Source organism: Pholcus phalangioides, unplaced genomic scaffold (assembly GCF_987345545.1).
Source record: "Pholcus phalangioides strain wild (caught in Gottingen) unplaced genomic scaffold, Ppha-v1.0 ptg000015l_1, whole genome shotgun sequence".
In the NCBI taxonomy this organism is placed as follows: Eukaryota; Metazoa; Arthropoda; class Arachnida; order Araneae; family Pholcidae; genus Pholcus; species Pholcus phalangioides.
Window position 1 is genome coordinate 46,066,121 of NW_028301608.1, and position 72,089 is coordinate 46,138,209.

Consider the following 72,089-nt stretch of genomic DNA (forward strand, 5'->3'; position numbering starts at 1 on the left):
AGGTGGTTTTCCATGTTCTTTCCCCCCCCCCCCCTTTGCGTACGTGAATTTGCTCAACAAACTTCAAGAACAATAACGAAAAGTTGGACATAAGTGGAAATTTTTTTTATTCGTGATGATGCCAAGTTCCATTCTGCCTTTGGAAACATTGACTTTTTTAGCCAGTTCAAGCATTTGATGGTAGTCGCTTGCAGTGTACACACAACTTTCTGTGTGCATATCAAGGGCGTAGGCAGGATCGACCTTTGGAGGGAGCACACCTTGGGCAGCCCCCCACCCCCCTCCCACCGGCGTCTCTGCACCTGATGCTGATTCTATCAAAAGATTGTGGACTCATGCTAAAATAAAAGCTGATCAATTTCAAATCAGCTGCTATCGGCTGCACAATAGTGACAATGAGATTCACGGTTGAGGTCCAGATCTGTGCCGAATACTTATCAAAACATCCACGTTCAAGGCCAGGGCCACAACTAAGAGGCAGCGGGAGGATTAGGTGCCCCGGCCCAGAGGGGGCACGAATTTCACCCTTCAATCTGTCTATCAAAATTGCAAGAAGGCTCCAAAATGCATGTTTGCCCCGGTTGACCAAGCATCTAGTTGAAGCCCAGTAAAGGCCAAAGATAGCCACTGTACAACGTATTCGTACGATATCACCTGTTTTCTCACACTGTCCAAGCAAATACACGGGTAATTCTGCATTTGCCGAAATTTCCCGTTTTTCGACCCGAAATTCGAAGATTGAACTATTCTAGGTTTGAATTTAGGCAAGAAATACATGCAACACTTATTCGATCATGTTTATTTGAATTTGCATGGACACATTCATGTAATAATACGTTTTAAGTCAGATATCCTTGTAAGGGATGTCACTTCCGCGTCGCGGCGGCTCCTTCCTCTCTCCATGCTCGATGGGTTGAAGATAATTTACTTTAGAATCCCATACAGTAGCGTACGCAGGATTTTCTCAAGATCATCTAGCATCGTCATACACGATTTTTGCTCCAGCATCTTTTTTTTTCAGATAAGGCAACATTCCATGTGTCCAACAGAGTTAACAAGAACAATTCTGAACGTGGGCTGAAAAAATTCCCATCTTTTTACAAAAACTTTATGTGTGAGAGTGTTGCGTTTCGTTTCATATCCTTCTCTCATTCTTTAAAATTCAATAGAGCTTTTCACATCGTAATTTTTTTCTCGTGTTCTGCGTACTGTAGGGCCTACTCTAGTGCCATCTTAACGCATAGGCCCGTAGACGGCCCTGCCTTAACCCAGGACTGTTCAAGAAAAAATTCTCACTCGGTGGGATATCTTTCCGGTGCTGCTACGGAATACAGTAAAATTGTTCATGGCTGCAATATAGAAGTATTTATAATATATCCATGAAATAACCCGGAAAACCTGTGCGACAATGATTATGTCAATACACAGTCAGGGCCGGTCTTAGACCTACTGGCGCCCGGTGCAAAAACAGCAGTCAGCGCCCCCCCCCAGGCGCAAATCCAGAGTCATGTCAGAGGAGGCAATTTTTGCTAGTCATTACTGTCCCTTAAAAATACGGGACAGATTCATTCTACCATATCATCAGACTCTAGGTGTGATAATCATCCCCACCTCTTGGTTGGATATTAAGGGACGAAGAAGTCGGAAAAGCTTCTAGAATGAGAATACTGCTATTTAACTAGTAAACATGCATAAAACCCCAACTTGTTTGATTTAATTATGAGATTTAAAAACAAAAAAAGCAAAACCCACACATTTATGCATGATACTCATCATAAAAGAAATCTATCTTCTTCGTACGTATTTTAATTGAATTTTATGGTAAAATTCATGTAGCGCACGCATCACGTACGGGCTAAACTGATATTAAAAGTGATTAAATTAAAGTGATATTTTTCCGTGTGATTTCTCTTTCATATTTATAAGACTCATGAACTTCATTTGTTGAAATTATCCCTTTCAGACCCAGTACTAAGAAACAGAAGGGGCAGGCAAACACCAGCTAAAGCACCGAGCCCTGTGACTTCGGCAGGCCCGTAACTATTCTGAGGCAACTTGGGCGGTGCCCCGAGCCGAATGGAAGGGGGATGCGCTTGTAATTGCTCCTTTTTCTGAGCATAACTATTTCAAGGAGACTCCAAGAAAAGATTGCTCCCGAGAAAGCTCGCTACGGCCCTGGGAAGAAGCAGGGCCATCTTAAGAGCATCATGCCCAGGGGCGTAGCCAGAAATTTCGTTCGGGGGGGGGGACCACTTTCATTTCAGGGAGGGACCAAAGTGACAGAACAATGGATTTGGCCGTCTTTTTCCCTTTTTTCGGTCATTTTCTCACATTCGGGGGGGGGGGGACGTGGGGGTCTGGTCTCCACCCCCGCCGGACCAAGTGGTTTTTCTGAGTCGTATTTGGGAGTGTTCCAATATAATGAACGATACTGTAAGTTTAAAATGTTTTCTTGTCATTTTGTATCCAATATATAACCACCTAAAAAAATCACTCAATCCAAACATAACGTTCGAAATCAGCTCTGCCCAGCTTATTTTTTAAAAAAGAAAAAGAACAAAATCTTTTCTTAATTGTGTTTAACCTCGACCATTGTTATCGGCGAATGCGTATGTACCACTTGCATGCAATTTTTAATTAACATAATTTTATTATTTTCTAACTTGACACTCATTTTCACTTTCAACTGTTTACATTAATTTTTTATTCCGCACAATTATGAAATGCTCTTAAGAAACCGATTTATTTTTTCAAAAATTCGATACGACGTCCGTTTTTCGTGAAACTGGGGAGTTTTGTTGTAACGAGCATCAATTATTTCACATATACATATTAGGTCACCCGCACTTATTTTTGAAGTTTTGGGAGGGAGCAATGTTCCTCTCCCTCCCCGTATCACCACCCATAGTTTGAAAGTATTTTTTAGAAAACTATACATCAAAATCTGGGGAACATATTAAAATTAAATGCAAATATCGTGTAACAATGACATTCTTTGTACGATGATAATGTAACAATATGTGGCCGAATATGTATTGTTAGAAAATGTACGGGATTTATTTTCCATTGTTGGAAACGTTTGTCGGCGATGGTGAAATCTTTATAAAAAGGTGAGGCGTATATTCGTCGATTCATTCTTATAATTGGTTAATTAACGAGTCGTTTATTAGAATTCGGGCAGGTTGGGAAGGGAAGGTGTTCGGCGAATAAGTCTATTTGCTAAAGATGATTCTGGAAACTTTTGAATTTGAAAATTTCAATCGTACCAAAACAAATAAATAGAAAAATAATAATGTTAATAAATTTTAAATTAAATTTAAACCGGGATGGGAGGAATCACTCTTGAGTAAATACGCTGTTCGCCAAAGGTGATTCTTAAGCGAAAGTTATTTTCGATTGAAAGGTGGAATTGCCAACCACCCTCTTCTAATCTTAAACTAAACTCCCTTTTGCCCGTTATAAGCACTAGTTGGCGTTATATAGACTGTGGTCCTGTAATTGGGGATCCTGTAATTACAGCACAATCGCAATCTATTAGTACGTGACGCGACGCGCGTCGTGAGGCGCTTGACTTCGGGTCAGGCGCTGAAATGAATCTGTCATAAACAATCAATTGAATGAATTTGTGCACCACAAATCTCTCTCCCCTTTTTGTTGTTATTATTTTTTAAAGTTTTTCCTGCAAAATAACACAATAATCTCGGCTTGAAGGTGGTTTTCCATGTTCTTTTTCCATTGACTTTTTTAGCCAGTTCAAGCATTTGATGGTAGTCGCTTGCAGTGTACACACAACTTTCTGTGTGCTTATCAAGGGTGTAGGCAGGATCGACCTTCGGAGGGAGCACACCTTAGGCAGCCCCCCCCCCCCACCGGCGTCTCTGCACCTGATGCTGATCCTATCACAAAAGATTGTGGAGTCATGCTAAAAGAAAAGTTGATCAATTTCAAATCAGCTGCTATCGGCTGCACAATAGTGACAATGAGATTCACGGTTGAGGTCCAGATCTGTGCCGAATACTTATCAAAACATCCATGTTCAAGGCCAGGGCCACAACTAAGAGGCAGCGGGAGGATTAGGTGCCGCGGCCCAGAGGGGGCACGAATTTCACCCTTCAACCTGCCTTTCAACATTGCAAGAAGGCTCCAAAATGCATGTTTGCCCCGGCTGACCAAGCATCTAGTTGAAGCCCAGGTAAAGGCCAAAGATGTACAATGTGTTCGTACAATATAACGTGTTTTCTCACACACTGTCCAAGCAAATACACGTGTAATTCTGTATTTGCCGAAATGTTCCGTTTTTTGACCCGAAATGCGAAGATTAGGTTTAAATACATAAACAAGAAATACATGCAACACCTATTCGATCATGTTGATTTGAATTTGCATGGAAATATAGGGCCTGAAAAAAAATTAAATCCACCTAGTAGAATATGAATCCTGCTCTGAAAAGTCATTTACAGAAAATTCTAGTGATTACAAAAAAAGTAAATAGAGCAAGTTAATAAGTTGCTGTATTTACTTTTTTAGTTCCCAGCATATTTATTGCCAACGATTAAGGGTGTGGTGCACAAATAGCGAAAATATGAATTAAACTATATGTTTAAGAAAAAAAGCAAATATAGCATTTAAAAATATATAATTTTAAATGCTATATTCACTTTTTTTTAGTTATTATTAAAGTATAAGTTTGGAAAAAAAAAATTGTCAGTGACTAAACACAGTAGAATAGTTTCACACGTCAATAATTTTAACAATAAAGTCTTGTCAGCCAAGTTGTTTCACAATGTAACCACCTTTCAATTTACGTTTCTCGTATGACTATTGGTTGGAAGTTCTAACCGCCAATGTTTCCTGCATTTGCTTCTTATCTGTCGAAAAGATTTATCACATGTTTTTTACTCTGTTTTTACTTCTGGTTCTCAAGAAGTTGAATAATTGCTTTTTTATATAGGTAAACTTTGTCCAATAGAAGGATGAGAAGCGTTTGACAAATTGAGCAATGAAAAGCATTTTATTTAAAAAAATACACAATAAAATCTAAATGAAATAAAATCTCAATAATTTTTGATTCGATCTCATTTGTGTACAGTCCCTTAAAATGAAAATTTTTGTGCCAATTCAAACCCGCCAACATAGCAATAGTCACCAAAACATAATAATTTTTTACACATTGGAAGTTTTAGCACAGAGTTTGCATAAAAAGTTGGTTTTTCCATTTTTTACGTATACGACTCCTCGAGAAATCTGAGACTTTGTAAGTAACCGCGTGTGATTTGAAAAAAAAAAAAAAAAATGTCATTGTAAGAATTTCTTTCTGAAGTCAATGGTGGCAAAGAGATCTGTGGGCAAACAATTTGGGACGGTCTGTACAGAGCAGAGGTCTTCAACCTTTTTCTGGTCGTGAGCACTGCTTAAATGAATGAACGCCAGAACTTTGCCACTGGACTTATCCATTACCTCCTAGATTCTAGAACCTCTATGAGGTAATGACTTATCCCGTTGCCAAGATCTCTTTCAGCCTAACTTGGTGGCAGAGTCTGGAACACTAATTTTAGTTAAAAAAGAACATGCAGAATTTTTACAACATATTGGACAATTGGGTGCTATCGCGATTAACAAATCACTGTCTATTAGGAGAGAGGTCACGAACGCGTGTTGTGGTGCTCTAGATTTCGTGTCAGGCGTTGAAATTAATGTCATCTTGGCCTAAATAATTGATTCATCAAAACTGGGTTCAAACATAAATTTTTTTTGAGCGAATGCATTCCTTCACATTTTTTAAAAATTTCATTTCAACAATGGATAAACAAAGGATTCAAGTACTATTTTCTAGAAGCATAATTTTCAAGAGCTGGCATGATTAATGAATGATAAGTGGAGCTCTGATTATATACAGGGTGGTAACTATCGACCGCCCAATAAATAATAACACACATGATTCCTTGTGAAAAACGAACATGGAAAAGTGTTTTCCGTTTTTTGATCTGACCCATAATTAATGAGTTATAACGCTTTAAAAATTGATGACGCCACTTAAAAATCCGGCCAAATTCACCAAACATATAACTTGGCATTTTTTTGAACTGCACAATAATATAACCCTATACAATCAAGAAAGTAAATCAGTTTCTTTTCCATCTTGTGTCGTTTTGTGTGCACACTTTTCAAATTTTTAAGTGGGTGTTAATTATATATTACGATTTTTTATAAGGTTGCAAATGTTTCAGATTCAATAAAATGAACTTCGGATTTCGAAGTTAACCCTAGTATTCTTTGAAAAAAATATTGAATATTTTCTCATATTTTTGAAAATTTATACATTTTTTCAAACTTTAAAATTTGTGAAATTCTAACAGATGATCAAACATTGAAGTTCGAGATTCATCGCACTAAAAATGCCATATAAATATTTCTGCAAAATTTCATAATTTTTGGTGCAGGTAGGTTTCTTTCAAACCTTAAACATAGATGAGTTCAAAAACTGCAATTTGTGAAAATCGCGTCCAAAGTTTTTTTTTTTGTTCACACATTTACCCTATAATTCATTAATTTTTAGTTTTATTTTCAAAAAAAAATTAACCCAATATTTTTTGCATCTGAGTTTCACGATTGAATGAAATATTTTTTAGTCATGTTTGAAAATTCAACTTCAGGGGTCATGGCACCCCTTAAATGAATAAATCAACTCCAACAATTTTAAGATGAGATTTTTTTTTCCAGTTCCAATTCAGAAGTTCTGGAAGGTTTACATATTGCATCATATCTTTTGATTGAAATTCTGCAACACAATTAACTGAGTAACACAACAAACATAATGAATGAAATAGATCACAGATTGTCACGATTACAGTTTAACAATTTGTTTAAAGTTTTTACGGCATCTCATTGATGTTATGAATGTGCATATGAAACAGTAGGCTCTACTCAAAACCATATTTGGAGCAACAGACGGTAAAGACATGGTGATAAAAAATTCTCAAATTTTGAAAATTAAGAAACAGGAGGTGGTAATCATGATTTTTCGGAAAAAAATTAAGAAACAAAATACACATATAAGAGCAATGGGGCGGCAAAATCCTGAAGTCCATCTCTGTTAAGAGGGGGTCCCAGGGCAATTGCCTCCTTTCGGAATGCGAGGAAATTTTTCGCAGAGTCCTGCCCTCAAGGCAATATCAACCGCTTACAGAAGACCTGGCGGGCTAATGAAAAAACCATAGGAAGATAATCCCACGGGCCGACATAAGCAGGGAAAAATCCGCTTATTAAATTTTTGCAAGTAATTTCGTACATTAAGAAATTGTTTCTCAATAGAGATGTGACAAAATTTTGGATAAATGAAGCCATCGTGAAATTATAATTTCGCGATGTCTATTATTATTAATGATGACTTCATTTATTCAAAATTTTGTTGCATCTCTAATTAAAATGCCGACACAACTAATGAAGAAATTCGCAATGTGAAGAAGGTTGGAGAAGGCTGGTCCTCTGTGATTCAGACAAAGAACTTATAAAATAGCATTAAACAGGATAAAAAATAGGGAAATTAAATTAGAAATTCAACATCATGTGAATAGCCGATTTACAGAATTCATAGAAAACGCATCTGAGAATAACAACATCTGGAAAGCTTGGAAGTTGTGAAAGCCCAGGGGTACCTATAACATTAACAAACTTTTGGGGCCCAATGGAATTGTGGTAACAAACGAGGATATTGCAGAGACTTTTGCTAATGCCTTTGAAAGGCAGTTTAATTTTTTTCTAAATCATATTCAGCCCCTTAATACTCATTATGGGCTCAGAAGAAAAGCTGCTGAATACATACATCATCATTTACACACTCATACCCAACATTTTGAATTAACAGATATCATAGAAGTAACAAAGATCATCTCTAAACAAAATACCAAAAAAGCTTGTGAAGCTGATGGTATCAGCAACCCGATTCTGAAAAATCTCCCTCAAAATATGCTCTTCACTCTGACAAATATTTTCAATGCTGCCATAAAAAATCACTATTTCCCTAAGCCTTGGAAGCATGCAATTATTAAAGCAATACATAAATCAGGTTCTGGCCCTATGCTTCCCAATTCGTTCCGACCTATAAGCTTATTTTCGAACAGCAGCAAAATTTTTAAAAGAATTATTGCATCTAGGCTTGAAAATTTCTTAACTATCAATAATATCATACGCCCAGAACACAACATGGCTTTAGACATGAACATTCATGTGTCACGCAACTCATGCATGGTACCGACTATATAACTACTGCATTTAACAATTATGAATTTGTCGCAGCGGCTTTCTTTGACATCAGCAAAGCTTTTGATCAGTGTGATCACCCGACTCTACTTAATAAAATGATCGATTATGGTCTCCCCCCACATTTAATACTTTTTTTTTATAACTATTTAACAGGAAGATCTTTCCAAGTGAGAGTTGGAGATAGACATCTTCGAAGAAAAATATAACAGCTTTAGCCCCAGGGGCAGTGTCCTTGGGCCCCAGCTCTTTCTGATATACATTAATTCATTTCCTACGCCTCAGGTGGGCATTCTCGCCCTTTTTGCAGACGATGCTATGGTGATCTGCAATGCTAGAAAAGCTAGCCAAGCTGTTAACAACCTGCAAGAAACGGTTGACGTTAGCAAATGTTAACCAAGAATCAAAACTCGAAAAGAAAAAAAATTCCTGCTGAACCATTCCCAAATAAGAAAATAAGAAGTAGCCTAATGTTGAAAGAATCTGTTAACAAGCCTGCAGTGAGGAGGTGGGGGGGGGGGCAGAAAATGGAGGCTTTGGTGGCTTCTGCTTGAATTGCTAAGTACATTTTTTATGCGGTAAGAGTGAAATTCCACTTATCGTGTATATTGTACGAAAAGTTTCTGGTTATAATGGCAAATTTTGAAACAGCGGTTTCACAAAAGTGACTCATTGAACGAGTGGAGTCACATAGTATAAGGAGTTTAATAACATTAGAACCTTATTGAGGGCAGTTGAGATTTTCAAAAAGTGACCAGCAAGCGAAGTGATGCATTACTTGGGTATTGCATTAACGAGGTTTGACTGTACATCTATGATTCAAATATACACGAGACCATAGAAGGTACAACAATTTATCTATTGTTTTGCTTTGATTTGAAAACTCCAGATTACATGTGTGTGTGTGTATGTATATATATATAATGTTTACTTTCACTTGAATAGAAGCCAAAGAATCTTTTGTTAAATAATCTAGATATTTATTTACATTGCAATTCACGACATTAAAACTTTCGAATATATTTTATCACACACGCATAAAGGGATTAGATACCTATGGTATGCCAAGTACAGTAATCAGACATTCAAGGTTTATCTGTTCTTTTCTGGTTCTCCGATATTTCATAGATGAAACCCAGACTTGCCACCTCAAGGTGTTTATGGATCCATTGGTCCATTTCTTTGTTCAGGTCATCAGTAAAATAGTTCTTCCAGTCGCCTACAGTACCTGAAATGAATATTTTTTTCTCAATGAATTTATTGCATCGAAACATCCATCAGCAGATATAACCAATAAAAATTGATCTATATTAACAACATTATGTTTTTATGAGAGTTATGGACACTTGAAATATTAAAAACCTTTGTTATACATTAATAATTGATGAAAGAATCAATGAACAAAATTCTAATAAATCAATTTGACCATTTTTGTCGCGCCACAGTGATTTTCTGCACACGAGGGCTAATTAGACTGGGACCTACAATTTAATGCCCATTCCGAACGGCAGGATTGTGTTTTTTTATACTCATCGAGAGGTTGGCGCACTAATCTCTCGATGGGGGAACTCCCTGCGGTAGCAGTTTTTTGCTGCGGTCAAGTCGCCGTTGTTTGTTGTACCCCTGTGCCAGGAACGTTTTCTGACAAGGACGAACCGGGTATCGAACTTGCGACACCTCTAAACATTCTTTGGTACTTTAGGCGAGTATCTTATCGACCGGGCTACTGCGCCCCCAATAAATCAATACCATTGGGAAAAACACATCCCAATAAAAAGTGCCAGAAGTGTTTAGAACTTGTAGGTGCTCGTCTTGATCTTTACGTAGGAAATTTAAATTTCTTAAATCAATTCAGTAGGTGCTCAGACCCATGCCATAAATTACAGTGGGTGCTTTAGCACCCCTGGCTATGACACCACTGATCACAAAATTAGTATTTAAAAAATGTTGTTTCTGTTTCAGGAACACTGGAAACAACGCCGTCTTAAGGCATGGGCCCACCCGGGCACGGCCCGGGGGCCTCAAGAGAAAAGGGACCTCACGAAAATGAGATCTGGTTGAAATTTTCAAGAATTTGCCTGACAGAGCCTCAGAAAAATCACTTGGCCCGGGGGCCCATGATGCTCTTAAGACGGCCCTGACTGGAAACAGCAGATGCTGAAAACAGGAGATCATACAATTTTGAAATTTGAATTTTTAAATAAAAACTTATTCAAATCCTATAAAGTGGAACTACAGTAGACTCTCTGGCCTATCAAATAATCCAGCATTTTTGGAAGGCTTTCTGCGAGTGTGTAATGGGAAAACATGTCACTGCATGTCTCTTCCCATTACACACTCTGCATAGTCTGTCTGCAGAAATTTATAATACATATCTTCATCTACTTTTAAGTAATCTGGTGCGCTTTGGTCTGATGTGTGCCAGATTAGCAAGAGTCTATTGTACCATACAAGATACTAAGGGGCCAGAGAGAAGTTTGACTATATCAGATATAACAGGGGATCTCAAACTTTTTACACCCGTGGTGCTCTTTTCTCTGATCAACACTTATCTGCAACACCCTAGAGCAGTTTAACAAAGAATCTCTTTGAAAAACCTTTGTCGGGGCTGTCAGTCTGTGGCACCCCTGCTAAAGGTTGATGGCACACCAGGGTGCCACAACTTACTGTCTTAGAACCTCTGAGATATAGTATTACAGATGGAATACACAGTAAAACCTCTCTAATCTGGACACTTCCGTCAAAAATTTTTTTTATTCTCAACCAGGCACTTTTATGGTTTTGTTTATTTTATTTTTTTCAGTACCACTTTTTTCTTGAGGTATTGTTGGTTGGTATTGGTTCATTGCAATTTTCAGGCTTCTGGGAAAATTGCCGATTTTAATGTAGAAATGCGGAAATTTGGCGGGGTTTTCTCTGTCATATCAATAATTTTAAAAAATGTATTAAATACTCGATTTTTGAAATATTGAGTTCACTTAGAGATATATGAAGCCCAGGAGATTAAATATGAAGTAATTAGCTGGGCCTACTTTTGAGTTGGATATCCATGTAATAACATTGATTTAAACATTTTATTCATATCTTCTGAGGCATGAAAATTAATGCCCATATATTGCCTTTTAATATCCAACTGCATAAATTCATATAGTTTAGGATATTTTAAAATTAATTATGGGCCTGTAAAAAGTACGGGTAAAAAGTCTATATATATAGACTGTGGTGGTCGAGGGGTTATAGTGACGGACTCGCGATGCGAGGATCCGGGTTCGAACACCACAGTGGTGGTCGGCTGAAGTTGGTTTTCTGTGGTTCCCAATTTCAAGGCGCAAATGCGAGCCGATCTCCCCGTTAAAAAGTCTCGCCACAGAGAGCAACAGTCCTACAACGAAAAATCATTCAATCATAACACTTCACACATAGTTTGAAAAACTGGTGGCAGATGGCAGCACTACACATAACAAGCATTACAGAGAAACAAAAAAAACTTCACGTCAGGTTTCACTACACGTACACGCACATTCCCGCATGTACCGATTCGTTGGGGGTTCCGCGGGGGGGGGGGGGGGGTTGTGGGCGGGGTGCATGTGTGGTGTAGCAGTAGTAGGTAGGGTAAAAAAGGGTTCGGGGATCCATGATGTTCTTAAGTCAGCCACCTCGTTGGGCAGTTTGCCTGTTGTGGCGTTGTATTTGTATTGTATTGTATACATATATATTTTTTTTGTTTTGTTTTATTAGTTTGCTTTCAAAGAAAAATATGAATCAAAGTGCTCAAATAGGCGTACTACAAATATGAAAACTTGAGAAATAAACAAAACTTAATCCATAATCAACCAGGTCCAGATTAGAGAGGTGGTACTGTATTAACTTTATGTGAAGTGTGTGTGCCATGACCAAAAAGCGTTATACAGGCGATCATAGTTATAGAGATTATTGTTACATAGGAGTTTCACTGTATATTTTATCACACATGATACTTGTAATACCTTTTCTAAAAAACTTCGCCTCATTCTTATTCCTCATTCCCAGATCATCCCAATATGAATAATTCACTGTAGGGTTTGAGGCCATGTTTGAAAAATTGCAATGGATGGCAATCCTGTCAATTTCTTCATCTGTCAGGTTTTTGCCCAAAAAATCTGAAATTTTTCGGATGCTTCTTCGAATATCCTAAAAAACAAATCATCATTAAGTATACAAAGAAAAAAAATGAGAGAAAAAATAAGGGTCGTAAGACATTCTCAAAACATAATGGGAACAGTTTAAAGCTATAATTATCATAAAAAAATGGTGACAGAACGGATAAGAACACACTTTGAATTTATTTGGTTACTCATGTAAAAGTTCTAAAATATTCATAAACTGTGCATTTTCGTTTGTTAAAAAATGGTTGTTGCGCCAGAGTAAGGCCCTCCTCACACGGGGAAACTAAAGTTCGGCAACTGATAAGAGAAACCGTCTCCCGAAGACCAGTACGTATATCGCTCTAGACGCCCTCACATGAGGAAATTAGCGTCTTGGCGACGAAATATCGAACGCGACTCGGTCACTTGGCGACTGACATGCTAGTCGCCGCCAACTTTCGTTGAAGAAACTAGAGAAACTGCCTTTGGCATTCCTTCATATTTTCGTCATGCGAGTTTGGACTCATATTGAAAAACAATCCAGAGTATATATATAATAAATTATCAGTTGAAAGGATATAATGGAAATTTCTTCAGAATTTCAGTTCACAGGTAAATACACGATTTCTTTATTTAAATTGATATTATTGTGAAATTATAATGAAATCAGGGGCGTCGGTCGGAATTGTTTCAAAACTGTGGGTGCTCGTCATCAGTTTTATATCGGAAAGTTTAATTTCTTAATCAATTCTGGGGTGCTCGGATCCATGCCACAAATTACCGTGGGTGCTTGAGCTTGCACCCCTGGCTCTGACGCCACTGAATGAAATGGTAAACCAGGACTGTCATTTCAACTTTTTTCGGGGGGGGGGGGGGCAAAGAACATATACTCACTGTATGTACGTATATATACTATTTATAGTGTATTTTTGAAAGCCGGGGGACAATAGCCCCCTGATCCCTGATCGCCTAGATGACGGGTCCGTGGTAAACACATGGGCAAACCCAGACACTCCCCCACGGGGGCGATTTCAAAAGAAGATGGAGCATCACAAAAATTATATCTGGTAAAAAATTTCAGGAATAACCAAATGAATTTGCCAAGTAGGATCTCAGAAAAAACAAATCTCCCATGGCTGGAAGCCCCCATGTTGCTCTTAAGACGGCCCTGGATAAGAACCTGCAGAAAATTTCAAAATACTGTCTACTTTTACATGAACCTAAACAAGCACATGTTCCATAGGGATGGTCCCTGATTTTCCTCCTTGCTTGGAATGTCTGTAATCTAGGTCACGTACGCGCACATCTGTGTGTGGGAGTATTCAGGGATAATCATTCCCTGAAACATAAACAACAATTCATGTGTTGTTTGTCTCTAGTTTTGCCTATAGTTTATTTCTTGCCTCTGGGAACCAGTTTTCGTCGTTTCATCTCATGAAACTACTTCAAATTCTGCGTGACAATATTTTAACTAATAAACAATAAAAATATATTAAATCCAACATATATATAGGTACTGAAAGGCACATTTATAGAGGGAAAAACAGACGATTTTTTTTCCAAATGAAATGAAATTATACTAAAAAATTATCTAATTTTTACCATTTTATTGTCATTTCAAAATGATATCAATTTAAATAATGAAATTTTGTATTTACCTGTGAGCTGAAATTCTGTGTAGCAAGTTCACGTATAATAGAAATTATTTTTCTTATTTATTTGTTTCGATTTTTCCTAACCCGGTTAACAAGATAGTACCGGAAGATAAGAAGGAAAACTAATAGACTGTGCTGTTTTTACTCAGTTTCCCGAGCTTTGAATATTTTTTTAGTAGCGCCGTGTGAAGGAGAACGGGCAACTCGACTCGTTCTAGTCAACTCAACTCTCAAGTTGAAGCAACTCGAGCTCGATTTTAGTTTCCCCGTGTGAGGAGGGCCTAACAGCTGTTTTGGATGGTATGGTGCTTGGGCATTCTTACTCCAGGTCAAACAACATCAGATGATGAACAAACATTTTAGAATATTCAAGGTTCATATATGAAAAAGCTTATGTTTTCACACATGAATAAATAAATTTGTGAAGTAAAAAAAAGAATCCAGAGATAAGCGAGCTATGTGAGGTCAGGCATTATGTTGGAAAATGGCATTAGGATGGAGGGTGATGCTAACGGCCACAGGATGTCTCCAATATATCATTGAGTTGTTAAAGTTGTATGCAGGATGACTTAGTAGTGACCTGTTGCCATAACCCATAGCACCACACACCAGGGTTGTGTGCCACTGCAAAATAATGACTGATTGGAATCACTAGATCCAGCACCTTTACACACAAATGTGATGGTCATCTGATCCAAGATTGAAGCAGAATTTGTCATTGAACATTATGTGATGTCAGTCTGCTGGCAACCATGATGATCGGCAACAACAACAACACTAATCGAGACAACTCTACAATTTTTAGGACATTAGAAGGAGCAGTAAAAATAATTCCATCTCCACCAAGAGCCGTGAGATGGCAGAAAATACCATGGGGTGGTATGGAAGAGACTACTGTTAAACCACACAATGCACATCATCCATATTCTTCTGCGGAACGTCTAACGAATTAGTACATGCTGGAATGTGTTGGAATTGTGAACCTAACGAGAAGTTGGTTTCTGTGTAATGCTTGTTACGTGTAGTGCTACCATCAATTTTTCTATGAGTGAAGTGTAATGCCTGAATAATTGTAGGTTTGTTCCTCTCTGTCGCGAGACATTTAAACAGGCAGATCAGTTTGCATTTGTGCCTCGAAGTTGGGATGCAGCACATTGGATGATGACCAATGATGCTGTCTATTGCACAATCATCTGATCTTACTATGTGTTTGCACACCTTGACTTTCTAAAGCCTTTATTAATTGCAGCAATCACTGTTGTCAACTTTATTGTGCAGCAGTATTCATACATAATAGGTGGCAGCCTATTTGTTCAGTATGATCAACCACCTTCCTGCCTTCTGATTATGTGACCCTGTTTTGAAGTCATCCAACTAACAATAAGGTCCTTGACAATGTGGTAGCTGCAACATTGTTGTGTATCCAGGGAATAGCAATGTTGAAAGTGAAAAAAGATCAACCATCTGCAACATCAAGCTTATATTACTGGAGGAAGGAAGGAGCTGCCACAATGGATAAGTTCAAATACAAGGATATCATGTGATGTGTTTAATATCAAGAAATTTCGAAATTTCCCCATTGAAATGTAAAGTTCAATCTCCAAAGATGGCAATTAATTGTCTTCTTAAGATTAAAAAATGATAGAGAACTCTTAAAAGATAAAAAGGTAAAGATAAAACTATCCCTTCAAATAATTCTGGAATTATGTCTTTTTCATTAATTCTGAAATAATAATTGCGAAAAAAATCTTGGAATAAACAAACAGTTCCCTCCTTCTTCATTTCTCTTTGAACTCCTACGGATGTCAAGAAAACAAGAATTGCACTGATAGTATACACATCATGTGATCTTCCAATGAATAATGTTTAGGACAGCATTCTCAATACACCTGAGGTGACGTCATTCTCCTGCTAGTAGTTTATGCTCTATGATTCACAATTATTACCTGTTTAATGCAATTCAAATTGCTCAGTAGAAATTGAAGTTTGAATAACAGAAGTTAACATTTGTTGGCCGTGAAAACTTAACCCTTGGCTTCGCATACTAGGTATAAAAAAAATTGAGTGCAAAATTTGAAGAAGATTGGCTTACTTTTTAGGGGTGTTTTTTTAGAAAAAGAGTGTACAGTAATACCCCAACTTCTGCTACTCAGAGTTACATGATTTTCTGTGGAAAATGCACATTTTTGAAATTTAATCATAATCATGGGATTATTATTGAAATATTAGAGATTACTAAGTGATAATTAAGTTAAGAAATGTTTTATTCTATCAAAACATGATATGTGCAGAAAATACACTAGCTTTTGAGAGGCTACAGTATATAAAGATGAAAACTTTGCCGAAATTTAAGAAATGGAATTTCTAGGCTAGTTAAATATCTCTTATTTTTATAAAGGTCACAATTTTGTACCTGAAATTCAACCCCAGTTTGAAATATATATTTTTTAATGTGATCGTCTTTGATGACAATGCAAATTGTCTGTAACTTTCGAGTAATTTCAACTCATGGTTGAAAGTTGATTTTCTGCCTCCAAATACAAATAATTTTTTTTGATGGGCAGAGGTGTTATTGGAACATTTAAAGTGTTTGACCCATGAGTTTTATTTGTACAGATTTTTTGGGAATAGTCTTTTTTACTGGACTTGAATTGCAGTCACAATACAAGTTGGATTTTATGAAGCCGTAGAAAGTACCATAATATTACAGTCGTAGTTATAAAACAAAAAGATGCTCTTCCAAAAATGTGGTCCCGGTTAACTAATATTTTTTGTATTCCTATGGAAAAGGTATCCCGACTTATGCAAATTCACCTTATACAGTTGTCATCGCCCCACTTATTAAAAAAAATTTGGGGTATATAAATTTTATCACACAAACCAACAGAAAACTTGAAAGATATAGGGTATTAGACCTAACTAAATTAAAAACAGTTTGGGTATAAATATTGTCTGAGGCTTTCATGGCCGGCGTTAAATGACTTGCAAACGGTTTCCGGGTTATTAGGCCATGGTCTGGGAGATTTCCTTCCTGACGTTTCGCCCACATCTGTGGCAGGCATCATCTGAGGTTATTTGGACGTAAGTCTCAGCGGCAAGCGAGAAAGGCTTCGTGCATCTACTGTCATTGACTTGTTCTCTATATGCACTTCTGAGACTTGATCGGCCGCAGAAGAACCGCATTGGTTGGCTTGTGTGCTGATTGGCTGCAAGTGGTGTCTGGCGACGATTGACTGTCGAGGTAATTTTCTCTCTGGCATTCATCGGAAGCACATCTCGACTCTCTACGCTGCTGAAGTGCCGGGACCTAAGTGGGATGCACCGTCATTGTCTCCTCCTTTCGATTTATGTTGTGGTGCTTGAATATTTTGATGGCTTCTCTATGAAGACGAGTATGGTAGTGCACCTCGGATGATATTACCTCGGTCTTTTCAAATTTAATTTACTGGCCACAAAATGAAATTTGAAAAGACCGAGGTAATATGTTACATCACTAATCCATACTGTTTATATATATAGAGAGTCGAGATGTGCTTCCGATGAATGCCAAAGAGAAAATGACCTCGACAGCCAATCGCTGCCAGACACCACTTGCAGCCAATCAGCGCACAATACATCCACACAAGCCAACCAATGCGGTTCTTCTGCGGCCGATCAAGTCTCAGAAGTGCACATAGAGAACAAGTTAATGACAGTAGATGTACGAAGCCTTTCTCGCTTGTCGCAGAGACTTACGTCCGAATAACCTCAGATGATGCCTGCCATAGATGGGGGGGGGGGGGGGAAACGTCAGGAAGAAAATCTCCTAGACCATGGCATAATAACCCGGAAACCGTTTGCAAGTCAGTTTGGGTATATATAATTATTTTAAAAAATTATGCAAAAAAATAAATAAAAAGGATACAAAAATGAATAATAATAAAATGAATGAATAAATAAAATCATACCTTATGAAAGTCTTCATAAAACAATATCAAGATATTAGGCTCATTTCTAATCGTCCATACTTCAGAGTAATGCTTCCACAAAGGACCATATGGAACTACATGGAATAAGATGGTCATGAAATTCATGAATTTAAAGGAAATATAATGAAACCTTCATAAGCCGTCACTCATGCTATTAAAAAAATTATGAAGTCTTAAACAGAGTGACGACTTAAGCAGTGTTTGTGAAAATTATAGACATTGAAAGCAATGCAATATTTATTAAAATATAAATTAATGCTACAATATTAACAAAATTTATAGATTACAAAAGAAAAAAAAAAGAAATTTTTACCTTTTTTGAGCTTTTGGTATTTAACTTATTATGGTAAAATACACTGGTACACTTAGAATTTGTTACAAATTTCCAGGTTTTAGAATGAAAATAGACTAATTTCCCTGCCATTTTTAGTAAAATTTCCCGCCCCCTCTGACAATTCCAGGTTTGTCCTGACCCATACAGACTCTGACAAGGGGAAAAAATAACAACTTCAAATCTGTTCCACACAAAAACAATGTCAGAACTGCATTGATATTTCAAAAAAAGTATAAAATGACATTCAATTTTCAATGAAACACTAACATGAAATGACAAAAGAAATAACACGACACACAATATACTTGAAGATGCATCTACATCTGCATGCTATGTACTGCCCTTAAGTGGTTTGCTGAACATTCCCATCAATTTTTACTGATGTCAGAAAACAATTTATTCTCAGACAAACAACATACACTAGAAAAATGTCAAACTTGAGTGGATCAAATCACAGTCGGCACATCAAAAGACTTGCATACTGCCTCTTATCTTGTAAAGTGGAAGGATGTGGTGATGCACTTGCAATCGGTTTGCGCATGGGTGCAAAAAAAAGATTTAAAAAAAGAGAAGAGAAACGTGTGAAATCCAAACATATTTACCCCAAGAGTATCGATAGGGAGATGAGGACCAAACAATTCTCTTGAGTATAAGGTGAGACATAATTTTACAATTTATACAAGTAGAACATCATACACTTGTATTTGAAGTAATACTGTAGCACAAATTACAGTTAAATTAAGCGTGTAGTGTAAATTAAGTGCTACTAGTCGATCAGCATTAACACAGAAACTAATGTACAGTAGACTATCGATCTAGGCTGTGTGCTAGTCCGGTCTGTCTAGTAATCTGGTGTTTTAAGGTGGGTTCTCTTCGAGCATAGAAGAGAAAACCACGTCACTACATGTGTGTGTGTGCAGAAGTTTATATTTAAATGAGATTTTTCAATTAACTTCCAGTAATCCACACACTCTAATCAGATATGTGCCAGATTAACCAGAGTCTGCAGCATTACCATCTCACATCTAATGTATGAAGTCTGATTCTGAGATTCTACATGAAATAATATAAGAGAGCCTGAAAAACTCTACTTTGTATTTGGAAATGTATAGCAATATTCAAACGTATATACCTTTATCTCCAATCATTTCTTTGGCAAAGTCGCAGAAGCTCCCAGAATAATTACTCATTTTCAACATGCGCACAAAATGGTAGTATGATACAGTAACATCCTTGGGATTTCTCATCATATAAAATATCTTGAAAATACAAAAATTATTACATTATGAAACGAAAAATTTTGACAGTTCTTTTTGGAATAAAAATTATTTTTAAAGATCAGAATGTAAACATGGAAGTAAAATGCATAGTATTTCTCAATAAAATTAATACACTGAATATTTTGAAGGATCGAATACAACCCGCTTCACATCTCAGAGAGAAGAAGTACGATTCCGATTTAAAAAATGCTCAACAAGCATTTGAAAATTACCCTGTACCAGTTTTGAGAGTGAAAATACAACGTGCAACAAAATGAAAAAAACAGTGCTAAATGTAGGTTTTCACGTTTTTTGCATTTAGAGCCGTTTTTTCCCAAAAATTTCCTCGGTACGAGGAATTGTTGGTACGATAATTGGTAATGAAAAACCCCCCAGCAAACCCTCTTATAAGGAAGCATTTTGACGGTCAAAGCTCTCCTGGACTCAAACATGGCAATGCTACATACCATTGATGCAACAAATTTGCTATAAATTGTACCAATTGGCCAGCAACTGTTGTGTCTATAGATGACCAAAACCAATTTGGAATTCAATTATCTGCATACTTTCTTTCAAACCGAGCAAAACTCAGGTCTATCACCATCTATGGGTGATTTACTACCTAGTGAGTTGTGCCGGATGTGTAACTGTGTGTGTACCTAAGAGTCTGAGTGCATCTGTAGTGTTGTGTTTGATTTTTCAGTGCTGCCATCTATATTTCAGAAAGGAAGTGAGTGATGTGGTATGATTGAATTACATTTGTACTGTTTGTAGGTCTGTTGCTCTCTATGGCAAGACATTTTTAAAGGGGGAGATTGGTTCGCATTCGCGCCTTGAAGTTGGGACAACAGAAAAACCAATCATTTGGTGTTGGTGCAGAGAACTTTCTATCAGAGTCTGATGAAAAAACAAAATTTTTGGAATTTAAATTCCACATACAAAATAACACAGAAAGCAGGTGTCTTAGCAGAAAATAAAAAAAAGAATTATTCATTTTTCTCGGAAAAAAATGTGTGGCTCACAACAATTTCGGTTGGTACTTAAATTTTTTCCCCCTTTTTCTCCTGTTTTGTATAGCCCAACACAGGCCCGTCATTTAGGGAAAATACTTAGGCTTACTAAAAAATATAGGCTTTTGAAAATACACTACAAATGGCATATATATATGTGTACCTTTAATACATGCTCTTAGCCCCCCCCCCCCCCCCCGGAAAAAGTGTTGAAATGACGGCCCTGGCCCAACAATACATGTTCCAGACCCTGTCACAAAACCGAGCTGGAAAAGACCTTGGCAACAGGATAGGTTTGCTAGTAAAGTTTTGACATTAATTGTAAAATATATAATATTATTTTATTCATTGCTAGAATTCAATTTTCATGCACATCAAAAATGAATTCCGATATAGTCCATGTTTTGTGTTTCCAGCACTTCTGCATTTTTTTTAATTTCAAAAAAGTAATACCGTACCTTTGGTTTTTTTTCATGTATATCTTTAGGAAGCAAGGAATATGGAAGGTGGGTCTTGATAAACCGCTGTCCGATCATCTTCTCAATCGAAGCCACTCCAGGATAGAAGAATTCTAAATAAGGAAACCGGTTCTCTAGATTCTCAGAAGAAATCTCTGCATCATTCATGACGCAGTAGACTATTTCCTGGAGCCAAGTAGTCCCTGTGGAATTGAAATGAAAGAGTATGGTTATTCATCAAATGCTATGCCAAGTTTGTTATATGTTGACTATGTCAGCATTCTTTAACCGTTGTGCACATGTGAACCAGTGAGAATAGTGTTTACAATTTCACAGATTCGAAGAAATATGGTAAATAATTGCAAATTTGCTGATGGCTAAAACCAGGGGAATCTTACCCTATGGGTCGCATGACACAACCTAAACTTGATTCGCAGGGCTTCTGAGATGGGTCATGCAAATCTACTTATGGCCAGGGACTTGTGAACAAAACTTGATTTGTAAGGGGCTTTGGAAATGGGTCGCACAAATCTACTCACAGCCAGAAACTCTTGAGCTATGGGTCACAACCAAAACTTGATTTGTAGGGGGCTTCCAAAATGGGTAGTACAAACACCACCTACAGCCAAGGATTATTGAGCTCATAAACTACACATGCACCTCATCCATATTCTCCTATGAAATCTTTAACAAATTTATATGTTTTGGAGAGTTCACGTCGCTAACTCAACATTGTTTTTGTGTAATGTTTGTTATAGTGCTGCCATCTACTTTTTGAATGGTGAGTGAAATATAATGATTGAATATTTGTACTGTTGTAGACCCATTTATCTCTATGAGAAACTTTATAATGGGGAGATCAGCTCACATTCACGAGGATTCTTGACCTATGGGTCTCGAGCCAAACTTTATTTGCAGAGACTGTCCAGATTGGTCGTACACGTTCACTTACAATCAAGGAGAAAGGTTTTATGTGTTAGTGTAGAGGCGCCATCTGTTGTAGAAATTGGGGAAAGTGACGTTTCTAAGGATGGCTCTTTTACAATGACAATCTAAAGTGAATTTAAAGCAGGCCTGTAGTGTCCCTTCTAAGAAGCCCCTCTTGAAAGGTCAATAGTTATGCAAAATAAACATAAACTTTTGTGGGGCCCATTCGGCTCAGAGTCCATGGGCAGTGGTGCCCCAGCCTAGTTACAGCCCTGATTTAAAATGTGAAAAAAGACAAGAATCGCCCCGGGCCATTGTGGGGACATGTAAATAATAATGTAACAAATGCATTGAATCGACCTGTTTTTGGGAACGACACGACGTAAATGTCATCTTCTCTACATTTAAAGTCTTTCAAATTTTCGAAGCTTTGCAAGACGAACTTGGGAAGCGTATAGTCTCTATACTTGTACATGGCGAAACTCTTGACATAGTTTTCGTTCTTGCTGAGCAGTTGAGATTCTTGAAATGCTTCGGGCGTCTTCCCTCTCCTTTTCTTGCTCCACAAAGCTGCCAGTAAAGTTCCCCCGAAGAGGAGGGTTGTCAGTAGCTTCTTACTCAAATTAAATCGCTTCAAACTGTCGTGGCCGAAAGCATTCGAGCTGAAAAACCTCGCGTTCGAAGCGTCGAGTGTCAAAATCCTCGAAATCGAATGCATTTCGTTAGCTTTTTTTGAGCCAAACGCGGCGTTTTTACCGTGACTTTGTTTATTAACCCATATGACTTTGTAAATAAACAGTTCAAGCTCACGGTGCACGGAGCTACGTGTCTCGAGCGGTAGTAACCAGTGATGGTAACCTCGTTAAACAAAATTTCCCTCGAAAATTTTCCTTTTGACTAAATTTTTCCTACACATTCCGAAAATTGTCCTGCCATCTATCGGTGGTAATACGCAGTCAAGTATTTTACACTGGAGAAGCATTGTTTTGCATCTATATATTTTTTTAAATAAAAATTCTTTTGTTTGAGAACTCTCAAAATTTCCCACAAACGCCAAGAAATTTCCCATGTGGACCAATTTTGGCCAATTTTTCCCACGAGTTACCATCACTGGTAGTAACCATGGAGGAAAGAATAACTATTCTTTCCTCCATAGGTAGTAACAGACCACTCTTACTAAAAGCTATATATAATTATTATTGTAGATGACTGTTATCCACCTTTGACTCGATTATACATGGCCTCAGAATATTAGACTATCTTCTGTCTAGAGGAAAAAACTCATCCAGGAGAAATAAAGTATTTCTCCTCTAAGAAAAAACTAGGAGACACATATCCATGAATAGTTTGTAAAAAAATGTATAGCTGGCATTACTAATCCATACTGTTTGAAAAGATGTGTGGAAAAGATAGTTTGAAATTCTTACTTACAGATGGCAGTGAAGTGTTCATAAAACTGTTAGGGATATCAAAATGACATGTCGCTACTTTGACCATATTTCCTCTAAAAATACGGGTAGCCAACAATTATTGCTAAAAAAAGATGCCAAAGATAAGCAATGGTGCAATCTATTTGTAAAATAAACTGAGAAATCATCAAAGGTGGTAAACAAAGTACCACAAATTACAGTAAATTGAAATGACGCACTAATGACAAATAAAACGCTTATAGTTATCTATCTGCCTGTTTTTGCTTCAAAACATGCTGAATGAATGAATTCCAGAACTTTGCCACTGGAGTTATCCCGTTGCCGAGATCTCTTCCAGTTCAGCTTCGTGGCAGAGACTGGAACACTTTATTTTGTGTAAAATTAGCTTATTCTCCACGAAAGTTCATAAATCAGTCGTAAAAATGTTTCAAATTGCTTCAAGTTCTTCAAAAAATGCTTGATCAACGCTACGGATTTTCTTCAATGTAATTTATATGGGCCCATAATTACTTTCAAAACATCCTAAACTATATGGATTGATGCAATTGGATGTTATAATACACTACGGAGAGATTAATTCTCATTTTCGTGATTGACAAGATATAAATAATAAAGTTGAAATTAATGTTATTGCATTTATGTCAACCTCAAAAGGGTGTCTGGCTCAGTATTTTATATTTAATTTTCTGGGCTTTGTATCTCTAAACAAACTCAATATTTCAAAAACTAAAAACGCAATTCAATTTTTAAAATTATTAATGTGGCGAGAAATCCCACCAAATTTCCGCATTTCTACGCTAAAATCGGCAATTTTAACATTGATCTCTATGGAGACCATCCAGTGTTTGCCCCTCAAAGTAATGCTGGTGATAGTTATGACGTCTTTTCGAATAGCCTAATCGAGATAAAAGAAGGAGAGATTAGAGAAAAACATACCTCCTAACCGGCGCTGCTCGATCTCCACTTTGTTTACCCTGTGCGTTTTTAAAAATACATCTTTTCCCAGTGATCTTCCCGTGATTAATGAATCCGTCTTTTCCTCCATCATCAGCCATCGTGCCTCGCGATTCCAACAACAGCTAGAATATTCTTCAGAGGCCTTCAATCGACGTCTATGTGCTTCGGAGGTAACTATGATCCTTCCCATTGTTTATTTGTCCATGATGGTTATTGCATCATCGGTGCGTAGATCTTAACATGATACTGATTAAAGTGTAAACACTCGCACGTGCGAATCGATCATCTCTTATATGTTTATATAAATTAATGGAGTAAGAATCTTTAATTTAGATTATTTTTTATTGTTTGAGATGATCTAAATGTACATTGAATTGCGTGGGTGGTTGTTCAGGGCGGTCTTAACAGATGGGTTGGCCCATATGTACAGTGGGGGTTGGGCTATAGCCCAGGATGGCAAGTTCGGAGAGAGAGACGTCAAATTTGAGGATTGAGTTGCCAAGAAAGCTATTATAGTGGGAGAAGGGCCGCAGAATTCTCATAGACTGCCATAAATCCGCCTCTGCTGAGACAGCGAGTGACGAAACGAGTGATCTAGAGAGCTTTCAAGCATTGTTAGTGAAAAAGAAGAGTGTGTGAGCTTTTAAAAATAATCAAGAGAGTGATCTAGAGCGTATGCGAGCGTTTGAATGGCTATAAGAGTTATCTAAATTGTGTGAATGACCAAAAGAGTGACCGAGAGAGCGTGTCCAAGCATTTGAATGACCAGAAGAGTTATCTAAATCGTGTGAATGACCAAAAGAGTGACCTAGAGAGCGTGTCCAAGCATTTGAATGACCAGAAGAGTGATCTAAATCGTGTGAATGACCAAAAGAGTGACCTAGAGAGTGTGTGATCATCTGAATGATCAAAAGAGTGACTTTGAAAGCGAGGGACTTGGTTAGTGAACAATGAAAAGAGTAAATTAGAGTGTGTGCAAGCGTGTAATTGATCAAAAGAATAGCCTAGAGAGTATGCAAGCATGCGAGTGACTTAAAGGCACAGACATATTTACAGGGGTGGGAGGTAAGCGGTTAAAATCTGAGGAATGAGGTGTCAAGAAATGGAGAGGGGTTGCAAAATTTGTGTAGCCCACATGCCCCCAAAATCATAAATATGCCTCTGCTGGTGGGGGGGGGGGGGAGGACTTTCTTCACTGCATTTATGGGAAGAGGAATGGAAGCAATCAAGTCTGGGTGAAAACAGAGTTAATTACCCTTATGGGCCCCAAAGCAGAATGTTTTGTGTTCTGCAATGAGCCCTTGGCTGACTTAAAATGTTCTGTGGTAAAAATTCGCATATACACATAATAGCGTTTTTCTACACTTTTCTTAAAGTTCTTCCAGATCGTTCTGCAACAGCACTGGTTGTTCTGCAACGTACATCACACATTTCGGCATATTCTGCTTTAGGCCTTATGGGTGCCAAGACCTCGGGCTGCACTAGGGTTTACTGCCGAAGTCCAAAATCCTTGTTGACGTGGCCAATGCCCTAATTTCAGGCTTTTGCCAGCCCCTAATATCAATCCCCATGATTCTGAGTCATTGCCACGTCGGCATATTTTTTGTGTCATAGTTATAATTATAGTTAGCTATGGCAATCCTAACAACCAAAGGAATCAGAATATCAAAATCTTAGGGATCTGCAATGCCCTATATATAGGCCTATATGAATACATAAGGGCCATCGAAAGCCAGAAATTGAGACATTGGCTGGGTTAACTGGCGAATTCGTTGGTTCTGGGCTTTGATAGTAATATATATATTTCATGTTTCATACTAGTCATAGATCTAATTATGTATTTCTCTCTATCTAGGCTATGAATAACATCACCCATTTGTGCGTTCGAAGAAGGATTTGGACCCCAACTGTAGCGGCTTTCAACCATACGCATGTTTCTTATCAACACCATCAAATCACAGTGCCGGTTATACATTTCATCCCCAACAGAGGATTATTATCGAAACATTCAGAGGTATTGACTGCTCTCGATACTTTAGAGTTATTTCATAGACGTCATTTACATAAAACATCGACCTGCCTTGTTAAAGAGCCTTCGAAAATCGAGGAAACTGTTAAAGTATTGAAAGAGGAAAAGAAAGTGAAGGAAGATCATGATCAACTATCTAAAACTGTTACTTCTTCATCAACTAGTGCTGTTGAGAAACGCTCTCTTGGGAAAAGGGTATGGGATGAGCTGGTTCATTATTATCACGGTTTTCGCCTACTGTTCATTGACTTGAGAGTATCCTCCAGGCTAGTGTGGAAAGTATTACATGGAGAAGACTTGACCAGAAGGGAACATAAACAGGTAATAGGTTAATTACTTTATCATCATTGTTATTGAATTATTGCCCACCCACAGTGGTAGTTAGCTGACATTAGAAACTTATATAATTTGCTAACTTCGAGGCGCAAATTCAAGCGGTCTCCCATTTGAAGCGGTCTCTCAGCAGAGAGCATGCAGACTTTCAACATGATACTTATATAACACAAAAACTTAGGCACCTGTAATTTTTATTTCAACGTATAGAAGGCAGATGACAGTGCCACCATAGCATAAAACATGCATAACTTTGACACCATGGTGAAAAAATGGAGTTTAATTACCATTATGGGTGCCAAGATCTCGAGTTGCATCCAACTAGGGTTGGTTCAGGACGTTTTTCAAGTGTAAGCAAATAATACTTCAGTAGTAATAAAAAAAATCTTGCCCTCCATCGTCCCCCTTCAGTTGGTGCCTTCTTCAGATGCATAGTTCATAAAACTCAAGGTTCAGCCCTCATAGCAACCGGACATCTAAGACACATTGAAGGGAAAAAGGTCCCCCCCCCCCCCCACCATTCTCCTTCCTCCACTGCAGTAAATAATCTTGATTATATTAAAAAATAACCCAATAGATATCTACACAGGATTCATATCCATGGAATTTTATGGCCTTTAAACCAATTTTATGCTAGTTTTTGAAACCCTTTAAAAATAAAAAAATCATGAAAATGAACAAAAAATTTACCTGAAAAATAAATTCTGTAGGGTTTGCAGTTGATACAGAGGCCCCGCCCAACAGAAGCAGTATAACACCATAAAAACAATGGGAAAAAATCAGTGGTGAAATGCGACTGCAAGCAAAATATTCAACAGCGCTACCAGCACAACGGAAGCAACAGGACATAAAGTTCAACAATGTAGAAAACATTCTTCCAATCGCTAACTAACATATCTGTATGCTAATACGTAAAGGAGACATGAAAGAGGGGACATAGTAAAATTGCTACAGCTATAACCATAGATGTGATTTTGCTTTTATTTTGTCATGATCCCTCACCCTCCAATTGCATTTGGATTAAGTCAGCAAAGAATGTCAGCATTTTTTATTGAATCAATAAATGATAGAGGAGTGCTGTTATTATTATTATTAGAATGACACTGTTGTTGTTATTCCACTAAGTGGGTTTTAAAGTGTTAGTAGGCAACCAAATGTCACTAAATTACATTTGGTGACTTTCTGAAGGGTATCTAAACCCCATGCCACCCATGCTCGTATTCAGCTAGGTGGATGCACTTATTTGTTTGTCAGTTTGCTTTATCAGTTTCTTGAACTTTAATTTCCCTGCTTGTGAAATACATAAATATAAAAGCTTTTTTCATGAAAAATGTATGATCATTGCATATTAATAACTTCTCCCCTCCATCTGATACAGCTTGTCCGCACAGTGTCAGACATGTTTAGGCTGGTACCATTCTCAGTGTTCATCATTGTTCCATTCATGGAGTTATTGTTGCCAGTGGTTTTGAAACTGTTCCCCGAAATGCTGCCATCTACTTTCCAGACAAAATCTGCGAAGGTAAGTTAGCTAATTTGCAATTCTAGTTTTTCATACATTCAGTTATTGACTTTTACTTTGTCATCATGTATAAGTCACCATATAATTAAAAATATTTAATTATATGGCATATTACGTATTTGAAAATGTAACAGATTTATCATAAAAGGTGAAAAAATTATGTATCTTGGGATGGGGAAATGTTTATATTCATAAATGTTCAATACAATTTATGGATTGCACATGCCCATCAGGGTTTGTCGATTGCACATGTTCAATAGGATTTGTCCTATTCTAATTCTATCATCCATATTAAGATATAAATCCTAACTAGAAGATTCATCTTAGGCTAGTGTGGTTCTGAAAGTCTGTTGCGATGAGCTGATGATATTGATGTGTGACTATTCAGTGCATTTGTTCTTTATTACACTAATTCTGGATAACCATGAAAAATCGTTGACTCAGGAAACCTCAAATAGTAAAAGTTTGAGAATCACTGTCTTAGAATGATGAAATGGTCCTTAACTCTGCCATCCTTTGAAGTAGTAAACTGCAACCTGTTGCTCTTGATCACCACAATGTTTACTGCTTAAATCAGCTGGATATACCAGAAAAGGCAAAACTCTACAAACATGCATAAATGTAAAAAGAAGCTATTAGTACAATTGTAAATAATTTAAGTATGTAACTCTCTTCTATACAATGTGTATAGCTAAGTCCTCTTGCTGCATAGCACATGGACCTCAGATATGTCACTCATATTGCAAGGGATTGTGTAGTTATTGAAATGAAAAAATTAACTTTTTGTACAGAGACCCTGTCCTAAAAACCCAATTAGAAAACTGTTGCCCTGTCACTTCTGAGCCAAAAAAAATTTCTAAATGCAATATTCACAGAGATATTTGAATTAGAAAACAGAAAATGTGGAGAATAACTGCATAAACTAAAGGACCACTTCTGTCTCATGTTTTCTCCAATTTTTGAATTCAAATATCCCAGCGAATATTGCACTTGGAAAGAAACATGGAATTCTATTTGTTGGGCTCAGGAGAGACAGGGCAACAACTTTCTAATTTTGTTTTTTAGGACAGGGTGTCCGTATAAAAAGTTAATTTTCTCATTTCAGTAGCTATACAACTGTAACTTCAACATGAATGACGTATTTGAGTTCTACACATTATTTGGTTACTTTTTCTAATTAGAAGTATGTTTCTAGGATCAATAATTTGCAACAAGGAGGGGGACTTAGCTATGCACTCTGTATACGCTAAAAAATGCAGTATGTAGAAAAGATAATATTTTCTTCTAAACACTGCATTATTTAGCTCAGTGTTCTTCAACTGCCAGTCTGTGAAAAATTCTGCTGAATTCATGTAGCCATAACAAAAACATTTAGGTTTAATAAATAAAGGTCTTTACTTGCCTTAGCAGTTCTGTAAATTAATTATTTCATTTCTGCCTGTACTTGAGATTGTGCAGTTGTTTTCACCAGTGTGAAAAGTTGAAGAACACTGCTTTAAAGTATTTATGCATTACAGTTTTGAATGTGTTTCATTCCATTATCAAATTTAACATGTAACAAATTCATATTTGTTGTTCAGGAGACAAAGTTTAAGAAGCAACTCAAAGTTAAGATAGAAATGGCAAAGTTTCTTCAAAATACGTTAGATGAGATGTCACTCCAAGCAAAAGGTGATGCTCATTCACATACAGCTAAAGAATTTGTTGAGTTTTTTGAAAAAGTAAGTTATTCTGTTGTTAAACTTAAAATGGTTGTTGGTCGTTAATTTATTAGGACATACCAGAAGCAAGTATTTGCAGAGGAACTTTTTTTTTTATTTAGCTTAAAAAAAAGTTACCGCTTCTGCTCATTTTTGATTCCTTGATTTCATTGGAAAAATATGTATTTTGGTCAGGACAGAAATTTAGACCTTCACATACTGTGATCTTGATCTCTATTTCAGATACGTTCTTCAGGGATGCAGGCCAGTAATGAAGACATTATTAAATTTTCAAAACTTTTTGAAGATGAAATCACACTCGACAGTCTTTCCAGACCTCAACTGACAGCTTTGTGTCGTCTCTTAGAGCTTCAGCCCATTGGCACAAATAACTTTCTCAGATTTCAATTGAGGATGAGGCTACGTTCTTTGAAAGCTGATGACCAAGTAAGACAAACGAAAGATATTTTGCAAAAAATAAGTAAATAATCAAATATTCATTTGTATATTGTTCTTTAAAATTTACTTTGTTGTTAATATTGATGTTTTCGTTGTAATATGTGTTTTATATTTCATTTATTTTGATATTATATGATCTGTTTCTTACGCAGATGATTAAGAAAGAAGGTATCAATGCCATGACGGTGTCCGAACTGCAGGCAGCTTGTAGAGCAAGAGGCATGCGAGCATTAGGTATACCTGAGGGGCGTTTGAAATCTCAATTACTGCAGTGGTTAGAACTTAGCCTTAATGAGCAAATACCACCATCATTACTGTTGCTGTCTCGTGCATTATACTTACCTGAAACATTACCTGCACCTGATCAGCTGAAAGCTACCCTGTCCAGTTTGCCAGAAACTGCTGTAAGTTTCCTTTACTTTTTTTTTTCTCTTTGATTCTGCTACAGTGCATGCCACTTAATGTGATTACATTGGGACTCGGGATTTTTGAAAATAGTAACCAATAACTACATTAAAAAAAAAAAAATGATATGAACATATATTTCTCATTTAGCGTGAGCTCTTTCCCTGCCTCCCCCAAAAACTAGTTAAGAAATGTTCAATTATAGTTCATGCTCAGTAACTTACACTGTTCTAAAAAGCATTTTTTTTTTCCTTTTAAACTAAGATAATTTCTTTTGGCCATGAATGCCTCCATTCAGTCATTGCAAAGAGTTAAAACAGAACTGTTTCTTGTGAATTACAATACATTTTTATTCACTATTTGTACACATTTGGCCAAGGAACTAAATCTGAGTCTCGTCGGACCAAAAATTAAAGGGGCATTCTTTTAAAAATTTAATTTTGTTCCATTGTATGAAATCCATTGTGATTATAACACCACCCATACATGGATCATAGCACTTTCTATGGCTCAAAGAAGACAGCTTGAACATAGTACAGAAATGTTTGTGAACAAAAAAAACGGACATGGAGTACACCTCCTGACCTCCTACAAAGTCTGAAGATTGATAACTTACAAAAGGGGGCAGGATTTAGTTCTACCTCAACTTTGAGATGTGTGAAAAAAATAAAAACTGTCAATTTTTTGAAAAAAAAATTATAACATAAACAAAAATAAAACTAAACTTGTGCCATGTATTGAATTAGAATCTCCAATGCAATTTACTGTTTGTTTTGATTCAACTATTGTCAAACAGATTAAAATTTGAATATGACGGATAAACATTCTTCATGTGGACTAGAATTAAGACATTTTATTTGTCTTTTTATGAATGAAAAGAGTATTTTTGTCCTTTACTCAAATATGAATTAAAGCTCAAAGTCACATTATCATTTATACTTGATATGATTTCAAATTTTCTTTTCTAGGCTGCTGAAGCTAAGTATAAAATCGGTGAAATGGAAGGGAAAGTTGACAATAAAACTAAATTGGAATTGATAAAGAAAGAGGAAGAACAAATCAGAAAGGAAGCTGAAGAAATGAAGCAAGAACAGCTTGAACAGCAACAGAAGGTAATAATAACATTTATGAAAAACCAGCTAAAAAATACCATGCACAAACTTATTGAACAAATACAAATAGTGAACAAAAATTTTATAAATAAGATTGATCACTGAACCCATTGGTTAGAATTCAGTGCACTTCCTTCTTGAATACGGCTACCTCAAAGTTTGTCTTTCAAACCGAGCACAACTCAGGTCTATCATTAAGGGGCAATTTGCTACCAAGTGAGTTGTGCCAGAAGTGTTAGTGTGTGTACCTCACAGTCTGAGTGCATATTTAGTGTTGTGTCCGATTTTTCAGTGCTGCTTATTACCTATATTTCAGAAGTGAAGTGTAATGTCTGAATATTTGTACTAAATTTGTCTGAATATTTGTAGGCCTGTTGCTCTCTGTGGCGAGACTTTTTAACGTGGGAGATCGGCTTGCATTTGCTCCTCAAAGTTGGGAACCACAGAAAAAACCAACTTCAGCCGACCATCACTGTGGCTATGGTGGGGCTCAAACCTGGGTCCCCGCAATGTGAGTCCGTCACTGTGACCACTTGACCACCACAGCGGCTACCTCAAATTCTTGGGCCCCATGCACATTCATGTTCTAGGGCCTTGGTTTGCTGGAAGCAAAAGCTTACATATTCTCGAAAATCATGGCTTAAGAACTCATCATGTAAGCTGCTTATGGACATGAGGCCTCCCGAAAGCCATGCCTGGATAGGTCCACTTGTTAAGATGACCCTGGTTTTAAATACAGTTTTTCTGGATTCTTAAATTACTTAACACTTTTTTCCCCACTGAATTTCATTCAAAAAGCTTTATTTCTTCCAACCTATATCTTTCTTTGCAGTTCTCTGCGCTCCACCCCACCTTTGTCACCAGTTACAGCTTCATCTCTACCCGATTTCCACCTGTAGCACCCCCCCCCCCCTCCCTGAATATCCCAGGATTGCAAGAGGAGCCATGCTGCTCCAGGTTAAGAATCACCAGTTCAGAATATAGTATGAATAATAGATGGCCAAATAAATGTGCAATTATTTGCTAATAATAATCAACCACATGTACAAATGTGATACTCATGTATAAGACTGTTAAAAATAATGCATAATGAAACTGTTTTCACTGGATTTTTGTAACAAGTTTAGCATGAAACTTTTTTTTTCAATCCCTCAACATAGAAAGTTGAACAGTTAGATGAAGTAGTGAAAGAGAAAGCAGCAGTTGATGAAATATTGATAGATTCCTCACCAATCCTTGAAGATAAATCTAAAGAATGTAAGTGAATATATCATTAACTTTTTTTTTTTGCTTTACCTAAAGAGACTAATGTCTAACATGCTGGATGTTTCTGTGTTTCACAATTGCAAGGTGAGGTATTACATGCTTAAAATATACTTAATAAATTTTGCATTGAGCATTGGTGCAATTCAAGCATTTAGCCCCAAAGAAATCTAATTATTTCATATTATTATACAATTTAGAGCAAGACTCCAGCTGATGTACCATTAAGAACATCTTGCCATACAAACAAACTAGACAAATAGCTCGCTTCTCTTCGAAATTTGGCATGCATATTTCACGTCCATGTTAGATAAAATTGGCCTTATCGAAGAATAGTTGACTCTCATCATAATTACCCTCAATTGTTAAAATGGATGTTATATTGAGAGGTCGTTATGTCAAAAACAAAAATTTTTTTGGGCAAAAAATTATTTTAAGAGAATTCCATATTTGGATAGAATAAAAAATTATATTATTAATTTTTCTTATAATGCAGTTGAAATGAAAATGTATCAAGTTAGAAAATAATTAAAGAATTTTAGCTAAATAATTAATCACATGTACATGCTTATGTACCGAATCCACTGATGAATTTTGTTATTTTCTTGCAAAAAGAAGCAGGACAGAGTTCAGATATTGTTCTAGATTGAATGGTCTTTTCAGATTGAAGTAAATATATTATGAAAAATAACATGAGATGAATATGAACACATTTTGAATTTATTGTACCGGTCATTATAATGGAATGGTCACAATTATGCATGGTTGTTGACTGTATGTCACCAAATAATACCAAGTGTAACTTATTTTTTGACTCACCTTTGTAGACAAGAAAGCTTTGAATGCTTTTGAATAGTATTAAAGAAACTATTTATCAATGTGAAAATCTATACAAAGCTAAATCACAGGCTTTGAGAAAGGACTACTTTTGGTTTTAATATCATTGAGGCCTTTTCCTCCTTTCTCATAGACATTTAGTATGATCAATCAATCATACTTTGTTTGACCAGCTGAAGTTGTTGAATTTAATTTCTTGTTTTACCAAATCAATGAGGTTGAATCTTTTTCCCCTCTAGTAAAAGCTGAAGGGGAGGCAGAGTTATCAAAAGCTGATTTTGAAGACCTTGAGGATGCTCTAGAAAATATAGCTAATGAGAAGAAGAAGCTTCTGATTGAAAAGGAAGAAATAGAAGATTTGAAAGAAGAAATGGAAGAGTACAAACAAGTAAAAATGTTACTCATATTTTAATTTGAAAATTTTCTCTTTTTTTGTGCATAAACATTCATATGCCTTGAATAGTTTGTACAATAGTAGCTGTAATCAGTGTAATTTTTTTGTGAATTGTAACATTTGTTCCTTTTCTTCAATCTGTTAGGATATCGAAGAGTTTAAAGATGCTGTGATCGCAACTGGTCACAAAGAACTTAGGGAATCAAAAGCTGCATTAAGGCTGTCCAAAAAAGTGAATAAAATGATAACAAAAATGGATAAACTGTTGGATGGATTGACAGCTGAACGTCATACGTTGCAGCAACGTATAGATGATAAAGTCAAGGAAGGAGTATCATCCGTGAAAGAAAGGTTAGTTTGATGCGATAGACTGATCATGATACTAGTAGTTTGGTTACTGATATTACTTTCTTTAACTTTATAAACACTTTTTTTAACTGGAAATGATTTAATAAAATCAAGAATTCTGAATATGGTCTCAGAAAGTGATATACATAATTTTTTTTTCAGAAAATTAGCCCAAAATGGTTTTCTTTTTCAAATTTTCCAGACCTTGATAACTCCTGTGCTGCTGGCAGACATGGCTGACATTTTCTAAAAAAAATTTATTGTCCTCAAACTCTAATACAGTGTTATCACATAAAAATTATAAGTGAAAATATCAATTTTTTAATTGCCATAGCGACCTGGCACCTGAAAATTTTGAAGCCTTGGATAATAAATAGTTATTAAATGAACATAACCATATGATAAGTACTTGTTGAAGCTACAAAACTCACAAATAACTCTTTCATACAATATTGTTATTTTTTTTGTTCACAATAGTTTATACATTAACCTCATTCATTAATTAGTCATAAGATAACATTGGGATTATAAAAAAAAAACATTCACTCAAGTGGCTTGTTCTCTTATTCAGTCATGTCAAATAAAGTAAAATCACTTCAATAAATTTGTTAATTCTGTACTTTTTGTTACATAACTATGTATGCATAGCTTTTTTCTCAAATGTGATTTTCTACTGTGGAAACTCTTTCTACCCAATTTGTGGTAACATGTGAACCAGAAAACAAATTGATAAATGGAATGTATGTTTAAGGAGGATGGTGCTACGTGGCATTTGAGGATTTTGGAACTGAAAATAAGCATTAGTTTAAGGAGTTTTATTCAGTAAAATAATATCCACTTATCTGATTTTCCTATTGAAATACAGACAAAATTGAAAAAAACAACAACATCCATTTAAGCAGTTTATCCTTTCATCCGGTATACATTTACAGAAGGCTGACTGTAATTTCATATTTACAGTATGTACAGTAATTTCACATGCATATATAATCCGCAGGTGTGAACTTGGCTACTTTAAGGAAAAGGTTAAGGAACGGAAGAGGTTGTCAGTCAAATTATGTGGAAAAATGCCACTTTTTCTATTGGCATCTTTACATCCTTTATAAATCTTTACAAAATTATTTTTTTACACTTTAATTTTTTTAAATATTAAATTTTAACCCATCAGAAAAAGAAGCTTCAGATGATATGTGCAGTGCTTTTTTAATCTGCATTAAGAAATTCAGATTTTTTTAAAAATGGAATGGATGTATCAGAAGATTACAAAATACAACTGCTGAGCTCTTATCACTTTTCTCATAGTCCGCCTTGGTATTCTCTTATTGTACAAGACAATAACATATGTGGCATGATAATTGAATACACGATTTCTCTTGAATGAGTCCATACAATGTAGCAAAGAGTGTTAGTGTTCAGATTTTAGATTTTGTGTACATGTTATTTTGGAAGCTCTTTTGAATGTTTGAACTTGAACTACAATAGATTTTTGAGGCTTACTAGGAACTTGCAGTAATGAATTTATTAATGTAATAAAATTTAGAATATTGCATTCTTGAATATAGATTTAATCCTTCCACACATCATAATAATATAATCATAAATAATTTTACACAATAACTGACGTAATTGTTTCTTTAGAAAAAGAAATAACAGTTTCAAAGAAGTAGGCACATTGCACTTTATAACATTATTTTTGGTGTCAGTGCTGAACCCATTGATTTGAAGTTTTATTAATAGTACTTCGTAAATTTTAATAGTACATTTCTGAACAATTTATTTGAATCTCACTTTCATTTTTTTATGCTTTGCTCAAGGGATGACATCGTTAGCATAAATGAACTGGTGCTTGCAATCAGAAGAATGCAGAAAGTTTCTGATGATACAAGATTATTAAGAATAGCAGATGTCCTTGAGAAAATGGATGTAGATCATGATGGTGCTGTTGAAATCGATCATGTTATGAAAGTAAGTTTTATCTTTTCATTTTGACATTTTGTTTTGCATAGGCTTAAGAATAAGTACAAAAGTTACAAATTCATGTATAGAGTATGAATCAATAATATTGTTCTTGTTTAAGATACACATACAATAAATATAAATATATATTCATTATCATTAAGTAAATTTTTGGTGTATATAAAAATTGTCTTGCAATATTTATTCATGCATTGAAATATTCACACAAGTTTCCATGTTTTTTTCCCCTTGTACTCCTGAAATCAGTAAGAAAACTGGATTTTACTAAAAACTGGACAGTTATGCATTTTCTTGTGTATTTTCCAAAAATATCATTCTTGTTTTTTAGTTCTGTTTTATGAAATTTTGCCTGTAAATTTACTATCAAAATTAATTTCCATCTTAACAATATATAACTGTAATTATGTCTTGTCTTTCAATGCATAATTTTATTTGTTTGGTGGATCAAACACAAGCACAAGACTTTGATTCATTAAGGAATTAGGATACACCAAAACACTTTCACTGCTTATTTTTTTTATATAACTTGACATATACTTTCCCAATGCAGGTAATGGTTTTATCCTACAGTCATAGATAGAAGATGGATGTTTGTGGCAAGACAATTTGAAACTACGTCTTCAAGGCAAAACTTGGCTATCAGAAGATTCTTACAAAAGTTATTGCTATCAGTTTCTGGGATTTGGGGGGACAGGCATTGCAGATTTCAATTTCTTAAGTGAGCAATGAACAATAATTGCTACCTACTAATACTGGCTGTTAGCAGTTTTATTTGGTCAACAGATCCAAAATGTGGGACACCCTGTTTGCTACTTCTACTAGGACAACTGAAGATCCTATATCATTGCTACAAAGAAAGGGATGTTGCACCACTTAGTAAATGGCACTGTGCAGTCAGGCAAATTAGTAATGGGCTCTCATATTGCAAGGACCATAGTTTGATCCCTACTGGTTGAACTTGGTTTATGAAGTTTACAACATTGAGAGATGAATTCAAGCCAGTCTTTCATTTTAAAAAGTACATACAGAAAACTTTTCATCATGCACTAATTTGTTAGAAATTTCCCACAAGAATGAGTAGTAATAGTACTGGAATTCATGTGTAGGAAGATTTTCAATTGATGAAGAGGTAGACCATTTTGTATGGAATTATCTTTACAAATGCCCAACTTGTAGAATAAAGGACAAATTTATGGGGTGCCTGGAAAAGTGTTTAAATGTCAATGACAATCATCTCGATAAATGAGCTTTATAAGTTTTTTTAAATATTGATTTCAAAACAAATTATATTAATTATCAAAGAAATCTAGTTTATATCCTCTTTCATTATTATCAAGTTTCTAAATGTATCGAAACATCTTCTGTTATTAGCCCTGAATCAGCATTAAACACAATCAATTGACATAAATATAAAACTGTGATATACTTATTTTACTGTTTATAATCTATATAATATTTACATTTTAATGTTTATTTAAAAGGTTATAGAACTTCTTGGACAAGAGAATGTCAAGCTTTCCAGCAAGCAGATGAATGAAATAATCGACCTGCTGATGAAAGAAGACACCTTGGAAATGGAGGAAAAAGTGCAGAAAGCTCAACAGCAAAGCTTGGAGGGCATTTCTAGTTCAAATACTGGTGTTACAGACAGCAAAAAAAATTAGTTGATTTAGCGGATGAATTTGAGTTAATAATCAAATGCAAATTGCTGTATGACACAATGAATTCAGCAGCACAATTAAGTTATTATAGTTGGAAACAATGCAGATTAGTTGTGTAAACTAGTGCATGACATTCTCTGCTTTTTTGTTTTTTTATATATATTTAAGAAAGAGACAGACGACACAATTTTTTATTTAATATGTCATCAAGCAACACTATTTATTTAATGTCTTTGTTATGTAAAAATAGTTTTAATAAATAATTTAGATATGTTATATTGCCATTTTTTTTTAGTCTGAGTTTCTATCGAGTACCTATTGATCTGAATTCTATTCAATTCTAAAAACAAATTATACTTACATCATAATAACAAATTGTAGAGGGTATGCTACAAAACTAATAAATTCTCTATTCGCACACATTTTTGAAGGATTTATCAAATTTATTGCAAAGTATCAATAATTCGAATAAAAGATATCACATCCCTTGTTATGTTATTGAATTGATAAAACAATTTTTCTACATCCATTTATATTGCGGTTAGGTTAGAACACTGAGTAAACCATATTTCTACCCATGTTTGCTGTATGAGGGGCTGTGTACAACTCCTAGGACATTGGACTGTGTTTGAAAGAATCTTCTATTCATTCAACAAAGCAAAACAATTTACAATTTGTGGAAATAATCCATTAGAGAACATCGAATATAATTCAAGCAGAATTAGCATAAAAGAAAAAATAAAATGATAATAAAATATGATCAAACAACTAATTTATTACATGTATGCACATTTACATCTAGGTGCTATAATTGGGATGTTGGGGAGGAAGGGCTGCCTGAACAGATCTTTCTCTTCTAAACGTAGAAAAAAAGCTAGTGAGGTATTCAGAGTTGGTTATTTGGATGTCTGAATTCTGTTTGATATGTTTTAACACGAGTTTGTTTTTCACAAGTTTGATTATATGATTAGCATTCACGGGACTTCTGGTGATGCACTGTTTCTAGAGTGTCAGTTTATTCTGGTAATTTAAAGTTTATTTCTATGGTCTTGAGAATGTGTTTCTGTGCTTGTGAAAAATGAAGTACCATATATACAAGTGTATAAGCTGACACCTACCGCTGCAGGACAACCAAAATGGTGTTATTGAAGTAGTTTTTCTCTTGAAAAACTGACTCATATAAGCTGACCCCTTCCTATTTTCAAATTAAAAAAAACAAACTGGGCTTATACACGAGTATATACAGTGTGCCTTTCTCCATCTCCCATCATAGTTTTTCATGAAAGATCAGGTTATAGCAGAGGTTTTTAAATTTTTGTCATCTGTATTTTCTTGCCAAATTCATGATTCATCTGCAGCTCCCTCGTAATTAGTTTAGTAGATATAAATTTTCACTTATAAAAGAACAACCTCAAAACATAAATAAGCGCCCGAATCAATATTTCCAGCTTGCCACGACACCCAAAGAGGCCGTGATGTGCACTTTGAAGGCCACTGAGTTATATTGATGTCCCATTCACCTTATTCATCAGCCTTGCAGGAATTATTTGTTTCAGGACTAAAAGGTGTAGAGATTTAGATCTATTCAGGATATATGGAGCATTGTGGTCAAACATCTGAACAGTGTTCCAGAAAAATACTCTTTTGAGGGGCTTTCATTAAAAACTCCATGAATACATTAAAACGTGTGTGAACAGAAGAGGATCTATTTTTTAAACTCTGATGGCTAGTGTGATGTACTACTTTTTTAAATAGACTACCATATATCTACAGGGTGTTCTGTTAATGGACCGACAAACTCAGATAGTTGTTAGTAGGCATCAAGAGGAACAAAAATTGCAATGAAACATGGTGTCTCAAACCACGTTGAGAGGGTGAAAATCGCGAAAAACGCATACATGCTCTTAGTACAGAGGAGACGAAAGGTGGATGTCAGTTGATCACTGAATGTGTTCGTGGGTTTACTCACCATATCTGACGAAATATCTAGAAATCTCAACAGAGGTGTGGTGTCAACGTGTAGGTAGGAGTCCCCGGTGATTATCTCTTGGGGCCGCACTTGCTGCCCGAACGCCTGAATGGAGCAACGTACCTTGTTTTTCTGCACCACGTCCTCCCGGAATTGCTGCGAGATGTGTGCCGGCCGCAGTGCAGCTAGGCATGTGGTTCATGCATGATGGTGCCCCTGCACATTTTTCCCGCGAGGTGCGTAATCACCTCGATGTTATATACCCAAGGAGGTGGATTGGACGCGCGGAACCCGTTGCTTAGCATCGGAGGATTTCATAGCGCGGATTGTCGTTGCTGCGGAAGACATCAAAAGCTTACCTGGTATCTTCGAGCGCGTCCGGGAATCGTTTTTACGTCGTCGTAGAGTGAGCAATGACGTCAGCGGCCACCACTTCCGAAAACTCTTGTAATAAATTAATCAAATAAATCTTTTTGTAGTTATTATTGCACTTTTTGTCGTTCCAGCGTTACGTCGAAACCTGCATGGGGTTTTCGCGATTTTCACCCTCTCAACGTGGTTTGCGACATCATGTTCTATTACAATTTTTGTTACTCTCGATGCCTACTAACAATCCTCTGAGTCTGTCGGTCCATTAACAGAACACCATGTATGTACTTTTACAGGTACTGTGTTTGAACTTTTTGGTTAGTCGATCGGGGAAAAATGTTCAAATTTGTGCAACTAGGGAATTCATCAAGAATCATTGAAACTTGACCCTTTTTTTGAGGAATAAAGTAATGATATTTAATTGAATAGCATTGTCAAACCTGATAGTAATTTATGTTTCTTGTACCTTAAATTAAAAAAAATATATATATTGAATGGTTAAATGGATATTCAAAAATATATACATATATTGAAGTGCTTACTTGGAAAAAAGTCTCTGCAGAGAGAGCAGGTAAACCTTCAACACTACATTTATATAACAGAAATTCAGGCATCCACCATTTTCACTTCAAAATATGGAAGGCAGATGGCAGCATCACTAGAACACAAAACAAGCATAAATCTGGAAAAATATTAGAGAACAAGACATACATTCTCTCTCGGAACACACGTTTCGGCATGTATCCAGGATAGCAAATAGATACTTTGTTACCCGGGGCAAGCCGAAATTTTGGGGCCCCTTGCATGTAGAGGAAGCAGATAAAGGGTGAGTTCGGCACCCCTTCTGGTTCAGCGCCCTGGGCACCAGACTCGCCTGCCCCCCCCCCCCCCCACTAGTTGCGGCCCTGCATGCATCAATTCATTTAGAAATTCCTGAAAGGAATGTTTACAAGGTGCATTAGCAGGTAGTAGTAAGGGGCCGTTAAAGTATTACGTCAGCAATTTTTCAGCCATTTTTGACCCCCCCCCCTACCCCCGTGTCAGAAAAATGTCGTCATCTTTGCACCCTTACCTCCTATCACATATTGGTGTATATCCACCCAATTGGTGTCACAACCAATACCATACTGTGCATTTGTAAAGGGTGGTCAGGGAAGACTTCTTTCTTTTCGAACAGACGGCATGCGGACATACAAATCTTCTATTGTAGACATTTCTATTGGTCCAAGGCAGTTCTAAAACGTTCGCAACTAATATTCTGTTCGTCAAACCGAAAGATACCCAGGTCACATCGCCATATGGTAATATCGGCTCATGGTTCTCACGGACTGGATACCTCTGGCAATTTATTTATAAAAGCATGCACACTATTACTAAACCACACATGTACCTCGTCCATATTCCTCTGCGGAACTTCTAACGAATTGGTGCGTGTTGGAATGCGCGTGCTCGTGTTGTGAACCTAACGTGAAGCTTGTTTCTGTGTAATGCTTGTTATAGTGCTGCTATCTGCCTTCTATTTTTCGAACTGTGAGTGAAGTGTAACGATTGAAGATTTTACTGTTGTAGGCCTGTTGCTCTCTGTGGCGAGACTTTTTAACGGGGAGATCGGCTTGCATTAACTTGCATTAAGCATACACACTACAAATTGTAATCATAGCAAGTATAAAATCATAATCCAAGTATAAAAGCAGTTGCGAGATCACAATCGAGCTTCACGAAAAACTACCACGTCCAATTATTAAAGGCTTCCAGAAATGATGCCTAGTCAAAAGTATTTATGCGAATATGGTAAGAGTTACGAATAAAGGGGAATGGATTTATAGTTTTTGTATTTGCATCGTAATGATAACTTTTTTTTTTTTTGCTGAAAAAGTATTGCGAATTTTCGAATGAGTTTTCGAAACACCATTTCTCATCGTATTCGTCATTTCTGAAACCAATTTCGAGAAATTCTGACTGTTATGGCTGTTTATTTTTTTTTTATCGCTATTTTTTCCATGGCTCTACAATTTCTTCCATCACTATAGCGTCTCTGAATAGAAAATCTAAATTACAGTATATGTTACCTCATTATAATTTTATTGTTTCTTCTTTTTAGTGTCATTGGCATATTCAAGTTTAATTTGCTCGAATTCCCGAGCTAGACGCCAGTCTACGTCCGGCTGCTCTCGTAATCACCTCAAATTATAATATTACACTAGCAAAAAAAAAAAAATCGTACCGTATTGGATCGTACCGTCTTCTCATTAATTCTGAGTAGAATAATATAGGTATCCCATTAGAGTTTTGTATTTGTACAATCATAATCAGCGGTAGGTACATACTTGTGCTCCTGAATTCTAATATTTCACATCAAAGACCATTAGTTCATTTATCCGTATTATACTCACGGAAGTGGAAATGAAACCTGGTTAGCGGAAAGTGTGCGATCGAATGAACTTAAACAATTCTGAAAACTGATTTATGGTGAATTTTTGGATGATTTCTAGAGGAAGGAAACATTTCTACTGCTCTGTGGGAGTAAAAAAATGCCATGGAGGATAGATATGAAAGTATATTTGAAATGTTGTAACTAATAGAAAAAAGAGGATGTGTCACTTCAATTCCTGTGCGGAACAGTTCACGTCGAAAAAGTTCCAGTTCATTCATTTAATGCGGATAGATAAGAGATAACATTCCCACTGCGTGAAGGTGTATGGAGTTTCCAGAGAGAGCGAATTCTTTCCGCTTTTCGTCTATTTTTACTTCAACACGCCAGGGTTGAATTATGTCCCTGAAGTGAACAAACTTTGGGGTGAAGAGTATTTCATCTGCATATAAACTGCTGTTTAGGGCGATGGGTAATAAAACCTACAAAACGTAAACCGGTGGGGACCGAATGTTTTCGGTTGAAGAAGAGAACGTTTCTTTGAACGCAAGCGAAGAAAACTTTGTGAATACGCGTGACTTCAACCCGTTCATTCAAATCGCCCCTTTTCCTTGTCAGCGATAATACAGGCTAACTTCGAGAGTAGAACATGAGAATTTTTCTCTTTCCTGACAGTTGAGAAAGAGCTCTTAGAGAGGTTTCGCCTAAGGTTTGATCTATCATTAGGCTTGATTTACGAAGTTTACAGGCCTTCGATGTAGTCACAAGCATTCCGTTAAATGAGTGTTTTGCTAGCAATATAAAACCCTTAGAATACTGCTGACACTGCCTCAAAAAGTAACTAACAGGTCGATGGTGCGGAGAAACATTTTTCATGCAGGTCTACTGTATTGAGAATACCTTCAATGGTTCTGAAGAGCACGCCACGAACTGGTTCCTTAATCTCAGGGCGATACTTACTAGCAGAGTCGAGATTTCCAGTAGGGTATCAGAGTCGCTGTGTGGTTGTGTGGCCTCTCATCCTAAGGATTGGGGTTCGAACCCAGTTGACGGCACATAGGCAGTCGGTTGAAGTAGGCTTTCTGCAGTTTCCAACTCCGAGATTAGAATGGAAGTCGGTCTCCCATTTGATATAGTCACTCCGAAGAGAGCAGGCAGACTTTCAAAACGATACTAACACAACATGAAAAATTCAGACATCTACCATTTTCACTTCGAAATATAGAAAACAGATGGCAGCACCACTAAAAATGTGAAAAACGTATAATTCGTACAATGTAAAGTTAGAGGGGCACAAACACTCAGAACTCACATTTCGGTATACGTATAACTAATTTGTTAATTTCACCAAACACCAACTCTGGCCATATCGCTACATTGCAATTTACTGCCATTAATGAGATGGGTTGGAAAGGAAGGCGCTGTCTATCGCGGTGGTCTCGCCTCAAGTTCGCTAGGGAAAATATCTTATCTATATCCTCCCTTAGGTTCGAGCCCAGGACCGTGACAGCAACCTTCACGGTGGTAGACGATCATCTTACGACACTCGGGCAGCCAATTCGTTAGACATTCTCGAGAGAAATATTTGAAAAGTGCATGTACGGTCAAGTAGGTGAAGTATATAAACTATATTGCCGATACGCTTTCTTGTGGGCAACGTGATGGACTTGCATCGCGAATGTCAAGGTTCGAACCCCATTTACGGTAGCTGAAATTGATTTCCAAATTCAAAGCGCGATTGTGTGAGCAGATTTTTTCAAAAAGTCTCTCCACAGAGAGCACACACACAATCAAGCTTACAGCGTTTAAAATTCACGCATAGTACAACAGAACAAAAAACAAGCTGTTGAGTCGTTTGCTTTTGAATTCGGAAGACATATGGCAGCATTTCTTAATCATATAACAGGCATTCCTCTGAAACAAACTTGACATTCGTACAAAACACTTTCTGACTTGCACCAATTCGTTCGAAGTTTTTTCAGAGGAATGTTTACGATCTGTGCCTGTGAGGTGTAGTAGTAGTAGTAGTAGTAGCAGCAGCAGTACAGCACAACTGTAGTGGTAGAGGGGTCATAGTGACGGACTCGCATCGTGAGTACCCGGGTTCGAACTCTACTGGTGCCATAGTTGATCAGCTGAAGTTGATTTTCTATGATTCCCCAACTTCGAGGAGCGAATGCGACCCGATCTCCCCTTTAAAAAGTCCCACCACAGAGAGCAGCAAACCTACAACGGTACAAATATGCAATCATTACTTTTCATTCACTTCACTTCTGAAATACAGATGGCATCACTGAGAAAAATCAGGCACACTATTATACAGGGTGTCCTGTAAATGCTATAATGCGGCTTTTATGTCATATCTACCGTTCGTCGTAGAGGTGTAATTTCAATTTAGAAGATTCTCATAAAGTGCTAAAAATCACTCTGTGCCAGTTTTGACAGTGGAAATACAGTGCGTTACAAAAAAAAAAAATTGTTCTGTTTCCCTGTGCTTCCAATTAGAAAGTTATTGCCCTGTCTCTTCTGAGCCAAACAACAAAAATTCTATGTTTTTAAGTGCAATAATTGCTGAGATATTCGAATTCAAATATAGGGAAAGAACAACATAAATGGGGAAGGAAGCGTTGTCCGTTAGCTTATGCTGTTTTCTCCAAACTTTTCTCTAATATGTGAATTCGAATATCTCGGCTAATATTGCACTTAAAAACACAGTATTTTTATTTTTTGGCTCAGAAGACGCTGTGCAACAGCTTTCCAATTAAAAGTTAGAGGACGGGGGGGGGGGGGGGGGATCGTACAAAAATTTACATTCTTTATTTTGTAACACACTGCATTTCCACTCTCAAAACTAGTACAGGGTGATTTTTGAACACATTTTGAGCGTTTTTTAACTGAAATCATACCTCTACGACGAACGGTTAATGATATATAAAGGCTGCATTATATCATGTTCAGGACAACCTGTATACGCACTCCGACGGCAAGGAAGACATACTTTGTTCCATACTGTGCCACGAAACTGGGCTGGAAGAGATCTCGGTAACGGGATAAGTCCGGTGGCAGAGAGTTCAGCCCATTCATTTATTCTTTAGCAGTAGTATATTGTATAACATCATTGTGTTACCACTTTTTCGAAAACAAACCCTCGTAAAAGTTTTCAGTAGAGATTTTAGATGTCTTACAAATACGCAATTGAAACCTTCCAGGCTAATCTTAGTAAAGCAAAACCCGGTCGGCCATTGCTTGAACGTTCTTACATTAGAAGTCGACGATGCAAATGAAATCGTTCAGTGTCTCTACCTGTAATATTAAATAACCGAGTTTATATCTCAAATTCCGGAAATTTGAATGGGCTTAAAAATCATCATCGAGCAAATCGATTCCATTTCATTTTTAATGAACTTGACAGAAGACCGTAAGTAAAAGGAATTCTTAATTAGGAATAAGAATAATCCCAAGGTGGAAAATCATCATCTTAATTAGCTGATGACGAAGCTCTGGTTCGAGTCATTCGCCGTCTCAAATCAAACTTAACGCTGACGAAAGTGTAAAATAGTCTTCGGAAATTCATTGGGATTTCTCGAATTACAGAGATTTAATTGGTTCTCATGTTGTCGGACAGTTTCGAGCGGAATGATGATGTTATTTCTTAACACACACATTCTTTCTATCTCTCCCCTCGGTGCAGGATATCGCGGTCTCAGCTTATTTTAATGATCACACATCCTTTTTCATTTCGCTCCTCCTTCGAAGCTATCTATGCTCGAGAATTGATGAAGATTTCGCGATAAGAATCTGTTTCAATTAGTGGTGGCTATTTGAACTTCATTAACTAGACAATGTTTCGAAAAGAGGTGTCTCAATCAAGAGTGATGATTAGGACAATTTAACGAAATTCTTCGCATTACCATCTCGTGTTAAAGATTTTTTGACGTGAATATGCCTTTTAAATCATCTGACGATACTGGGAGCATTCGCAAACAGTTGAGTGACGAAATTCTTTAAGCGCTCATTTCTCAAGAAGTATACAACGCAATGGCAAGTCAAAAGCAATGGCATCGTCAGATGCACATTTCAAAGGTGCGTTCAATGATGCCATTGCAGTTTCAGTATCTCTTCCCGTCTGGGCACCCCACCCGTTGTCCCTGGTTCGGAACAAATTGTTTTCCACTATATCTCAAAAAAAAAAAATAAATACGCCACGCACGTCAATAGCGATGGTATCGTCAGATGCACATTGGAAAAATGCACTTAATGATATCACTCCGGTTTTAATATCACTTCCCGTCTGGGCACCAGGCCCTGCCTTGATTCGAAAAAATGCTGCCCAAATTGTTTTCTTATTTCTCGAACAGTTCACAGCGAAAATAGACGACTTTGGTATCGTTTATTAGCTATAACAAACAAAAAAAAAGTCGCTGTGGTGGTCGAGTGATCATAGTGACGGGATAGCATCGTGGGGACCCGGGTTCGAGCCCCACCGTCACCACAATTATGATCGGCTGAAAGTTGGTTTTCTGTGGTTCCCAACTTCGAGGTGCAAATGCGAGTCGATCTCCCCGTTGAAAAGTCTCGCCACAAAGAGCATCAAGACTACAAGCAATACAAGTATTCAGTCATTACACTTCACTTCTGAAATATAGATGACAGAACTGAAAAATTAAACATGACACTAGATACGTACTCAGACTGTTAGATACACAAACTTACACACTTCCGGCATGACTCACTAAGTAGTAAATTGCCCATAAATGGCGATAGACCTGAGTTGTGCTCGGTTTAGGAGAAAAAAGCTATACCAAAAACAAAGACGGTGACGATCACCTGCCACACGAATCAACGTAGAAAAAACGTATTCCCGTCAAAACTTGCGACTACAGATACAACGTGTGTCTATGATACAGTCTTCCCTAATTTCTTTTTTTGTCGGAGAGAATACGTGTTCAAATAATTTCATGAATGTGTAAAAGTGCAAGAAAGATATGAGAACTTCGAAATTTCATATGTTAGACTGGTATGAAAACCATTCATAGAAATTTAAATTTTTTTCATTAATTTACTATAATGAAATAGAGTATCGATTTCCCTGTACATTTTAAACGTGCCAGAATGTAATTTTGCGGTCCGTTGTGTAAACAATTTCACTTTCTCTCTACAATATCTGGAGACATGGCGCTCCCACAATGGGAATTTTTAATATAAGGGGTGATCAAATGAAAAGGTACGAAACGACACGGTGGGTACAAATGTAGACTTTATTCAAAATATACACCATAGGCCTGAGCACAACGATCCCACTGATGAACAAGCCGCAGGATTCCTTGTTCCCAGAATTCCTGTGGCCTTGACGAGACCCAGTCCTTCACAGCGTCCTTGAGTACGTCGTCCGAGTTGAAGCGCTTCTTTTTCAGGTGTTTCTTCAGTGGACCAAACACATGGAAATCGCAGGGCGACATGTCCGGACTGTAGGGCGGATGGTCCAACGGCTCCCACTTGAACTTGGCCAGTTCCATGTGTGTGACTTTGGAGACGTGTGGACGCTCGTTATCATGGAGCAGAACCACACCCTTCGTGAGCAGCCCCTGTCTTTTGTTCTTGATGGACCTGCGTAGGCGTCGGAGTGTCTCACAGTACACATCGGAGTTAATGGTTTTTCTGTGCTTGAGGAATTCCACAAGTAGCGGACCTTGAACGTCGAAAAAGACGGTGAGCAACACCTTGCCTGCTGACGGCACGGCTTTGAACTTTTACTTTGTGGCGACAGACTCCACTCATAGATATAATATAACCAATCTTATGTTTTACTCTAGTTAATCTTATGTCTATGCCTCCACCACTGTATGAATGTCTAATTATCTTTGATTTGTGAAGGAATGTTTGCCTTTAACACAGCCTCACTCCTTCTACAACTTCTAAATCTGTACATGCTCCTTGTAAAATGTTTCGGACTGGAATGTAAAATGTTTTTCTTCTGGGGAGGTTTTAAAACGCCCTGATGCATGCCGGAAACAGCGCGGGTTTCCTGGTTCGGTTAAATGCTTTGACTTCGAAAATCGAACCCAACCTCTATTGATTAAATAGTGATTTCTGCCGTAGGCCTACTGGTTGGGTCGGGGCTTTATTCAATCAGGGGACACATTGGGCAATATAATTCAACTGACACTACTCCGACCTATGTAGCGTCCGCTGCGGGGGACGTATTTCATTGAAACTTGGTATATACGTTATTTGGACCATGGGGGAAATATAACTATGATAAAAACGCCAATATCTCACCTGGTGGTAAAAAAATTCAACTTTTTTTTTAATTGACACCCCCCTCGTACATATATCTTAAATACCAATAGTTCCCAAACGCGATCTCCCTGTTACAAAAGTCTCACCACAGAGAGCAACAGGCCTACAAACGGTACAAATATTCAATCACTACACTTCACTCACAATGTGAAATATACATGGCAGTGCTAGAAAAAACAATAATTCACACACACAACACTATATATACGCACTCAGACTGTTAGGTACATAAACTTATACTTCCGGCCAACTCAATCGGTTGTAAATTGCCCATCGCGGTAGGCCGGAGTTGTGCTCGGTTTGAAAGATAGAAATAAAGTAGTTCACAACCTTTTTTTTAGGTCGTGTACCCCAAAGCATCTCTGAAATCCTGATTCCCATCCCCCGTACTTTTGTCAGGGGGTACCCCCTCCCTTCGGTGAAACTTCATAGTTCCATAAGGAAGTCTTTTTTTTCCTTATGTAAGAACCATTATTTTTTGCTTTGCCTTCTTCAATTTTAAAACCGGTATCTTTACCCCCCCCCCCCAAACATTTCTATCTACTTTTACTTAGTCCAAAGAGCAGTGATACTTAATCAGGGGTCCGCGGATAGACTTCAGAATGTCCGTCAGCTTGGATGAGAAAACAAAAGTCATTGTTTTAAAATTGCTCTCTACAGAATATTATTTGGCGCTAATTTTTCTTCATTTTATTGGCACAGTGGGTCCAGGGACTTCATTTTACTTTCACAAATTTTCCGCAGAACACAAAACATTCAAACCCTTTCCACTGGAAGAGAAAAATAAAAGAAGGAAGTCATCAAGAAATTATTTAAAATTTAAAAATTTGAACTGATATGAAAAATGAAGGGTGAATTAAAATGTCAAAGTTATGGATAGTAAATATGTATAGCTGCAAATGCAGAGGAAAGACATTATTCTCGTACATATCAAATACGCGTTTTCGAGCGAATGATATCACAAGACCAATGGGGACAGAGCTCCAGGACATCGACACAACGAGCTCCACGAGAGCATCATCATCTCAATTGGACATCGCGTATTTGTCAAGGATCAGTCGAGTGGTACTGAATTCGAGGAGGCTTATCGATAATTAGAAGGTAATTGTCTTGAAAACGTGATTTCAGAACCATCTGCGAGACTATCTCAGCATATGTATTGTCTTCGCGCTATTTAAATGGTAATTGGATCATATGTGCTGTGTGTGCATGACTATTATATAGATCTCATTCAGAATCTCTAATGGAATCCTGTATACTGTATAGTCAATGAGAGAAATACCTTACGTTTGAGGCAGAATCGATGTCATAACAATAACGTCAGTTTTTAATCTTGAAATTGATTAATGGTACTGTAATATATTGCACACAAAAAATAACCTTCAATCAAAAATCAGAGATGGCAACCCGTTTCAAAAGCCGTGCTGGAAGATCATTTTTTATGCACGCGAAATTATAAAATGCAGACTATACGCTCCGTTTTACGGGACGAAGTCTCTCTCTCTCTCCCTCTCTCACTCATCCCCCTCCTCTCTATATTTATATATATATATGTATAAAAAATGCTCATTTTGTCATCTTTTTGAGAAAGATATATTTTTTCAAATTTTCAATCGCAGAGGGCTGAGCACTTCAGTAATAATTCATGAATATGCAATGCACGCCCCACGCTCTTGAACCCCATTTATATGGGACGTTCACAGGAACCCAGCGCCTCTCTCATAATTATAAAGCAAGAATTGTCTTTAACTGAAAGAGCACAAACCCTCTCAAGATGGTGTCTCTGAGCTGTCAGCGGTCGTGTCTGTCTGTGTTTAACGGAACCTGTATTAAGCAGAAATCGTGTCTTCAACAGAAAAAAATCTTGGACCCGTGATATGTCAAAGCTAAAAACTGGATTAAATTGAACCTGTCTAACGCGGAAACGGAAAATTGTACCCCTTTAAGGAAAATTTTAAATTTAAATTTTAAATTTTAATAGTGTTTGTCCGTAGAAAACCCTTTTACGGACAAACACTTCGAATGTTTCGCGATCAATAGATCCAAGGATCATACAACATGTTAAATTGCCCTGCAGAAATTTTTTGTGCAATCTGCGTGCCAATGTGAATTCTACACCATCCACCCTTAGATTAGCAAAAACCGCTATTTGATGTTGTGGTTTTAATAAGCCAAATGTAGTAGTTGCTTTATATCAAACTGCAACGAAATTTTTCGAAAAAGCGCGCTTTTCTACGGGAGAAATCAATGAAAGGGTTAGAGTTCCAAATGATATGCAAGACTTACAAAATGGCATGCAAGCTACTACTACTACTAAACCACACATGCAACTCGTCCACATTCCTCTACGGAACTTCGGAAGTTTTTTCAGTTTTGATAACTGATTTTTATGTTATTTTCAGTGCTAATTCCAAAAATGCAATTCATTTTTTTTATATCACGTAAGGTCTTTTGTACAAAACGATTTCATATTTTGGGAGAAATTATTAATAAATTATTTTTTATTTTTAGGGTTAACACTTCATAAATGCATACTTCGCATTCATATCTTAGCTCTGTTATAATGATAGGCCCTAAAATCACCGAATTATCTTTGGCAATGATTGACAGTATTTGTTTATAGCGCGCAGTTTCAATGTGATTCGTATGATGCTTATGTATAACCATTGAAATTCGATTTTCACTTTTTCTCAAAAAGTAAAGCTAATATGACAAAATCAGTGTCAGATTCGGAATCAGCACCCCAAAAAAATCATGGAATTTTATCCTTTGGCAATGATTTACTTTGTTTGTTTAAAACGCACAGTTTCAATGTGGTTTGTATGGAAACTTACTACTGGAATTTAAATTTCACTATCTCAAAAACTAGACGTGATGGAATTCTTTAATTATTTTTCAAGTAATTAGCATCCACAAAAACTATGAAAACATTAACTCGTTTTAAGAAAGCTTTTTCATAGTAGATTATTGTCAAGAAGACCTACAATACCAACTATAGCAGTGGTTCTTAACCCCGGGTTTGTGGACCCACTGGGAGTACTTGAAGAGGTTTCGGCGTGGGGGCGGCTCGTAAGCTTGGATGACATAACAATTGACTTATTGTTTTTACACTATTATGCGCTGTTAAAGGGTCTGAGACCTTAATCTTATTGATGGGGGTTCCTGGCTTTCGTCTCATTGGCAATAAGGGTCCTTGGAACACCCAAGGGTTTTTCTTTTCCTTTCGGGTCGAGCATAACTCACCGTCTCTCGCCATGGGCAACTTACTACAAAATGAGTTGCGTCGGAAATGTGCATATGTACCTAGCACGTAACTACTATGTACTAACACGCAACTACTGTGCGCTAACATGTAAAAGTTTGAGTGCGTATCTAGTAATGTGCGTGGATTTTCAGTGCTGTAACCTATTTTTCAAACTGTGGATAAAGTGTAATGATTGAATATTTGTACTATTGCAGGCCTGTTTCTCTCTGTGGCGAGACCTTTTAATGGGAAAATCGGCTCGCATTCACGCCTGGAAGTTAGATACCCCAGAAAACCAACAACACGAAAGGTTAGGGATGACTCCTGAGGTATAGGTTCTGTAGCCTGAAAGATTATTGATAAAAAATGAAACACACAATAAAAAAATTGGAGAGAACTTCAAATGGAATAATTAAATAGAATACAGTTAATATTGAAAGGAAGTCTTCGCGTGCACCTACTAATACCATGGCGTGCCGCACTTGCCGCTCCTGCTCTTAATTTATTGAATATGATTCATGTGTAGCCACCATGATACAAAAACATTAACCGTATAAAATTTTAAGAAAAGAAGTTTCGCCAATTTAAAATATGTCACGAAAACCTGAATTCATTTGTCTGGGACTGTAAAAATTATTAGAGTAATAATGCAAGAAACACATTTTCTATTGAACGGCCATCGGTTCGGTTCTAAAAATGGGAACAAACGGAGCATTACCGGAAATCATTTTTGAACAGTGAAAAAGGGAGTGAGAAAATCTTTTTCAAACTCACGGAAAAAATAATATCACCGAATACCATATCGGAGCCATTTTTATATTTCATATCTCTCTCTATTCTCTCCTTTCCATGTTTTTTTTAAATTTCATTCAATTTTTTACCACTAGACATTCAAATTAAAATTTTACTGATTTTGATTGTCAGAAATAATCAAGGTGGCAGAAAAAAACGCAATTACAACCAAAATATAAGATGAAGTTTTTGTTGGTCCCAACAAAAAATGTGCTTTAAAGTATTTGTTCGGTGCGAAAAACTTTAATTGATTAGTTAATTAATAAAATTCATTTAAATGCAGTTCCCTTGTAAAGAAGTCTACTGTATTGCACTTGTGTGTGTCGTACACAGAAAGTGACAATACCAACAATTTCATGATCATACCAACAATGGTGATAATGGTAGTGTAAAACAAACCGATGTTAATAGATTAAGTGATGAAATTGAAATTATATTCCAGATGATTTTGAGCGAAATATAAAAGAATATCGTTGTAGTGGTTTTAAAAACTCAAAACATATATCGTTACAGGGGGATTTATCGTAGTAAAGGGTGCTGATGCATTGAGATAGGTTTAGCATTACATTAGATAATTATATAAAAACTTACCAAAAAATAAGAATATAAGAATGAAACGTGTGTTCGGGCAAAAAATTAAAAAAAAATCAAAAATTAAAAAACAATATTCCTACAAACCATACATGTAGATGGATTACAGCAAATCTATATGCATATATATGCATATGTAATAATGGGCTAATAGGGACTGAAGGTTGTCCGTTATAATGAAAGTCCGGTTTATAATAAATAACTCTTACAGGGGTGTAATGCTGCAGGGTGTACAATGTACACTGTACATCAATGAAAGCATAGTAGTTATAGTTGAAGTCTCGCCGCAGAGAGCAACAGGCCTACAACGGTATAATTATTCATTCGTTACATTATGAGTTGAGAAGAAAAACTCATAGTTTAAAAAAATTGATCGCAGATGGCAACACTACACATGACAAGCATTACAGAGATTTTTTTTTCTAATATTTATGGACGGGAATACAACAGACTTCGCGTTAGGTTCACTATAAGTACACACACATTCCAACATGTACCAATTCGTTAGAAGTTCCGCAGAGAAATATAGACGAGGTGCATGTCTGGTTTAGTAGTAGTTATAGCTGCAATGAGTGTTTATTATAATATCAATTTAAAAGCAATCTTCAACATAGGTTGAACGGAAAAACATTTGTACGTACACACTGTATTAATCTTAATTTTTCTAGCTCGCGAGCGGTACGAGTCGTGCAGCGCGTAAATATTTGCGCAAAACAAAACAACGATCGATGTTTAATCGCTTGCTTGGAAATGCTTTTTAAACGAGTTAATACTTTTTTAGATGCTTTAAACGAGTTTTAAACTCGCCAGATAAAAATTGAAAAACTTTTCCATTTTATTTAGCTGTCCGTTATAAGCGGGGGGAAGAGTTAAAGTGAGGTTCTAATATATATAGCCAGTCTGTATCTGCACACACATACATTACGTTTCAGTAAAATTCAAAGCGCCATCTCGAACATTCAGTTTCAGATTCTTAAAAGAGAAAATCGTCTATTTACAAATCTTTTTTTCCTCAGAAGTGGAAAGTGCTCTATAGTAAATAACTTTTAAAATAAATTTGTATGTATGAAAAATAAATCTTGTACCAGAATTAAATAACATTGTTAAATTATCAACTTGATCTTTAAAAGGACGTTGTCTTATATCCAGATAAGGAGGCAAGTGAACCGTATAAAATTTAAGAAAAGAGAATCCAGGCATTTGAAATATGTCACAGAAACCTGAATTTATTCGTCTACAACTGTAAAAATTATTAAAGTAATAATGCAAAAAAGAAGAAGAAAAGTTTTCTGTTAAACGGCCATTGGTTCGGTTCCAAGCATTAAAAATGGGAACAAACCGAGCATTACCAGAAATCATTTTTGAGAGAAATGTGAGAAAGAGAGTGAAAATCGTTTTCAAACCCATTGGGAAAAAATAATAATAATACCGAATACCGTATCGGAGTCACTTTTATATTTCATACCTATTCCTTTTTCATTTTATTTTGTACTTTTTTTTAGCTAGATGGCAATATATATTCAAAAGCTCGCACTGAAAGAGAGAAGCTGCGCTTTTTCTGTGCCGCATGACGGAAGGTGCCAAATATAAAAGCGGTAATATATTTATGCATTACGGCCCGGAAAGCCTAGGTCAGCTTTCGGAAGAGGCATATTGGGAAAGTTGAATTTTTCCCATGGATTTATGGATCTGAAATACGGAGGGAAAATCGCAGCAACCGAACCGAAAATTGGATATACGTGTTAGGATGGTAACTAATGTTTACGATTCCGAGAAAAGTCGTTATCTGTGAGAGTTTAAAAGTCGTACCCGGCGTAGCGGGTTGGTGGATGGAGTCTTCGGGGGTTTTGGTAAATACGAAATTTCATCCTTTCCTCTCGATTCGGCTACCATACATATAGTACATACATATTCCGTGTCCTTGGAGTTTTAAAAGCGAGAAAATTCTCGCTATAGCGAAAATCGCGAGAACAGCCTCGTTTATCAACGAGTTTTCTCGCTTTTGAAGGAGGAAAAGGAGGGAGGGGAAGGGAATTTTGAAATACGAGATTAGTTTATTCAGATATAAATACAGTCCAGATGGCTTTTAGTGAGTTTCTTTCACTTTCTGGATGTATGCATAAATTCCGATGATTAACTATTGTTAAATATATCTCATCATGGGGTTATTTAAAAAATGGGTAGGCTATGTGGAGTGTTTTATGGGAGTACGAAAAATTTTGCACTTTGTACTATTCAAATGTCTTGAGGTTATAGAATACGATTCTTTTACTACTTAATCCCCGAGCACAGGGCCTTTAAACTGGATTTTAATACATTGATTACCGATTATAATTCAACATCAACTGTTTAACAAAGCCATGGCTTGCAATTGTAAACTTTTAACCCTTTCCATAGTTTTTGAAATTTCATTGATACGCATTATAACTGAAACAGTGAAAATCACTAAACTCTCAGTAAAATGCCATACCTTTTTCCGAGAAGAATGTATTTTTTTTAATTTTGTGCAGGTGATAGTGCTTTCTCCAAAAACTCAGAATAATAAATCGAAGAGGAAATATTCTAGCTTTTTTCATTATCTATATGCATGCCTATTCCTATACCACACAAAGGGAAGGGAAAAAAAGCAGCCTCGTTCTTTCCATTATCAATATTGGAGTAAAAGCTGACTCCGCCCACTGGCAGTTAACCTGGCAAACTCGGGGGTTGGGTTCCCCCGACAACATGTTCGCGAAAAAGCCTGCTTTACAGAGATATCTGAGCTCATCATTGTAGAAATAAGATGGTTGAAGGACGCGAGATATTTCACAATTGCCGGAATACGAAGCATCAAGTTTGGCTAAATGTCTCGTAATTGCTGGTGAGAGGTTATAAAAAAGTTAAAACGTGGGTCTCACACAGAAGCATATTTACAGGTTGCTAAATGCTAAACCAACACAACCACTGTCTTTCTTTCTTTCGAACCTAGGGTCTTATCAATCTATCACCAAGGGCAATTTACTACCGATTGAGTTGCGCCGGAAGTGTGTGTGTGTGCGCGCATGGGGAGGGGCGCCAAACAGTCTGAGTACGTATCTGGCGTTGTGTGTACATTTTTTTAGTGCTGTCATCTATTCTTCAAATTGCGAGTGAAGAAGTGTAATGATTGAATTATTTGTAACGTTGTAGGCCTGTTACTCTCTATGGCGAGACTTTTGAACGGGAAGATCGGCTTTCATTCGCGCCTCAAAGATGGGAACTACAGAAAACCAACTTCAGCTGACCTATTCACTCGATAGCCAGCACCTTCTTGATAACAAGACCTCTACACGGCAACCCTAAAATACTTCTAACGTGGCATAGTTAAGACATCAGAGTAAATGGAATAGTTGCCACCAACCTACGATAAGCTACCAGTTATTCGGAAAAACACGGCAAGCAATAAAGGGAAATTCTCTAGTTGATGTTGGCTAATCGGGCTATTGTCCGATTGGCAAGTCCGGAGGGGGGGGGGAAAGGTGGAAAATTTGTTGAATGTGTGAGTGGTGAAGAAAGATTAGAATTAGAATGAAAGAGAGATAGAATTTGTATCGTCCACTGGCGAAGAAACCGTAAATCCTCTTCTGATCTCACGCCCTATTACTAATCGATATGAGCTCATGACCGCCACATCCCTTGAATTGTACATGGATTTTTGACAGGACCCCAGATTAAAACTTTCAGATACCTCCTAATATTAGTTTTCAATGTAGTTTATGATTTAAAAGTGAAAATATATCGATCATTGAGCCCTGTTTACAGCCCTGTTAGTGTCTTACATACAATTTCGTTTTGCATATAGCCAGTCTCGTTAACATGAGTCCCTCTATTCACATGCCCATGTGCAGGCTCATGAGATAAGATGGCCCCTTTTTGAGTTTTGGTCACACAGGGAAATGATCGAACAGATTTTGCTGTAATCCCTGTACCAGCACCGATTTAAACGAGATGCCAACAAAAGCTGAAATTTGATGGTTAAGAATGCTGCCTGTCAATGTAAGAATACTTTTTCTTGGTTCGTAAATCATCTTTATATCGAGATTTCACTATATTTTCAGTTTCACAAAAGTTCAAACAAAATACGCATGCAGTAAACATCGAAACCAAAAATTAAGGACGGTACAAAATTTTCGAAATCGATACATCTTTAAAATAACATTAAAGGGGGTTAAAGGGAAGTAAAATAACAGAAAAGTACTTTGTTCTCATTTGAGATGGAAGAAATGAAAAAGTTATACGCGAGCCGTAGTTTTCAGGAACACTTTCTCTACCGAAGAAAAACGCCTTAAGTTTAAGAAGAAAAAATATCTCTTAACTTCTTAAAGAAGTTAGAAGATGCTTCTCCGCGGCCATATGGGCCAAAATCGAATTACGATGAGCTCAAGAAAGACCTAAATACAAGGAATGGTGGGTTGATGATGATGTTGCTGAGAGAGAGAGAGAGAGAGAAAGAAGAGTAATCTCAAGTAGAATCTTCCTTTTTTCCTAGAAATAGTTCTTGTTCAGACACACTCACTGATTTAATTCTATTAAATAAAGTAAATAAAAAAAAAAAGTCAGTGCATTGTACACACCTCATCGAACCTAAATGCAAGAAAGTACTAATGTAACGGAAAAAAATTGAAAAGAGAAATCTGCTAGTAAACACAAAGTAAATACCTCAAGTTGGAAATTGCATCACACCTCACTAAATTGCATTTGAAGGCACATTAAACTGATGATGATGTGTGTGTGTTTCGAGTAAATTATTTACTAGAAGGAATAAGAGATATTTTAATGAGATAAGCGATGAACATGTCTTTTAGTACGAATAACCGACGTAAATAACGGAAAAATAAGTAATTTAATTAATTTAAATAAAAACAATGAAAATGCATTTAGAGCTATTAAGAAGTTTTAATGATTAAAATTTGTAAACGAAGTCTGCCTTTTTTAAAAATTTTATAATAATGTGCGAGTTGATGTACATAAAATATGAGGTGTTTCTCAAAGTGTTTATATGGAAACTCCACTGAAAAAAAAGTAAAAAAAAAGACAACATAATTATCATATGTAATTACAGTAAAACCTCGCTACAACGATACCCGGTATAACGATAAATCCCTCTACAAATATACATTTTTTTAAATTTTGTATCGAATTACCTATAGTCTAATGCTAAACTCATCTCGATACAACAGTACCCTTTACTACGATAAATCCCCCTGTAACGATACATTTTTTGAGAGTTTTTAAAACCGCAACAACGATATTTTTTTCTAAATTTCACTCAAAATCGTCTGGAATTTAATTTCTACTTCATCACTTGTGTTTTTTTCCAAGGGAGTCTAATAGCATCGGTTTGTTGCACCACCATGATCACCATTAGTATTTATGAAATTGTTGGTATTGTCACTTTCTGTATAAGACACACAAGTGCAATACGGTAGACTTTGCAAGGGCACTGCATTTAAATGAATTTTATTAATTAACTAATCAATTAAAGTTTTTCGCACCGAAAAAATACTGTAAAGCACATTTTTTGATGGGACCAACAAAAACGCAAATATAGAAAAGCTGTCAAGAACAGCATAAAATTGGTAGAATGTGATGACAATACAGCCTCTGTATATAACGATAATCCCTCTACAACGATATTTTTTCTTGGTCCGCAGAGTATCGTTGTATCGAGATTTCACTGTATACTCGAGATTCACCCCCCCTCCCCCCCGTTAGAGAAGATTGTATCCGCATACGTCTGCAAGGGTTGTATTATCATGCTGCTTCATGTATTGAAGGACAGGTTCAAAAGCAACCACAGTTTCTGAATCAGTCCTTTGTGGTGGATTTTTGCAGTTTTATGCCCCCCCCCTTCCCATAATCCTTTGCGATTTTTCCCCTATTATCAAATTAAAGATACCGAAGCATCGAATTTCATCTTTCGATGATTGTTCAACGGAATTCTATAATCTGTAACTCTTATCGTATCCGTAGGGATGCTCACTAATATTAGTTTTTAAAAAGCCATCTTTAAAAGAAGAACCTCGGCAATCCGAACTTTTCGCTAATCCGAATAGGTCACGATCCCAATTAGTTCGGATTAGCGGAGTTCTAGTGTATTAGTTATATCAGTTTTAGCTATAGCTAGTTACAATTTGTGTATCGGCAGAAAATAAACAAATGAGAGAAACGATCGACCAAAGATAGGTAAATGGGAGAAATAATGAATAGTAAAAATAATTTGGGAATCAGCAAAAAAAATAAAAAAAATAAATGAACAAATAAAATATAAACTTAAATAATTTGCAGACCACCCGAAATAAGTAAATGGGAGAAATTATTTGCGGAGCAGCAAAAAATGAACAACGGGAAAAAATAAATATAAGTAATTTGCTTAAGACGAAAAATGGATAGAAGAAATTATTTGCGGCCATACAAAAAAATCTGTAAATTAAAAAAAATAATTATAGGACCTGTTGACGGCTAAGAGAGGAAAATATAGAAACAAATTTAGCGACACTATTTTATTAATAAACCCAAAATTACGTGGCAGTTGCATGAATCGAGTGAAATATTTCGCGGACAGGTGGGAAATTCTCCCACGGACCGCCACCGGTTCGCGGACTAGCGGTTGAAGAACACTGCTCTAGAAAATTGTTCCTGTGAAATGAACTTACTTTTTGTTGAATACCTTTATAACTTGAACGTTGCATTTAACTTTCATTTATTTCCTGTCGTTTCACATACAGTGGAAAAGGACCACGTGTTATTTTCTACTTTATATGCTCTTGATGTGAAGAAAAGAAAAAAAACCCAAAAAAAATTGGGGATTTTATTTCTGTGCGAGTGAGAAACGTTTATGATATAAACTAAAAACTTTTTTGGACGTGATTCAAAAAAATTCTGTTATAGCCATCATTATTCATGGATGGAAGGGACGAGAGAGATCTTATAGCTATAATCGATGCAGAAAGAATTTCTATTGAATGGAGTGGATGATGTGTTACACAATAGTGCTTCGCATTAAAGGCTTCGAAACCAGACTTTAACTGATCTGTTCGATATTGAGAGAGATAATCGATTTTTTACTCGTTCAATAAGAGTATTTATACGTACTTCACACTAATGTTCTTTAAAAAGTTTTTTTCTATTGCATCGATAATGAAGAGATCTTACTCATATTCTAAACTTTCCAAGCAGAAAAAACTGTTTTAAACGAGATGATTTAGGTCGATGGTTAACCAGGGGTCCACGGACCCTTTCGGGGGGGTCTTTGAAGAAATTCCAAGGGATTCATGAGCTTGGATAAGAAAACAATTAATTGTTGTTTCTAAATTATTACGTGCTTAATATAGATGAAAGGGTGTGCGGCCTTCATCTTACTGGCAAAAATAGTCCGTTGGCTTCGTTTTATTGGCACAAAGGGTCCGTAGAACATAAAAAGTTAAGAACCCCTGATTTAGGTGTAGCAGAGTGATGATTGATATAAAACTGGAGCACTTTTAATGCCCCTAATGGTAAAATTTTGAAGTGCTCCGATTGAAAATATGAAAAATTCAGTGCTATTTACTGTGGATTCATCCATGACACACTACTGGTTAACGGAAACGTTCTTGAATTCCATGGGATAGAGCTTTAACGTACGAGTAACTTACCCCGGTCCGATGAATATGATTCGCCATACGGGGGTTCCCGTGTACGTATACCCCGTGGAGCTTCAACGTATACTCTATCGTATTACCGTACACTTTCCGTTAGAGGAAAATATTTTCGGTTTCACGGGTATCAGTTATCAAGAGGGTTTCAGCAGGGGTGCACGATTTACTGACTATGCCTGACGCTTTAGGTTAGGTAAAGACATATTCAGCAACTTTACTATGAGTAAAGAAGACCGAGAACATACAGAATAAAAAAAATAAAAGTATATACGGGATGTTTCATAAGGGACTTCCCAATTTTGAAATGATATAACTTAGAAACCGTGGCAGACCTGAAGATAAAACAAGTTCAATGGACAGGCCTGGAATTTTAAATACACCGGTTTTCAAAAGTGATCACAAATTTAATTGATTGATGATGCCACAGTCGTGCATTTCACGATTTCCCGTTTCCTGTGTGGGGTCACACATTTGGAAATTACCGTCTCAAACACCGAATCAGCTAGAAGCAGACATATGCGTCTCTATCAGTAGAGATATTGTAGGAAAGTGGCTTTGAGCTCCACTCCACTTCTGTCCTGTCACTGCTAGGCAAGGCGACCATTTCGAGTCCATCACTATTTGACTCATGTTAACGAAAGGTAGTAGGACCCACTGTTTAGATGACTGTGGCACGATCTATTAGGCAAAGTTGTAAATAATTTCTCAAACCGGGGTACTTGAAATTCCAAGCCGGCCCACGAACGAATTATCTATTTCATTCTTCAATCTATCACCGTTTCCAAGTTACGTCATTTCAAAGTCATTTCTGAAACACTCTGTAGTTTTTCATCACCTTCATGTTTTTTCAGTCTTTTCATTTGTATCGACATTGTTTAAAATCATTTTGTTATCAATAATTGGTATATTTTGAACAAGGAACTTACATATGTACATATTATAATATATATATTTATATTATAGAATTCATAAAGTATATATATATTTATGTATAATTTTTTTTTATTCTGACTTTTATTTATTTATTTTTCTAACATTTAAGTTTTATATTTTTGCCTTTTTTCCATTTTTTCAGTGTTTCCAATATCATTAACCGATGTCTGTTTTGTGTTGCCACTTTTGCCAATGTCTGTGAAACCAATGCAAATAAAGAAAATATTTTTAGCAAAAAATGTTAATGCATGAGGGGAGATGATACAAAAATTGTCAAAAATCTGTACCCAAGTCACCTCAGCTCACAGTAACTTTTTGAGAAAAATGTGCCGCATTGAAAAGCCTTTGAAAAATTCGGTAGAAAAATCATTAATAATGCAAGTGGTATTATAAAGCTTTTCCATGAATGTGTAGCACAAAAAAGGAAAATTCTGGTTTTTATAGAAATAAAGTGACGCGTAGTTTCAGCCGCAGGATTCCGCCTCGGCGGTTAGATATTATCTTGAGGACACAATCAGATTCCAAAAGAACCTATGTATAGATCCGAAACTCGTACTAGCTTCTGTCACGTAAAACAAGCATCATTAACCTTTTCCTTGGAGGTATAAGATTTCGGGGAGACGAAGAATAGCGTCTCATTTCCCGCTGGGCATCAGTAGATTAAGGCCAAATGAGCTCTAGAGAAATCATCCTGCGATTTTCGGAAGCTCGAAGAAAAGTCTTCTCCGAAAAAAGTGAATTGAATTCTCGTTGTTTACTGCTTAAAAAAAATAGTAGAAACATTAATGAAATGAAAACTCGATAACTCATCCTCCGTATATATAGGAATTTCTCTCACTAATATATATGGTTTTAATAAAAAATGAATAGAATAATTCAATATATATATATATATATATATATATCATACAGCGTGTTATCTAAGTAATGAGCCATAAAAACGAAAACTACACACGTTTGTTTAAAAAAACCATGCAAAAAAATTTACGCGCATTTCGTACAATGTTCAAGTTGGAAAGCATGAATTTACAGTTTGGCAACAATTTTCATTTACATCTCCTATGAGATTCTTCTTGAGCATATCGGTGATAAAAAAATTTCCCTAAAGATCGAACTACTAATATACTTTTCTGCAAACGCGAAATTGCGTGCGCATTTGCTTAAACAGAATGAGAAAACGCGTGGTGGTATCATATAAAACAATACATTGTAATGTGACCACCTTTGGCCTTGACCATGGATTTTATTGCATCGGCGTAATGAAGTGATGAGTTCCCTTCATGTTTCATTTTCTCTTTCCCTAATCCAGGGGTCTTCAACCCATGGCCCTCCGAGCTGTTTGCTGTGGCCTACCGAGAATTTTTTGAAAACAGTTACTTTATATACATGGAAAAACGATTTAATTAAAAAAAATTGGTTAAAGAGAGCTCTCTGGCCACTGAAATCTGTACTGCTGTATTTAGAACTGTTAGATACTTCCCAGATTCAATGCTGTGCATTTGGTACAATAAAAAGGCTGTCACTGGAGGACCCTGAGTCAAAAAACTTTTTGAGGCCCATGATTTCATAAAGGCTACATATTTCGAGAGACCAACTTCGGCATCCAAAAGGTAGACACAATCACAGGATTTACAGAAATGCAAAAAACTCCTTAATGAAAGAAATAATTTTAGCATTATTGAAAAAAAAAAAATTCATAATTGATGAAAATTTATAATTAATGAAAAAATAGTTACAGGATTAATGACAGAAATAGTTACAGAACTACTGATAGAAATTATTTCAGAATTGTTAAAAGTGATAGTTTATGAAAAAAAATTTAAATTTTTTGGACAAGAAGAATAATCAATATATGGAAAAAAATTTCAGAACAATCGGGACGAACTTTAGATTTAATGATAAAAGTAAATGATCAAAAATAATTATTCAATTAATGAAAGAAAGTTATTTGAAAATAAATAAAAATTTCAATTTATATATAATGAAAGAAATTAGTTCAGAGTAAATAAAAGTGTACCCTATTTATATAATACCATAAGGTAATTTAGTGGCTCGCGGGATTCGTAGAAAGTTTGATTTGGCCCGCAATGTCTGAAAGGTTGAAGACCCCTGTGCTAATCGAATCGTTAGTTTTAAGAAGGGAAGAATAAAGACCAAAAAATGTGGCAAAATTACTTTTTTTACTCTAAAGCAGTGTTTCTCAACCTTTTTCAGTCCAGGGCTCCCTTTGGACTATATTTTTCACTCGTGTCCTCCCTGTCAAAAGTCCAGGGCCCCACCCTCATCCAAGAGAGAGAGAGAGAGACCCTTTATACTTATATATATCCAATTAAATTTAATCAAAACTAAATTTAATAATGAACAAAAATTTTATAAATAGGATCAATCTTTGGAATCTTGGGGCAGGCACGAATCCAAAGGATGGGTGATCAATGATCATCATCCCTCCAAGAGGCCGAATTATATGCTAAAAATAGGTCTGTATAAAAAAGGGTAAACCAACAATCATACACAATAAATCAAGCTTCCCAACCCTAGGTCTGCGCCTACCCTGGACTTATTTCTATCCTGGATTATATACAGTTCAGTGACACACGCACGCACGCACGCACGCACAGTTTTTTCCGATTTCTCAAAAACTCAATTTTTGGACATACTCTCTTCTTAAAACTGACGATTCAATTGTTATCCTATACTTCTGATTGAAAGATTTTATTTCGCAATCACTGAATGGACACTCACGAATCAATTTATCAATTTCTGATTAACGATATTTTTTGATTTACTTTATATTTTTTTACCTTTTGATGATGCTACATCTATTTTGCCGTTGTTGCCCGTTTTAGGGAATTGTTGAAAAATTTAGTTTCAAAACAAAGGAACCCAGATTCGTCCCGCTTCGATATCTTGCAAAAGATGTCAGACAAGGGGAATCTAGTCATGCCACGAATCTTCTTCATGGATCTGAATTGGACCCAAACCGTAGATCCCATTGTCACTATTTTCAATAGTTCGCTATAGCAAATGCTGACCAGCTATTATCGCTTGGCAACAGTGGTACATCAGCATATATGCGAAACCTATAGACGCGGTTAACTCCGGGATTGATATTACCTCCCAGACCGACAGTTATTGACATTATAGTCGACGTGTCTTTATATGACAGTTTGACTGTAAATAATATACGCCGTATTTCACCTTGACGACGTAAGCTATCGAGATGTTCCACTTCGACGGAGTGAATCGATCAGTCACCTAATGTTATTTTGAGTAGTCGGAGCTTACCAGGTAGTGTATTGTTTACATTAGTTAGTGAAGGGAGAGAGAGAGAGAGCACATATGGGACCCAGCATAAGCACATAAGTATATTGATGTCGGATGCGAAATTCAATTTGCATGCTAGCAGGAGGGTATGTTGCTAAATACATATTGCGTTTCGTGTGGTACCGGGACTATCGGATACACCGATTTGAAAAACAACTTCAAAGGATACTCATACACAAAGATACTCATATCCTTTATCGGAAATCCATCGGCTACGAGGAATGTAATTTTTCGGGGAAAAAAAACTCAAGTTGGAATCGAGAGTATCCCGTATGATTTCGATATTACATCTTAGGCCATAACGAAAGTATTGTTTTTTGTGCTATTTTTATTATTTTTCTGGTATCAATATAGAAGCTTTCCTCTTTGCTGAAGTGATTTTTTTTTATTTGACAATAACATTACAAGTACAATCTGATGCGAAAACAGAAAATACTGGTACAAAAAGACAGAAACAAAAAACACATAATAGATACATAGATTAGGAACATTCACTCTGTGACCCCGAGGGACTAAGGTGTCCTTCCAGTAGGTCTACAAAAATAATCTATTGTCTGTTGGCAACCGTCATTCATTTTTCAATTTTATTTTTTAAAATTATCTTTTACCTTTTTTATCTTAATGTAAAGTAGCACAAAGAATTATTTAATATCAAGTTATGTGTACTTCCACTTTCCATCGTATTTGTGCAATCGGTATTGCATACTTTTATTGTTATCTATCATTTGTTAAGCATTTTGTTACTGTTATCAATTATCTGTATTTATTGCATGATTTCTTCATAGTTTATATCTTTTGCAAATGAGTAAATATTGAAATTTAAGCTTACATTCGTATGGTTCACTGTATTAAAAAGATTTAGTATTTTAGGGGCAATGTAACAGAAACTCTTTTTAAATAATGTTTTATTATTTTAAATTTTATTTATTTTTATTTCTCTTTTTAATAATGTTTTGATAAATATTCCTATATCGAGTAGATGTTCTATTTCTTTTCATGGTTAGTCTTGTATATTTGTATCATATGCCCCACCCCAGGCACAAATTCCATACATTATTATGGAATAAATCCATGTGTAAAATATGTCCTTTAGAAAGTTTTTATCAATCGTGTATTTGAGTTTATATAGGATTGCTGCATAGATCCTAATTTTTTCAACTTTTTTTTCACACTGCAGATTCCATTTAAGATGTCATCCTGTATTAAAATTCCTAAATAGTTATAGTCATTAACTCTTTCAATTTCTTGACAATTGCATTGCAAGCTCAATTAGCACAAGCAGTGATTTTGTATCTTTATGTGTATATCAGTTTCATGGTTGATACTTATAGTTTTTAAGCAAATGTATTTCGTTGTTTTTGTTTTTCCAGTTTTAATTTGCTATTATTTTTAGCCATATATTTATCTTAAATAGGTCCTCTTCAAATTCTTCTTTTAAACTTGTCATTTCTGAATCTTCAATCTTATGGATTTATTCCATAATAATGTATGGAATTTGTGCCTGGGGTGGGGCATATGATACAAATATACAAGACTAACCATGAAAAACAATAGAACATCTACTCGATATAGGAATATTTATCAAAACATTATTATAGTGTCATCTGCGAATGATATTAATTTACCCTTTAAACTCATTTTACATAAATCATTGATATAAACAAGAAATAATGATGGCCCTAGGACCAATCCTTGCGGGACTCCTTTCATTATCTTCTGGAATGCTGATTTCACCATTTATTACAACAGCTTGTTGCCTATCATAATAGTATGCTTTAAACCAGTTTAGCACATTTCATCTTAAGCCTGCTGAAAAGAGTTTTTTTGTTAGAATATCCGAATCATCATAATCAAGTGCACGTTTTAAATCTAAGAAGACTATAATAGAGTATTTATTCTCATTAAATCCATTGTTTGAATGATTACTTAATTCAAAAATAGAAATTTCAGTGTTTTTGCTTACCATTGTGAGCACACTGGGCTACAAAGGTAATCAATTTCAATCTTTCCTTAGAGCTCGTGCGCGCCATCTGGTAGCAGTGTCAAACACTGTCAGTTCTGGCCGGACCTAACTCAGGCCTGAACTCACAATTTCTCACACTGCCACCAGATGGCGACTTAGGCAAGGATGATGCTACTATCCGCTATCCATACGAAGCGGCGCATTTCCAGGTCACTAAAATTAACCGCAGCGTTCTAACAGATCACTTAAGTGACAGGCGGCGCTGTTCCAGATCATTGATAATTTTTGTCGCACCGCGGTCATTTTCTGCACTCGAGGGCGATTACACCAGGACCTACAATTTAGTGCCGATTCCGAACGGTAGCCTTTTTATTATACTCATCGAGAGGTTGGTGCGCTAACTCCTTGATGTGGGACTCCCTACGGTAGCAATCTTTTTCTGTGGTCATGTCGCCGTTTCTGTTGTACTCTTGCGTCAGGAAAGTTTCTGACAATGACGAACCGGGTATCGAACTCGCGATACCTTTAAACATCCTTTGGTACTTAATTCGAATATCTTATCGACCTGGGCTACCACACCCTGTTCCAGATCACTGCGACACGTTTTCAAATCAATGAAGTGGCTTGCAATCTAGTAAAAGTTGCTCAACCTTCTGGATTTTGCGGACAACTTAAGTGATCTGGAACTGTGCCACTGGTCACTTAAGTGATGTGGCACTCTTCACCGCGGATGACTCATGTTACCCTGACTCATGTTCATTTACACGAATTGCTCTTTTATACATACAACAATGGTGTCTTTTAAGCAATTTGAAAATGAAAAAAAAAATTCTGAATACTGGAATCTGAAATATCCCACCGATCAATTTCATAAAAGCAGAGAAAATTTGAAGAAAAAAACTAATGAGGGGCGGTTCTCAGTTGTGACTCCAAAGTAATATACAGCCTGTCAACACACACACAATGTGAAATCATATCGGTTTCACGCGGGCAAGAAACAATCCACAAATTGCTCCATCGAAGTTTTCCAACAGCTGTCGACGACGTGCCGAACAGTCGAAATAAATTACAGATCGATAGAAAAAGAGGGGAAAAAGAAAGACAATTCTATATATATATATAAGAGAGAGAGAGAGAAGAGGAATCATGATTGTTTGAGAGAATCCTGAAAAAAAAAATTACAATGCAATATGTCGTTAAATATTGTGAAGGAAGTTAATATCTTTTAAATTATTTCCCAATCGGATTCCGTCAAAAATGTGACCACCTCCAAACAAAAGGAAAATCTTTCAATAACGTTCCAGAAAAAATTATTCAGAACTTGTTTCCAAGGTAATTGTAAAAGAAATGCCAAACATATTTTTACACGAAAAGCTTTAATAAATAAGGTTATAGGCAAAACTGTACCCAACATTACGGGACTTGTCTAATTAAGGGAATCCCCCCCCCCTAGAGCGGAAACTTAATTAGTCCCGAGAAATGTTGCTAAACAAAAACGAAAAAACCATAACTAATCGGGAAAAATGCCTCAATTTGAAAACGGAAACCTTAAGAAAACCTTAAGAAGAGTAAATTTTGAAAGCTAATAACAACATAATATCAATCTTATTATTGTTAGTGCAAGATATCATAATTACGATGAGAATTTACGATGAAATTGTATAAAAATTATTCATTATACAGGCTGTCCCAAATTGTTTGCACAAAGCAGATATCTCTTTGCGACCGTTGACTTTGGGAACATACAAAAATAAATGTAAATTACAAAAGAGTTTTCCAAATCCCGTGCTGAGCTACTTAAAATCTCAAAATTTCTTTGAGAGGTCGTACACATAAAAAATAAAGAAATTAAATTTTTATTCTGTCCCAGTGTGCTAAACTTCCGATTGCTGAAATGTAGATCCAGCTCTGAAAAGTTATTTGCAAAAAAATTCATATTTTTAAATGCGATATTTATTGAGATGTCAAATATGTATATGGAATCAGTATCATTTTTATCAACTTATCACGGTGTTGGCAAGTTTTCATTAACTCACACACAGAAGTTGCATTTTTAGGGGCTGTACATAAATAGAATGAACTAGACCTTTTTATTTTTTTGCTCACAATAAATGGCAATTAGTTTTCGAAAATTACAGAACTTTACAACTTTGAATTTAATATACGTTTTGCAATTTGTGAACCATACCCTCAATCATTGGCACCAAATGTTGAAAACTTAAAAAATTCAAATATCTCTGCTAATATTGCATTTTAAAAAATGTAATTTTTTGTAAATGACTTCTCACAGCCACATTTACGTTTCACTGATTGGAGGTTTTAGCATACAGGTTCTACAAAAAATAAAAAATAAATAAATATATATATAATAAAGTTAATTTTTCGATATTTTTATGTATACGAATACTTTTGAAAATTTAAGACATTTTTAGTGTCCTCACGTCATTTGAAAACATTTCTGTAATCGAAAGTCTATTTCTAAGGTCAACGGTTGCAACGATATCCACTTCGCAAACAATTTGGGACAGCTTGTATATTGGTAAGTTTTAACGGTTTATTGGCAAGTTTTAACTTGCCGGATGATTCCAAAATACTTCATGAATTTGAAATTAGTGTCTTTAGATGATATGAAATATATATATTTCACATGATAAATAAAATTATTTCATTAGATTTTTATAATATGCATTACTTATTTCTTTCAATGTTTAGTAATGTTGAGTTTTTTGGTCGGGAAATAAATCTAAAAAAACAGAAATATTTTTTTTTCTTGGATAAGAAATTGTGTATGCTTGGATGCATTTGTGAATAAAATATGGACATCATATATGCAAATGTATATTCTGAAAATGACGATGAATAATGTCGCCATCACTGTTGATTTTTTTATATTCTTTATTGAGGGAAATGAAATTGAATATCAAATACACTCATTGCCATAAAAATTTGCGCACCCAGAAGTCGTCAAAATGAAACGAAATTTTCACATGTAAGTACTACGTTGATATAAGTAAGTGATTAGAAAATCCAAGAAAAAGGATAATTTATTGCAGAAAAAAGTACAGATGAACAGAAGTTTTAGTACTCTGTTGGACCCCTCTAGCGTGAATGCACGATGCGATACGAGCGGGCATTGAGGCATACAAGTTCCGTATGATGTCCTGAGACATCTCGTTCCACAGTTGCTGTAAATGCGCCTCTAGTTCGACCAACCTCGTAGGGTGTCCAACTTGCCGTCCCAAATGATCCCAGATATGCTCGATTGGTGACAAATCTGGGGATAGAGCAGGCCAGGGAAGGGTGGTAATGTGGCGGAGGCAGTCTTGTGACATCCTTGCTGTGTGTGGCCTAGCATTGTCTTGTTGAAAAATGGCTCCTGGGAGCCCTGCCATGAGTGGCAACACATGTGGCTGAAGGATGTTATGGACGTACCGCTGGGCTGTCATTGTGCCATGGATCAATATTAGGGGTGACCGTGTATCGTAAGCAATGGCACCCCATACCATGACACCAGCTGTTGGAGCGGTGTGTCGCTGTAAAGCGAAGGCAGGATTGAAGCGTTCACCACGGGGCCTCCACACACGAACAAGATTGTCATCACTGCTCAAGTTGAATCTCGATTCGTCGCTGAAGATGACCTGGTTCCATTCCGTTGCAGTCCAATCCCGTCGTGCTCGACACCACTGCAAACGGAGGCGTTGGTGGGTGTCATTGGCAGCACACGTAATGGGCGCCGCGATACCAGATGTCCTTCAGCCAGGCGCCTTGCGATGGTTCGGGAAGACACAGGGGCCCGTAGTGAAGCTGCTGCCTGTGTCTGGATAGCGGCCAATGAGGCAGTTAGCTCTACGCGTGCGTTTCGGATGATGTGACGGTCTTCTCGACGACTGGTCTGTCGAGGGCGTCCTGAACCTGGTCGCCGTGTAAATGACGTCTCTTCTGTCCACTGGTCCCAACACCTCCTCACAGTAAAATCAGAACGGCCTAGTTGACGAGCTACTCGCCGAGCTGACCACCCAGCTTCCATCATCCCGATGATTCTTCCCCTATCGAACTCTGAAAACTGCTCATATGGTCTTCGACGGCGGCGTAACGGCATGTCTACCTCAGCATTTCCTTTGCAAACGATTAAATACACTCCAGCAAGCTCTGCTTAC

General features: G+C 36.5%; 2 protein-coding genes across 2 annotated transcripts; one reads left to right on the forward strand and one right to left on the reverse strand.

Annotated features, from left to right (window-relative positions):
* Positions 1 to 9,217: 9,217 nt before the first annotated feature.
* LOC149076103 (sulfotransferase 1E1-like) lies at positions 9,218 to 22,856 on the reverse strand. Its single transcript, XM_089243632.1, has 6 exons — positions 22,355 to 22,856; positions 21,068 to 21,270; positions 19,473 to 19,599; positions 17,986 to 18,080; positions 12,246 to 12,429; positions 9,218 to 9,487 (listed from the first exon to the last, which is right to left on the reverse strand). Exons 1-6 carry the CDS (start codon positions 22,710 to 22,712, stop codon positions 9,345 to 9,347), a joined length of 1,110 nt encoding a protein of 369 aa, XP_089099758.1. The 5' UTR covers positions 22,713 to 22,856; the 3' UTR covers positions 9,218 to 9,344.
* Positions 22,857 to 24,304: 1,448 nt separating this feature from the next.
* LOC149076104 (mitochondrial proton/calcium exchanger protein-like) lies at positions 24,305 to 38,697 on the forward strand. Its single transcript, XM_089243633.1, has 12 exons — positions 24,305 to 24,551; positions 26,237 to 26,731; positions 28,122 to 28,265; positions 29,846 to 29,986; positions 30,209 to 30,412; positions 30,577 to 30,828; positions 31,798 to 31,941; positions 33,102 to 33,198; positions 34,281 to 34,429; positions 34,581 to 34,786; positions 36,598 to 36,748; positions 38,242 to 38,697. Exons 2-12 carry the CDS (start codon positions 26,240 to 26,242, stop codon positions 38,422 to 38,424), a joined length of 2,163 nt encoding a protein of 720 aa, XP_089099759.1. The 5' UTR covers positions 24,305 to 24,551; positions 26,237 to 26,239; the 3' UTR covers positions 38,425 to 38,697.
* The last annotated feature ends 33,392 nt before the right edge of the window (positions 38,698 to 72,089 follow it).

Bases quoted from the DNA above. Each gene is read 5' to 3' on its own strand.
- LOC149076103 (XM_089243632.1), bottom strand. From the start codon at position 22,712: ATGCATTCGATTTCGAGGATTTTGACACTCGACGCTTCGAACGCGAGG. The intron at 19,600-21,067 runs GTACGGTATTAC...TGTATTTTCAAG, and splicing joins TACATGAAAAAAAACCAAAG to ATATTTTATATGATGAGAAA. The intron at 12,430-17,985 runs GTATGATTTTAT...TTTGTTTTTTAG, and splicing joins TTTATGAAGACTTTCATAAG to GATATTCGAAGAAGCATCCG.
- LOC149076104 (XM_089243633.1), top strand. From the start codon at position 26,240: ATGAATAACATCACCCATTTGTGCGTTCGAAGAAGGATTTGGACCCCA. The intron at 26,732-28,121 runs GTAATAGGTTAA...CATCTGATACAG, and splicing joins CCAGAAGGGAACATAAACAG to CTTGTCCGCACAGTGTCAGA. The intron at 29,987-30,208 runs GTAAGTTATTCT...TCTCTATTTCAG, and splicing joins TTGTTGAGTTTTTTGAAAAA to ATACGTTCTTCAGGGATGCA.